This window comes from Fundulus heteroclitus, chromosome 7 (genome assembly GCF_011125445.2).
Source record: "Fundulus heteroclitus isolate FHET01 chromosome 7, MU-UCD_Fhet_4.1, whole genome shotgun sequence".
Lineage (NCBI taxonomy): Eukaryota > Metazoa > Chordata > Actinopteri > Cyprinodontiformes > Fundulidae > Fundulus > Fundulus heteroclitus.
Genome location: NC_046367.1, coordinates 8591535 through 8663623, shown reverse-complemented (window position 1 = coordinate 8663623; position 72089 = coordinate 8591535). Strand labels below are relative to the sequence as shown.

Below are 72089 nucleotides of genomic sequence, written 5' to 3'. Positions count from 1 at the left end.
AATATCAGGTTTGTCCTAAAAGTAATTCAGTTTGCAGTTGCTGTTCACTATTGAGATTGTGGCTGTTTAATATTACTAGATTGAGCTTTGCTCTGTTGAATATCTGCATGAAAAATTATTGAAGTTACCAGTCAGATGCATCTGTAGAAAGGTGATGAAGCAAAATGCAGAGGTTTCCTTCATTCTTGATGGAGCAAGAGCGGACTCATGAGTTATAGCACATCTGGCGGGGGGACGCAGATGAAAGGCTTGACCGAGGTAATTTCACATAGAAACTCGGATGAAGCAGCAGCAAATGAAACCACCGTCTCTTGTGAAATTGTCAATTATTAACATCTTTATTTGTCATTGAAATGTTTGTACTTTCTAGACAGGCCATTTAATCCGCCACTCAGAGACCAGCCTCTGTGCGGCGCCCGGGGAGCATTCTAGGGTAAGGGTCTTGCTCAGGGACCCAGAGTGGCAGTCTGTGGGATTCAAACCGGGGAACTCGTGGCCTTTTTCCAGGACGCAAGAGCCCTGATCTAACTACTAGACCACCACTCCCCCTATGAAGCGTTGTGTACCACTGATATGAGCATTTTCAGTTTCAGCCTTTTGAATTGCTTATGCAGCTCCACAGAGGAACATCTGACTGTTGGTAACTTTCCCCACCCCAAGGATTCATTCATTTTCAACACACCCAGAGTGACATGGTGTCTTTCTACAACAGGGAAGGGAACTGTTTCTGATAAAGTCATCAAACCTTGCTTTAAATAATCTGGACAAACCCTTTAACCCAGAGTATGCCAGTGCATGCATGGCAATGATTGCATTCAAGTGATGAAAAGAGGTTTGTTATCGGCATACGTCTACTCTCAAATTACCTGGATCTGTATCAAATACAAATAAATCTTAATTAATTTATTAAATATTATAAGAGCGGTGGATTCAGGAGAGGGAGCATTTAGAGATCAAACCGGCTCATGTTCTCTTTATTTCTCGGGCGATGAAGGTCAGTCTGAGTAAACCAAGAAGTGAAATAAAAACACCAAGCACAACTTTTACAAATCTCTTTACCTCTCACATGGGTAAATGGTTATTGTCTCGAGACAGACATGCAAACCCCACGAATCTACGCTTTCAATGCTTCGGCATAATTGTCCAGATTTGTTTCGCAGTAAAATAGTGCTGACAGCTTAATCACAGGCCTCAAAGTAGTAAACGTGAAAGGCGGTGAATAGTCATATTGTGAGCCCTCCAGCACATGGCTGTTGTCCATGTCTGGGATTATAATGGAATAATAAACACGGAGACGTGAGTTTCTCTTTAATGAGGAGGCAGCGTTGGAGCAGTCCAATAAAAATCTATGATTTTTTAAAAATAAACGATCAGATGGTTATGATTAGCACGAGGAACGGAGGAGTGTGTGGTGACTGTTGAAGTAAAGGGTTATAAAAAGATCACATCTGTCTGCCAGGTTGCCTCACACCTGGATACAGGAAGAAAAAAAAACATCAGGATTTGAGGAATGATATTTTGCAATTTAAATAAGCCAGACCACAGTATGATAAGCATCCTTTTCTCTCTCTTCCTGCCATCAGACTCTGAAAAGAGAACATTTCCAATCAGCCTGACAGCCATTATCTTGTCACTCTGTTGCACTAGGTCTCCTAGATAATTATACCGTGTGCTTTTTGTACGAAAAGGCCTTCTCTCTGCTCTGTGTGTGTGCATTTGAGTAAGAGCCTTGATAAAGGAGAGCCACATTGAGAGGAGACAGCAGACAGAGGCAAATTAATCTCCGGAGTCAAAGAGAAAAGGATTTTATTAGGTTCACGTGTGAAGCAGCGGGCCGAGCTGTCACAAGTACTCGGGATTTAAATGTTCGCCGATCGGAGGATTACGCCGTTTCATGGAGCGTGTAAACGTTTCCGCTCCGAGCACAACAAAGACATCTGCACAGGCTGCGGGAGCCGAGATGAGGACGGTGGAGCCGGAGAGCGTTAGAGCTCTGCTCTCCTGGCTGAGCTGAGAGATACTCGAGGCAGGCTGGTTCAGGTTAACCCGATCTGATGGGACTCCTGCAAAAAGAGGCTGTGCAGCAACACTGGCACCCTGCAGGTCTTGGGCTTTCTTTATCCTTTTATTGTACCTTAGCATAAAAAGAAAGGATTTTAGTTTCTGCTTTCAGTAGAAAGTTGCAGTCCAACAAAATGTCAATAAAAAGGCTGAATTTATTTTGTTTTCTCAAAAACAAGCAAATCATTTGTTGGTTGGTCTTTCAAACATTGATGGCAATAAAGATTTTCTTCAAAAAACAACAACAACAAAACGTTTTACCAGCCACTGAAACATTTTACAAGCCACTATTTGTTTCTGTGTATTATATCATTTAAAATGTATACAGTAAAACACTAACATTTATTCAATGGAACCTTGTAAAATATAGACTAGAATAGAGATATCCTTTATTGAGGGGTAATTTAGGTGCATCAGCAGCAAAATGAAAGGAAAATGGAGGCATGCAGATTCACACAAAGATAAAAAACAATGAATAAGTAACAATAAGACATGGTACAGTTTTGCCAAATTTACAACATGAGGAAAATAAGATGATACAGTTATTAAAAATTGTGACCCACCACAGCAAAGGTAGGAACATGTAGGCAGAGCACAATTACATGTCTGTATTTTTGTGAATGCAAACAACAACAGATTATTTATATGCCTGCAATTATTTACACAATTATTATTTTCACTTTCAGTAAACAGCTTATTGTGCTCAAGGTTGTTGGAAGCATTGAGGGTTCTAAAGGATCTGCAATAACGCTCCTTTAAGCATTTAGGATGCAGCAGTCTGTCACTAAGGGAGCTTTACAGCTCTGCAGCAGCTTCATGCTCTCTCACTGTAACCTGATTAAGGGTTGGAGCTTGAGTTTTACTCAAAACTTTGTTTTTCTGGGCAATTTAATTTCACGTACTATGTTTCCCTTAATGTCAATGTTTCTGTCTGAATGGCTTTTCTTAGTATTGGTATCGAAATGTGATACACAACACACACACATATGTATGTATATATATACATATATATATATATATATATATATATATATATATATATATATATATATATATATATATATATATACATATATTTAGAGAGAGAGAGAGAGAGAGAGAGAGAACTAATAAAACAATGAAATTCAATTCAATCCTGGAGTTGGACTGTCTATGCAACTTCTGACCTGACCTGATCAATAATCCAGAGGTTTAACTCACTTGATATTATACACTGATTAAAAAGTGTTTCTTTGATTTTTTTATATGATTTATTTAATTTTTTACATCTAACATGAAAGTGGCAACCTCCATGTGACTTATTGCCCCTTTGCTTCCTTAAGTTCGCTCCAACACTCAGAGGTCTGACTGATGTTCACCCTTGTTTTTCTTCTTTTTTGGTTTGCTTGAATCTGAGAAATGTAAAGCTGAGAAGACGCCATTTGTCAGCGCTATCACGGGGCTACTACAAGTTGGCAATGCCTGAGCTCCGTCTCACGTGACTTCTGCCTGCATTTCTCAAATTGTCTGATTAGCTCCAGCCCCCTCCCCCCGGGAAATCAACTCCGGTTCTCCAGACAGTTGGACAAGCAAATTACATATCGAGAAATGGCAACGTTTGCAACACCAATAATTTTGGGAGATGAGGATGTCCCAGGAGCTTCATTTCAAGATGCTTCAATCGAGAAGCACAGCGTCAAACAACTGAGACATTGGTTGAAATGTAGAGGCCTGAAAGTTGGCGGAAAGAAAGCTGGATTAGGGGAAAAGTAAGGTTTTCTTTTGCTTGAAGTATGGTTGGGCTGTGTGGTAGCTAACACGTTACAGCAGGGGTTCCCAAAGTGTGGTGCGCCCCTTTCGTGAACCCCTGGGGGCGCGAGAGCTGCCACTAGGGGGTGCGCCACATGAAAAATGTAATGACGGTCTGACAGTGTTGTTCTCCACACCATAAAGATGTGTAAATAAACATTTCCTTTGTCAAATTTAAAATGTAAAACTGCTAATTTAATTATATAAATAAAAATGTATTCACACAAAAACATATTTATTTAGAAGTCTTCTTCTACACTTCATTTCAAGATGAAATATAGAAGAAGTTACTTCTACGCATTGTACACGCATTGTATATGCACACCTGTCCGTAACAGCTGTCTGCTTGTTTGTGAATTTTTTTGTTGTTGTGGTCCACAGCCTATCTTAAGAAACAACAGCAACTAACAACATATACTCCTGATACTTTCATTAAAAATATGTACACACATGTAAGCACCTGTGGCCTACTCAGTTAGGTGTAGTCTGAATATCCTGCGTTGCAGTGTGGGACGTGCTTGCAGTTTTAAGGAACAAGAAGTAAAATACAGTTAATGTCAGTAAAAGACAACCGTTGAGAAAATGAACTGGGGTATATTTGAGACACATTAAATCACTTCTAAGTGTGGCACAGGCTCCATTAGACACCAATAAAGAAGAATCGGAAGCAGAGAGGAATAAATTAATGTAAACAAGAATCAAACTTTTATCTTTGCTTTGCTGTGAAACTCCTATCCTGTGTCTTCACTGAAATTCCTTCCCAGTTTTTAGAGATTCTTACCAGCTGATGTGGAGAATAAGCATCTATTTGGCCATAAACGTTGTATAGGTCAAGTGACCACAGGGATCTGTTATAAAAGGAAGAGCCACCTGGGTTCTCTGCTCAGACATCAATCCTTCATGTCACAAACTCTGATACATTCTGATCATCACCCTTCCTTCACCTCTGGTATCATAAGCGCCACTATTTTTTCTGTTTTCATCCCGATTGTGTCTTTGGTACTCTTATAACATTAACACCTTTCCAAATCTTCCGGTGTTACTGGATACTCTTCCACGTTTGGGACTAGCCAGCACACTACACAGTCACACATAACCCAGTTATCTGCATCTCATCTTCGACAAACAGTAGCTCTAAACGAGTCAATACTGTAATTGTTTTAATCCAATGTGAGATCTAACATACTTTTTATTTTTGTGGATTTGACGATGACCTATGCGGCTCAATATGGCTCAATCTGAAATGTGCCTGTCTTGCATTTGAAAGTTGTGGATGTGATTGGTCTGTATGACAAAAACATACTGGTAAATATATCCAGTCTAATTCATGAGATGGCTTTGTTGGCAAGGGGTGGAAATTAAAAGTTCAGTTGCAGATTTGTTTGTGTATTTGTTTCTTAAAACTCTTTGCAGTAGTGACTAGATATTAAATACTATACACCTCAGAGAGTAGACACTGATAAACAGTTCAACATACTAGTATCTTAAAGCAGCTTTCTTGGGGCAGGGTGCTTTGACTTGTCACTGGTGCTTGCTGCAAAGAGTTCCTAACAGAAAACAAAGTGTACCCCCAATATGGTTAACAATGAAAACTGTAATTTTAATGTGGTATAATGCATGAATGATCATATCTCATCTTCTACCTTGCTGTTTCAGTGTACATTGAACATGGAATAGTCCGAGCATAAAATCTAATAAAGCTTCTTGCATATATAAATCAAGCAGAGCACTATGACGAAAGCAGTAAGGCTCCACTTGTGAAAGTAGTATCTCTTGGGCTGTTTTTGGCATTAAGACAACAATTCTTAATGCCACATTGACATACAGGACACACACAAAGTGTTTGTGGACCAGTTGGCTTACACTATATAGGATTTTGATATGTGTAAGTATGCTAACAATGGTCACAAGACATCCATCTGCCATCTACATCACTCTCCTGGCTCTCACTGCACATCCACACAGGTTTCTCTACAGCAGTAACAGTCACAAGAACACCATGTTAATCGCTGTGCTGTTTTCTACTTACCTTTCTTCTTCTTGCTATGATGCGGTCTTAAAATTGTCAGCTCATATTGCTCTAAAACAGAGTAAACAGTGCACCACAGTGTGATGTCTTCCTCTTGAACCATTCAGACAGAAGTCTGGTGGCTGTCGCCTTTAATTAGTTGTGTAACCGAGCTTTCTGGGTTGTTACCAGCACCACATGTGGAGGAACTATTCAGAGCTGGGCTTTTGGGTCCCTGTATGGCTCAGCGGACTATAATTTTTCCAACACTTCCGTACAAAACACTGGCCAACTTACTGTCTAATATATGGCAATCCTTGAGGGACATTTAACCAGTGCGTTATGGATAGGAAAGCATGTTTCAGGACAGCAATGGCCAATGAACCATTTTTTATTTATGCTTTTATATTCAAAAATAGAGCACAATAAATTTAACTATATTGATCTTACCACAATAAGTAATCCAAAAACCAATGATTTATTACATGTTTGTTAAGGAGTCTGATGACAGATGGGAAAAGGAACCTCCAGAAATGCTCAATACCGTGCTCCAAGCTTCCAGCAGTATTGCCAAGTCTGATTATTATTAGTAACTTTGGGCTCCCTTCATTTGTACTATTTCAAAGCAGCCTCTGTATTGCAGTGTGGTGGGTTGCCTGTTGGGCTTGTTTTGGGCTTGTTTGTTTTCATAGAGCTGGTTGTTTTTTTGTCTTGCAAGAACCGACAACACTGGCTTTCAGCCCACACATTTCTTTTAAGACGCAGCTGCCTGGGTAAAGAGGGATAGAACATTCTTCTCAAATGCTTCCACTGCCGTGTAAAAGTAATTTATCTTGAATGAAAATAGCTATCCCCTCAAATTGATTATCGGTTATCAGCTAGCAGTAGCATCCTCAAATTTCCTTATTTAGCATATGTTTAACGGTAGTGAAGCAAATATTTTGTGGAATATGAGTGTGCAAAGCTAACTTTATGGCTAACTGTGCCCACCACTGTACTGTATGGCTAATAAAATATAAATACACTTTTACAGCACAAAGAAATTCTGTTTGAATTATATTCCATATTGAACTTAGATATATTTATCTTTTAAATTTAAATCTTCTACAGAGCAAACAACTATAGGACTATTTGATAAAGAGTGAATTCACAGAAACTGTCTAAAAACAAGGATGTTATTGTCCTGTGTTCGGTAATATCCATTTATTAGGGAACGTTTTATAAGGTACAAAGACTTCTAAAGTCTTGCCATGTGTTTTGTTTGTTGTAGTGCCAATAATTTCATTGTAGATGCTAATGTTGCAATCAATGTTGGAGCAGCTTTAGAAAGGCTTCATGGGTCTTCCAGCTGATTAAGTAGAACCTGTACATCTGCCTCCCCCAGAGGAAGATATTAAAGAGGGTTAACAATGTATTTCTATATAGCAAACAGGATTAAATCAGAGGCAACCAGATTTTTGTTCAGTTCTTTCTAAAAACGCTTCAAAACCTATCCAGAAGTCTTTGTTGATTCTGGTGGCTCGCACTTGAGCAGCCTGTAGTTGAATTTTAAATGCATGCTAATAAAATTATAAAGGATGAAAATGGCTCTTGGACCTAAGACCAGAGAAAAATGAACCCATCACCAAGATGCCATGGTGATTTGAGATTGTCAATTACAATCAAGAGCTACTTTACAATTCAGGAAATAAAAAAGTGTTTTTTTCAATTTTATTTGGACTTTCAAATCATAGCCTATTGTCAGAGCCTTCAAAGTTACAATATACATATTGGAGTAACAGATCTTTCCCAACAATCCTTTTTAATAAGTGTAAGTGCTTTGCTTTTGTTTTTTACTCTTGAAAGAAAATCCACAACATATTGGCAATGAGGTTGAGCTAAGATCCTTCACAACTGCCAGGTTTCTGCAATAAATCACAGGCCAAGGTCACATCCCACTGCTTCTATTAGAGAGAACAAAAGACTTTACTGTAACAATAAAGTGGTCACTGTGTCCAGGTATTTAGGTTTTGGTTTTCTTTTGTGTTTATGTTTTCAGCATTTTCTTGTTTTCTGAAGGGGCCTTCTATATTTAGTGCATTTCTGTTATAATTTGGAGCTTAATATTATGCTGTTGTGTTTAGCTTCTTTTTTTAACATTATTTTTATTGAATTTTCTTATAGCAGCACATAATATGGCCAGTTATACATCAAACTTTTTTTTTCTTTTTTCTTTTTCCCCTCCCTTCTCTAAAGTTTCATCCTTTCTCCCACCTTCCTTCCATCTAACCCTTCTCTTGATTCACATATTTGTGAGGATAGACATGTTTCTTTTATCTATATACATATACTTATATAATTCCATCCTTAAACATTTGTACATATTTATACACATCATGAGAACAAAATAAATAAATAAATAAATAATTTAAATTTTCTTATAACACAAAACATGGCCAGTTTTACATTAAGCATCTATTAGGTTTAACCTTATCCCCAAACTTCCCTCCCCCATATATATATATATATATATATATATATATATATATATATATATATATGTATGTATAAAACTCTTAGCTTAATTCTAGGGGTCTTGTTCCTCCATATATACCTAGATATCATTGAGTTTGGTTGCTTAAAGAAGTATTTAGGTATAGCAATGGGTAACATTCGGAACAAAAAAAGAAACTTTGTTAGGATATTCATTTTAATGCAGTTGATACGACCTAACAACGACAAGGGGAGATTTGCCCACCTGCTGAGTTCTGCTTCTGTTTTTTTAAGTAGGGGTAGATACTTCAATGAGAAGGTCCTCGAACGAACGTTGCGAATCTGAAGGCCTAGGTATGTTAGCTTTTCTTGACTCCATTGGAAGGGAATATTGTGTGTCGATATTGTATTTCCTGCTACATTAAGCGGCATGATTACGTTCCTATTGAGATTAATCTTGTATCCCGAGATAGCACTGTAATCCATTATTGTTTCTAGTAATGGTGGTATTGATATATCGGGTTCCGTTAAATAAAATAAGACATCGTCTGCATATAGTGAAATTTTGTGAGTTGCCCCTCCTATTTGTTTCCCTTTGATTAAGGAGTGCAATCTAATTGCCACAGCCAGCGGTTCTATTGCTAATGCAAATAACAAGGGAGAGACCACAGCCTTGTCTCGTAGAGCGCGAGAGCACAATTTTAGGAGAAATTTCATTATTTGTTTATATTTGGGCCCTGGGGTTTCTATATAGCATCTTGACCAATTTACAAAAAGTAGATCCAAAACTCATTCTATTCATTACCTCATACAGATAGGGCCATTCTACGCGGTCAAAGGCTTTCTCTGCGTCTAGGGATATGGTTATTACTGGGGAGTTATCCGTTTCCCATACATGTATAACGTTAAAAAGTCTCCCGACGTTGTGAAGTGGTGAGCGGTTGTGGATAAATCCAGTTTGGTCTAAATTAATTAAATCTAGGATATGTTTCCCTAGATGCAGAGCAAGTATTTTAGAAAACATTTTGTAGTCTGTAGATAGAAGTGAAATAGGTCTATATGAACTACATACCTTCGGGTCTTTCCCTGGTTTAGGCAAAACTGCTATTAGCGCTAATTCTAACGATTCCGGCAGTTTTCCTATTTCGATTGCATGGTTTCAACTCCATCATTTAGTTGGAGTTGATGGGGTGACCTGAATGATCATGCAAATGTACAGCGGGAGTGGAATAATATACAAATATATATATTGTGTTTAGCTTCTTAGTTTATTTTTGTGTTCTGGTCTTAGTACGTTTAGTATAATTTACGTTACATCCAGTGGTGGTTCTACACCAAATTTAGCAGGGGGGCCAGGGTGGGGCCAGTGTTTTTTCATGGGGGCAAAGAACAAAACATTGGTAAAAAAAAAAAACTAAAAAACTAAACAGGAGCTAAATGTGAAACAGCTTAATGTTTTAATTATTGTTAGAGTAAAACTGTAAAGGTAAAAAATACAATTGGTCCAAGTGACCAATCAGTTACAGTATCTTTGTCAGCATATGTCATTGTAAAAAATTTATTTAATATCATATCTTTGGTAAAGGGGCCAAGACCAGTTCTGCAGGGGCACTGGCCCCTGCTGGCCCCTGTCTGGAACCGCCCCTGGTTACATCTCTGTTAGACTTTTCTCCTTGGTTAGATGTCTTAGTATTTCAGTTCATCCTTACTCATGTTAATTAGCCTACTGATCTGCTATTATTGGGCTTTCTTCGTCTGGAAATAGATGCATACAAACATCTTACGGGCGCAGCCATGATGAACTGGTTAAACTCGCACAGCTGACAATACAGCAATCTGATTGGCTGAGCAGCAAAATTCGAATCATGTGACCTCTTGCACCGGCGTGCAACAGTTTCGATTTTTTATCGGCTATAACTTATTAATGTGCAACTGAAAACATGGGAACACTGATGTTTTGAGATCACTGCTATGTGTAGCAACTTATCCAATTGCAAGAAAGTTGCCCCCTGACAGTTCATACGAAACTTCTTAAGGAGACGTCCTACAGATTCTGGCCCACGGACATATAGAAGGGACATGTTTAGTATGAAAACCATTATTTCTGTATTTTGTTGTCTATGCACAAGTTGTGTGCCTTATTGAAGAAAAACCTTATTTACCGTTTTAACTCTGGCTAACCACCTCAAATATAATGTGTCATCTTAAAGAACTGACTAGATTATTGGGTCATTCTACTTGTATACTCATCACTTGTTTTATAAAGAGATATGTAGGTCCTGTGTGGAAGTGCCACTCGAAAATTACTTAGTGCTCCTTTAAATCTAAATCTGCCAGGAGTTTGACTTATTTTAGACTTAACTGCACATGTAGATAAACTAATATGTAGTAGCCAATTGGAGTAAAGAGTGCTTTAGAGACTGCATTCTGGTCTGCAACAAAATAGTTTGACAAAAGCTGAAACTTACCTGATCACTGGTGCCTCTTGTACTTCTCAGTCCAGACACTGACTTTTAGCGAAGGGGTTACTTTGTGGTTGTAGGAAATCTCTACCGAAAGCATGACTGTTAATTCTCCATATTACTACAAATCTTATGAGTGGCAGACTTTGCATGAAGGGCGCCCACTTGTTGAACCCTTGTTTCTACCAGAGTCAAATGAGTCAAAATGCAGGAAGTCATCTGAGAAATGCAGTGCTGATAATCCTTATTCTCAACACCAAGCAGAAAGACAACAATTTAACACATGGGGGCACTACCTCTCCATTGACTACACATGCCTAAAAGTGATGATAGAAAATTTAAGCAACTGTCAGATATGTTTTTTATCAATGTGATTGGTGACAATTTTATCTGAAAAGTCTTAGAAAGAGACTTTCTAGAGTTGGCAAATTATGGGGAAAATCCTCCAAGCCCCATTGTTGCTGTTGATCATGTTTGCATGTTTGCCCACCCTCTCATGCCAGATTGGGTCCAAACAGATTTTAGTTTCAAACAGATTTGAAACTAAAAACATAAAGTCTGAAACTGAAACAAGAAATGTAAATATAAGAAGGTGTAACAATTGAACCTAATTAAACTCCAGGCTACTGCTGGAGTTTAATTTCAACTTTTATATTTTCTAGGAACTAAAAACGGGAATTGAACAATAGGGGGTTTTCACTGACGTCACTGGCCAACTTCCGGTCCGCCATATTGGGTGGCACACTTCCTTATCTCTAGTTGTCGTACACGTATTATCGTATCGCGAATGGATAAGTACGCCAGCACGCTAGAGCGACCAGATAAGGACGTATACCTGAGGAAATGTTCCGTGATCGACCATATGGACCCCTATGCCCTCCACAGTGCCTTGTTTAGCCGTAATCCAGATGATTGGCCAAATGTAGAGCACGGCGACATAGTGCATTACCTGGTGTTCGGTGAAAACCCTCTGCACACTCTTGAGGAAATGAGAGCTTACAAGGATCTAGAGGCTCACAACCAGTTCACATCTGGTTATGTACATCAAGGAAATCGCCATCATACGTGGACGGGTGAGTTTTAATAAGATGGTAAAAATGTAAACAATCCGACGCAAATGCGGCGCATGCTTCTGCGGTGGCTGACGGCCGGCGGTGCGCGAAGGCGCTTGGCTGCAGGGCCGATCGACGCCGCTCGCGGCTTTAATTATTTAAGCAGAACAATGACCAGTGAAAAATTAAGTTGTATTTACCGTATTGGCGCCGGTAGGAGCTGCAGAAGGCCGTTCACAAAGCCAGCAAACAGTGGGAACACAGCAACTCGTTCAAAGGTAAGCTGCGCTCAGACGGGCTCTGGCACATGCTAGTTTAGTAGCTGCTAACCGTCAGTGCTAACAACCACTCGCGCATGTAATGGACTTTTAACTTGCTGCTATGTGTTTCAAACGTTTAGAACACACTCTCATTGACATCGGGATACTGTGGAAAGTTATGTTCGGTCGACTTACAGCCGCGATCCAAGCGAGCCGACGACTCTTTGTTATCACTAACAGTTGTTCTCCGTGGTTGCGCCTCCAGGCAGGAAAGCGGTGGAAAATTAATCTGTTTCTATGTTTTTCCCATGGCGATCATGTGTTGCGCTGTTACAGCCCACAATACAGCAACGGTTTACCATGGTTGAAATCAAGTTAAGGTGAAATAATCAAATTAAAACACGGCTGAGAGAGGGAGTACAGTACGCGGTAGTCATAGGCAGTAGAGGCGGCGGAGGCAGTCAACATGGCAGCCGCGGAAAGTAATAAGTCATAACGCCCAAGCCCTATTATTAATATATTCTTACATGTTTTAAATACTTAACAGTTAATTACCTGTGACAAAGTGAGCACCGCAGACTCTGGCGTATTCCATCTTAACACCGTCCAAATCGGACCTGGATATCCGTGTCAGCCATAGGTGACGGTGTTGTTCAGACAGCTGTTTTGTTTTTTCACATTGATTCACTATTACGGCTGGTAGGCGATAGAAAGAGCGTTGTTCTCTACCTCCACGGGCCGTGCAACCAACCATTAAACACGTTTTCCCCATTGTTCACTTCCAATACTGCCTAAGGCGTCATACAACGCAGGTCAACGGTGCGAAACGACTGCCACCCAATATGGCGGACGCGCTGAGTAGTCACGTGAGCGTGACGTCAGCTGAAAACCCCCTATTGGTAGAAAACCTTTGGTGCTCTAACCCTAACCTTGCCACCACTCTGACAGCAGTCCCCAGAGGAAAACTTTCTTCCTCAAATGTTGCCCTTTTAGGTCTCAAGAGACAAACAGGAGACAAAGTTGAGAACTCATTCCCAGTTTTCTTTTCCTCTGGGTCAGTGCAAACCTTGGATTGTTAAGGCTCATTGAACAGCCGGTTATCTTTTTGTGATTAGTAGTGTTATTAAAGGTCCAATGCGCAGGAAGTAGTGCCATCTAGTGGTTTAAACAGTCCCGTGCAGAAAAACATGGCGAACAAGCAAGCACTCCTTCTGGTGGAGGTTCAAAAATATAGACATCTTTATGATTCTGCCTAAAAAGATCAGTGTAATTGACAAATTGGTAACAACTCTTGGACAGAAATCGCCATCACTCTTGGAAAAAAGTAAGAGGCTTTAAAATGTTTGAGACAACTGGATTTTCTACTTTGACATGTAGTGGCGTGTAGTACGCTTTGGCGTAGGAGCACAACGCTGCCCTCTAGAGTCTAGAAGAATAGCGCTACTTCGGAGGAAAAGCCGCACGGAGCATAAACGCTGCAGACTTTGTGTCTGCACATCTCATTTTCTCGCAGAACGTACGTGCATCGAGCATAAAGCAGCTTCGAACGTAAACCAGGCTTAACCAGTCTTGTGCATCCTACTGTGACCATGAAAAGAGTGAAATGTCGACACTCTGTGGTTTTACTTTAATGATCCTGTTTGTATTTCCTTCACAAAACCATTATTTTTCAGTTTTATTTTTGCCAACTTTGTTCAGGTTTAGATGCATAAACTACTTGCATGCTTCGACTTAAAATGAACCCTTTCTGTAAAGCATCTACAGCTGAGGAGGCGGACATGAGTCTGAGATTATGCACAGCAATGACCGCCAAAGGCAGCAAGGACAATGGTGTTTACACGAGGGAACAAAAGAAATCAACAAAAAGCTTATTGCATGTAAGCACTGAACACGTTGTGGTTTAAGGGTTTTAATTATACAAAAACCACAATTTCAACACTGACATATTTTACACTTAGATACACGGACCAGACATTCTGAAGGCTGAATGAGTCACACACGAACAGAGGGAAACGTGTAAGAGTTTAACGTACTGTATTCATCGTCCTCGACTGTAAGGAGAATGGTTGCAGGTATCACGGACGTTTGCAGAGCAACTGTAGCAATGTTTGAACATGTAAGGAGTAACAATACACAACGGGCAATAGCAGCAATTGAACAGTGCCTTGTATACACACACCACATTTTTTCACATTTTAACCACAAACCTCAGTGGAATTTATTGGGATTTTATGTGATAGATCAACACAAAGAAGGGCATTATTATTACTACGTAGGGAATGAAAATTAGATGTTCGGCAGAAATAATATAGTGCTGTGTACAGTACTTGACATCCTGTACTCTCATACCCCTAAATACATCCAGTACAACTTATTTTGTTCTGAAGTAACCTAATTATATGTTACAGTCCAGTATTGGGTGATGTCAGCTTAGTATAAGTCCAGCTTTGCTGTGAAGGGCCTCAGAGGTTTGTTAGAGAACATTAGTGAACAAACAGCATCACGGAGACCAAGGAGCACTGCTGACAGGTCAGGGAGAAAGTTGTGGTTTAAAACTCAGAGATTACATGGCCGTCCATGTAAACTAACCATTAAAGGGGAACATTAATCAAAGGATGCAACCATGGTAACTCTGGAGGAGCTGCAGAGGTTCACCATTCGTCAGGCCCTACACTCATTTGACCTTTATGGAAGAGTTGCAAGAAGAAAGCGGATGTTGAAAGCGCAGCCATGTAGAGGACAGATGAAAAACACGTGGAATAAGGTGACCTGGTCAAATTACCTTTTGGCCTACATGCAGAACACTTTGGGTCAGAAAACCAACACTTGTCATCTCCTGCAACATATGATCCCTTTCACGGACACATGGTGGTGGGACCATCATGCTGAGTGACCGGTGTCCCAATCCTCCCAGCGGGCAGGAATGCTGGTGAAAGTTGAGGGGAAGATGGATGGAGATAAATGTGAAACAATGCTGGATGAAAACCTGTTAAAGGCAGTGAAAGACTCTGAGAATGGGGCAGAGGTCCACCTTCCAGCAGGACAACAACTATAAACATGCACCAAGAGCTACAGTGGAATGATTCAAATCCAAGTTTATTCATTAGAACAGCCCAGTAAAGACCAGACCTAAACTCAATGGAGAATCTGTGACAAGACAGATCACGTGCTGATCACAGAAGACTTTCTTCCTCACGAAAAAGCTCTGCTATATTGCCAGAAATATTTGCTCATCTGCCCTCACACACAGAAACCTGAGTGACAGTCTTTCTTATTCCATTTGATTTAATATGATGTCCACCCAGCCTCTGAAGTGATAACATCTTAATCCCTTCCGGGAAGGCTTGCTTAAAAGTTTAGGAGGTTGTTTTGACCACTCTTCTATAAGAGCATATGTGAGGTCAAACACTGACCTTGGACGAGAAGGCCTGGCTCACAGTCTCCAACCTAATTCCTCCCAGAGGTCTTCTATCAGGTTGAGGTCAGGCCATTCAAGTTTTTTTCGCACCAAACCTCCTCATCCATGTCTTTGTGTACTGGTTTGCAGTCGTGTTGTAACAGGAGGGGATCATTCCCCAACCTATATATCTCAAAAAGTTGGAGGCCTAAAATTGTCAAAAACGTTTTGAGACAGTGCAGCATTAAGAGGTTCCCAACCCTTGGCAACCTTTCCCAGCACCGTAATTCCCTCCGGACCAAACTTTAGACACAACACTATGCAGTCAGGAGAGTGCTGTTCTTCTGCCAACTACTCAACCTAGACTCAATCATTGGATCATCACACAGAGTGTTCTTCACTCCGGAGAACATGTCCCCACCGCTCTATAATCAAGAGGCGGTGTGCTTTACACCGCTGCTTCCGATGCTTTGGTTTGCCTTTGTTGATGCAGGCTTGGATACAACTTTTCAGCCATGGAAGCCCCTTTCCATGAAGCTCTCAATGCAATCTCTGTACATGAAGTCTAGAAGTCTGTGACAATTGGAGAAAATGGGTGACCTGTGTGCGCTCTGTTGCTGTTGCTGTCACTTTGTTATAATACCACTGACAGTTGACTCTGGACTATTCAGCAATGGGAAAATTTCATTGCGCTCCTGACAGTAATATATTCTTACAGTAATGTTTGTAGAAGCAGTCTACTGGAGGTGCGGGGGTTTTATACACCGGGGGAGCCGTAGGAAACACCTGAATTCAATGTTTTTGCTAGGGAGACTTTTGCTAACAGTGCAAAGTAGAAACATTCCAGTCTATACTTTTCTGAAAAAGATGGTTTTACCAAAAAAATACTAATAATCTGACATCCATCATGTATCATTTTCCTTCCACTTCACAACTGCGCACTACCTTCTGTTGGCCTATCACATAAAATCCCAATAAATAACAAAATGTGAAAAAAGGTGTGAGGGGAATAAAATCTTTTTCAAGGCAACCTGGCATGAAGGAGGCCACAGTTACAACAACGCTGACATGAACATCACAAAGACTCGAAAAGACTACACTTTTAATGAACACTAACACGACTGACAGTCTAGGCACAGTCCAAGCCAACAACCATGGGCGGGTTACACGTTCGTCCTTGGTCGTGTTTTTTTTTGTACCTCGGGGCTCACTTCGCCCTCTGCTTCTCTTTTATCGCGCACATGATGAGCTCTCCTGTAAGCATCAGTTAGGTTTTTACACAGCTAGGTGAAGGCCTGCAGGGAGTGTGTTAAATGTTATTGGGTGAGTAACAGCACAGATGTTCCTGTAATAGACCCATCGTACACCTGGGCTCATGCGGGACCCCCCTCGTGCGTGTGGGGGCCTCGTCCTTTACCCATGCCGCATTTTAACGAGGCATGTTGTTTTGTTGTCAAATGCATGGGAGGGGTTCGCTTAGCTGTCACAGATACTTCTATGCGCCACGCTGCGGTTTGCGAGCGTGTGTGTAATGGATTACTGAGGCCTTTAATGAGCGGAGTGTGTCTCTCGGGTGGGGAGGGTCTCAAACTGGCCCCTGGGATCAGTGGTTTGTGGTGTTTGGCCTCGTGAGCTGAAGAAACAGGCTGTGCACGGTTCACTGTGATTGAAAGCACGTATAATGGAGACGGTATAGTATGTTCTACATGTGTCCCAGGGCTGCAGGTCAATTATAAGGAGCATGTGAAGGGGGATCTGATTCCCCACAAACTGTTAACGTCCAGCATTTTTTGGAGCACATTTCTCATCCAAAAATCAACCGAGCACTCAGAACAGTTTTAGAACGAGGTCCAAGGCCAAGAAAAATGCTGGAGCTTGAGAGTCTTGGGGATGTCGGAGGGAACCGCTGCCTACTCAGCTGCACTCCTCACAGTTGCAGGCTAGGATGTATCTGTAGGTGGCCGTAATGCGAGTCCCGCCGGCGCAGCGCAGCCTCACCGCCTTCAGCTTGGAGGTGTGTGGTCGGCAGCAGGAGCAGAAGCTCTTGAAGGGCTGTTTGAGCACAGAGCTGAAGGAGATGAGAGGGTCTGAGCGGGTGGTGTGGCTGCAGTGGCCCTCACAGCGTGCCAGCAACACCATCTGCAGAAAGAGAAGAGAAGATAAGGCGTCCATCAACATCTGGTTCTGTCGGAGATAAAGTCCGGGGGTTCTGAGCACAACTAATCATTCTTTGAGTCTGCTCCGGCAGTAAGTTGACTCCTAGCGCCTCTCTGGCCTCCTACTTTGTGCCTTGCACCTGCAAAATGAGAGCTAGCAACAAAAGCAGTTTCACACGCCCACACCTGCGCCGGCGAAGGAGGGCATGAAGACTTCTCCAAGGTTGACTGATAAGCAAGGCGCGCACACACACACACACACACACACACACACACACACACACACACAAAGCATCAGCCTGATTAGTGCAGTGACCATCCGACTGGCGCTCTGCTGTGGGTCAAAGCATTCCTGTCACCACCCTAAACAGCCTCCTGTGTCATGTCCTTCTGTCAGCTGCTGTGTGTCGCCACCCGTGTACCCACTTTAACAAAATCCTGTCTGGGGCCATAGCATAGTCATACACACACACACACACACACACACACACACACACACACACACACCAACGTCAGGAGGGCTGTCGCCACTTTAAGACCATTTGTCTTTGTTGTGGGCGAGGATCGGGCCATTGCACTCTCCCCTCCTCTGTTCGCCCTGTCTCTGTCTGCGCCGCTGCTGCCCCGCCATTCATTCAAGACTGGATGCATCGCAAAAACAGCCGGAGAGCTGTCATTCATGTATCCACTGACTCAGGATCAGGAAGAACCGAGTCACCGGTGTGGTCCAAAGAATCCGAGCCACAGAATACTTTCAGAAAAGTAACTATGATAAATCTCATAACGATAAACTGTTCTTCATCCTTTATGCAAATGCAACAGTGTGGGAAGAAAATGCTATGAATAAAAGCAGAAATAGCTTAAATGGTCACTACAGTCCTTAAACGCCAAGTTACAGCCACATGCTGCGAACAAGAGTGTGGAAGAGTGAAGTGAAAAGGACCAGGAAAGTGTTCTGGAGCTGGAGGACTATGATATGGTTATAGCCTCCTGATTTTGCCCTGGGGACCTTTAAAGACACTACATAGATATCCAACTATGTTGAGTTAAAACCATTGACAAGAAATTTAAACAAGCAGACACAATGTTGAGGTCATTTAATGATCATTCATATGTTTGAGGTAATGAAACATGTCTAAGTTTAAGTCTAAGTAATATTTGACGGAATGTCTGGTGAGTTGGTAGCCTTTAGTTTTCTTTGTCTCTCTTCTTTCGAGCCTGTAAGGTAAAGCCGACTGGAGCAATCTTGAGCTATAGCGACTGCTGGCGGTTACAGCAACACCAAAGAAGGTGATCTCTCATCTTCCTCGTCACATGTTGAGATTGAGTTATATAAGGACAAACGAGCCTTAAAAGCTTAATAATCTTTCTCCGGACGGATCTTACTGACTCTCATCAAAGTTACCGAGAAAAACAGGGCGGATAACTTGAACACGTTGTGACCGGATTTACTTTGATTGGAGCCATTCTAGTTTTCATGCATTCCTGCAGCCTAAAGTTTCGTCAAATGCTGTCTGCCTTGCCTTGTGAGACCAGTGAGAACTTAGAACCGTAAAACGTGGTTGTAAACGCTATCGGCCTGAACCAGCTGACCCCATCTCACGTTGATGTTGCAGTGCAATAATGAAAAGGGGGAAAAAAACATGGTTTTAATAAAAATAGTGAAAATTTATGAAGTATATCATAAGTTGTTGATAAGAGATTACTTAATATGATAATTGTATTTCTGTCAATTAATCACCCCCAATGTTTGATTTAGTGGTGTGGAACCTGAAGACAAATTCAATTGAGATTAACCTATAAAGTATAAAAACAAGTTGGATCAGCTTGGAAATTGGGTGAATGTAATTTGTTTTAGTTATAATAACCCAATTTGCTTATTTTCCTGAAATAAATAATCCCCCTGCAGTCTGACAGTGTGTGTAGTGATAATAAGCTAAGTAAATGAGGCCAGTTGAGCTTATGTGTCTCTTATCTGTCTGAAGTGATTGTAATTAGTTGTATCACTGAAGATGTAGTTAGAGTGACAGAAATGTCTTGAGTCAAAGCAACTTAGCTTCTTGCTTTTTATTTATGTAAATCAATGACATGAAACCCACTAACGTGAAAATAATGCAGGCAAAATGACAGACTGCTGTCTTTGAGCAAACCACAGGGAAGGGAGTTATTACTGAAAACAACTCACTCCCTGAAATGCCGCTACACATTTCAGTGATGGTAAAGGAGAGGAGCCATTTTTCCTGGTGTTACCCCATAATGGCAGGTTGACCCGTAGATTGGGTAACACTGATATGCCACTCTTTGTTACGGATCTAAAACTCATGAAGATGTTTTTACCTCTCTTTCGGTCATCCTGAGTGTGCTTTTTGACACGATGAACTCTTGTCCAGACAGTTTCAGTTGTTTTAAATGCTCCAATGGCTGCCCTGCCCATAAATGTTGTTCTATTGGTGAGTACTTTCTGTAGTGGTTTATTGATTCTACGGAAAGCATGCTCCCTTGTCTTTCGCATTTTGAAGAGGGGCTGAAAGAAATGGACATTGTTATCACATTGTTTTGTGTCATAGCCCTGGGAAGCAGGAAGGCTAAAACTGAAAGCCCCATCTCTGATTAACAAAAAAAGTTAAATCTAAATTACAAAAAAAGGCTTTGGGTGCATTTTTTTTAAAAATAATTATTTGGGACACTGGGATTTTATCAAAAAACTTATACTATGGATTTCCCCACCATCACTACTGAATAAACATACTTAAATAGTGGGAATATGGTATGTTAGTAATAAAAAGGAGGATCTGTTTTAAATTTGTTACACGTTCTGATGAGAGATGCCCGTGTCAGGGGAGGATGCTACAGCTGAACACAAACAGGCTGTGGAATTTGTCGTACATGTTTGTGATCTGTCAGTCTGTTGTGGTAACTGACCCTTACTGACAGCGGCTCAGTTACGCATATACGCCTCGATGTCCATCGACCGCATTGCGTGACTTATTGAGCAGCCTAGAGAAAGCAGCCAATCACCAAGCGGCTGTAAGTTCCTCTCTATCAGTTTTAAATAACCTTTTATTTGCCTCAGATGACAAGAACAAGAACCCATGATGTTTGTCAGGTTAACTGGAGAAACAGGGCCATAAATAGAGACGTGTACTAGTGCCTCTGGGTTTCTGCTGCAGAAAGCATGGAGAAATCTTACATGAAGCGAGAAATTAAAAGCATTCTTCAAACCCGAGATGGTAAACATTGGAAATATTCAAATCTCAGAATCTGTGTAGTTTTTTCCTGGTTTTTAATATTAATGATGTTAAAAATCAGTCTGTGTGATATGTTAAATTTGTTTAACATGAAATACATTTTTTTGCAGACAATTCTAATGTAGGAGCTAATGGTATGTATGTACCTTTAACCTTTTTACGTTTTGTCACAGCACGACCACATAAATCCACTGATGTTTTTAAGATGCAATCCTTACCACAAACACTGAAAAGGTAGGGCACACATTTCCATTTAGCCCCCTCGAATCTAATACCCCTAGATAAAGTCCAGTACAACTACTTCAGAAGTATGTGTGTAATTTGATCTCTGCATAAATCTCACATGTTCTATTTCCGGCCTCAGAGGTTTGTTAAAGACATTAGGGAACAACAGACCACAGCAGACAGGTCAGGAAGAAAGCTGTGGAGAGGTTTAAAGCAGACTTGGTTTATAGTTAATTTACCAAGCTTTAGGAAGCTCACAGAACTCTGTTCAATCATCTTTATAAAATGGAGAGTGAAGCTAAGAAGACGCTTGGGTCAACTGGGACCAAACTCTCTGGCCTACATGCAAAAGACTGTGTGGTGGAAAACTGTGCAATCACTCTTGGTGAAACGTGGTGGTGGCAACATTGTGCTGGGGGGATGCTTTGCCTTAGGAAGAATGTGGGAACTGATTAACATTGATGAGAAGGTGAATAGGTCTAAATGCAGGGAAACCCTGGGAGAAAACTGGTTAGAAGCTCCAAAGGAGTTCGCCTTCAATCCACCCCAAACATCACCAGAGCTACAGGGGAACGGTTTAGATCACATGTTCACATGTTAGAATGGTCCACTCAAAAATCAGACCTAAATATGAGCCTTTGGCAAAGTCTGGATATTGATGTTCACGTGACTGACCTTTAACTAGTTTCAAATCCCAATAAAATGCATTGACTCTATGATGCAAAAAAAGGTGAAGAGGTTGGATGAGTAAGACGGATTTTGGAAGGTACTGCATTACTGAGCAGCAGACATGCCCAGCCTTCCACTTTAACAGCCATGTTAACCCCTAACCCCCCTTAATCACACGCAGCCACATAGAGAGAAGGTGGGTTTTCAGGAAACTTTTACACGCTGAGGTGTGAAACGGCTGCCGCTCCTCCAGTCCGCTCTGTGTGTACGGTCACAGAGGAGCCACGCTGGCCAAGCTGGCATTGCCTGCGCTGAGCTGTGGTTCGGCCACCTGCTCAATGCACTCAGAGTCACAATATTAAAAAAGACCAAAGAGCAGATCACTCGCAGCAGGGGAACAACTGCTGTGGTCCACAACAAAGTAAAGGGACCTAATTGACAGCACCTTTCTCCACAAAAAGCCTTCGCACGTCTGCTGCAGCCCCGTGGATCACCGGTCTGTCCACGTGATGCCGTTGCCCTTAAGCGCTCTTCAGCATCAGAATGGGAGCTGCACCTCTTTGTCATTATTCACACAGGCGCCCTTCGTTCTCTCTCCTCGGCGCATTTCTCTTCCTGAAGCCCCTCCAGGAGATAGGAGAGAGCAGGCTGACACGACACGTCCACTTCGGCAAGAAGCCGAGTCCCAGCTGAGGCACAGAATAGGTCTGCAGCATGGCCGGGGTCCAGCACTCCACACACACGCACACACACACACACACACACACACACACACACACACACACACTTTTCCTGAGAAACAAAGCGTGACTTGTCTAAATGACTGAGAGATGGAGATAAGGACACAGAGACCCGAGACGTGGAGAGCAGGAGTAATACAAGCATTTTGGCCTGCGTTCTGGAGTTTTCTTCGGGCCCCTGAGGTTTTTATTTGGAACAATCTGTTTCCAAGATATTTGCAACGTTTCAGGTGGAACATTTCAATAAAGCGGGGAAGGAAGAACAACACAGCGGGTTGACTTACAGTGTTTGTTTGCACACATCGGTGTCACGATTTACCTTAGAGTTGCATTTGTAAATTGGATGCGTGATGGTCTCCACAAAGTGGTGCCTCATGCAGCGCTCTGGGTCGGTGTCGACCAGATGCTGGTGTCCCTTGTCGCCAGCCTTGTTGCTGCTGGCCGATTGGACCAGGCCCAGCAGGGGACAACACATCAGGACCAGCAGGAGTCCAGAAGGAGGGCCGGCAGAGATCGAAGGTTTCATGACTGGGACCCTCCGAGGCTCCTGATGCTGCAGGGGCGGCCAATGTGTCACGTTTCTTAACTGCGGCCCCTCTGGCAGCTTACCACGTTGGTTAGCCGAGTCTCGCACAGGAGCGTTTCTTATTCTCTGCCTTCTAGGGCGACGCAGGTTGGAGGTCAGGATGGTGTAGGGAAAAGAAAGATGGCAGGAGGGCAGGCCACTCCATCCCTCGCCGCCTCAGTCCATCTCAGTCTGGAAGAACAACAAGGCAAACATGAACGCATCGTTTCAGACACATAAAGACAAAAAGTATTCATACCACTGTTTCATCTTTTCTCACGTTAAGGTCACAAATTTCGCTGCGTTACTACTGGGATTGTATGTGACAGACTAACAGAGTAGTGCGTAAATCTACAGGTTAATACTTCCAGAGAGTCCCATCTTTAAGGGTCCTTTCAGACGTGTCCCTGCTCCATCACAGAGGATGAGGTGGAGCAGTCACATCCTCAGCAGGTCATCAAGTTCTGCTAATGACCCGCTCCATCGATTCAAGTGTGTTGAATCAGGGAAACATCTAAAACATGCAGGACACTGTCCCTTGAGTGCTGACTTTGAACACCACAGCTTTTTTTCTGTCAAACTGCCTTTCGCTACAATCTTAGCTGAGAGTCTTTTAAATCATGTCGCTGTTATCTCTGCAGATTAGCTCAGGCTCACTCAGATTTTAAAGGAAAGTATCTGTGAACATTACTGTTCAAGTCTTGCCTCAGATTCTCCAATTCATCTGGGTCCGGACTTTGACTTGTTCATATAAGCTTTGATCTAAACCATTTCTTTTCGTTCTCTCTCCTCGGCACATTTTTCTTCCTGAAGCCCCTCGAGGAGATAGGAGAGAGCAGGCTGACACGACACAGAATAGGTCTGTGCCTCAGCCGGCACAGCTGTTGCTAAACAACCTGCAGCCTCTAACAGGTTGTTGTCCTGAAGACTTGAGACTTCTGCTGCCTCTAACAGGTTTTCCTCAGGGTTGCCATGTATTTAGCTCCATCCACCACCTATTGACGCTGTCCAGTATCCCTGTCTCTGAAGAACAGCCTCCACACCAGCAAGTGTCACAGAGGAGGCAGTGTGTTCAGGGTGATGTGCAGTGTTATTCTGATGCTAGACATGTAGGTTCTGCATGTGAGTGCTGACCTAAGCACCTTTTCCACCAATCTGCTATGTCCCCTCACACAGATAACAGTTATCCTGTCAACAGATTCTCGCACCTAAGATGTGACATCCGGCCGTTCCTCCATTGGCCTAATGGCTGTTTCTCTGATGAATGTTTTTTTCAGCTGGCCTGTCAGTTAAGGTGAGCATCCTTGTCTTGGCAGGTTTGCTTTTGGGCTGTACTATTTCTATATTCAGATGTTGGATTGAACAAAGCTCTATCAGATGTTCAAAATGTTGGAATACTGTATTATAACCTAAAACCGCTTTAAACTGCTTCATAATTTTATCCAGCCCTAAAGCACACTGAGAATCATTAGCTATGTTTACATGTACAACATTTCATGAATTAAATTTGGATTGAATAATTGGATTGCACTGTTTATATGGGCAAACAATCCATTAATCCGATCATGATGCGCGTGTCTATGCACCTGACTTTATTCAGAATAGAACCACTCTGACATGCGCAGTCATCAAATTCCTCTAAAAAGAAGAAGAAGTACTTCCATCTTTGCTAAACAACAAAAATAATAAACAAAGCTGTATTATACGAGTTTGTTTGTCTTCCAAGCGCCCAGGCTTGCACCATATTCTAATTACGGTTGAAAAGTTACTGAGTAAGCAACAATTTTGAGTTCTTTTAATTTTTCAAACAGAAACAGGTTGTATCGGGAGCCCCAACCGTTTTGCTTCCTGACGTATTTCATTTTACTTCGGGCCCACATGTGCACTCGGGTTAGTTTGCCACATTCAGAACAACTCGAGCCTGACAAGCGTTTATATAACCCCCCCCCCCCCCCACCCCCCCCCCCCCCCACCCCCTCATTGGGTTTACAATTACATTCAGATTAAGTTTAATCTGATCATCATATTCCAATTGGCTTGTTTACATGACATATTTTTATTCGGATCGGCCCTTTATTCTAATTACTTTTGTCCATGTAAACGTAGCTAGTGGCAAGACTTGGTAACTGAGGTGTTTTCCAAAAAGGAACGAGCAAAAATCTGAGCTCTAGATGTTCAAAGCTGGTAGAGGCTGCAGGAAAAGGTGGTTCTACAAAGTATCGACTCAGGGAGGCTGAATATAAGTGTACACCACACTTTTCAGATTTAATTTTTTCTATTTATTATTATTTTTTGTATTAGGATTAGAAAATCATGTCTCATTTTCCTCCCACTTTACAGATCTGTGCAACTATCTGGTCAGTCACAAGAAATCCGCCAAGATATATTGCAGATTGAAAGTTAAAACATGACAAAATGTGAAAAGGTTCAGGTCCAGCAGTAAATTGTTTTTTTCTCTACTTGTTGAACTATAAAGTGTTTGCAGTAAATGGAGCCACCTCCAGACAGCTTTAAGGGTCTGACTGCTCAAGTTTGCATGTCATTCCAAATCTTATTGCTGGCGTCGTCAGCTATCTTCCACAGACACCTCTGCTGACTCCCACACACAGGACACACATGCAGACACAAGTCCTGTCGTTTTATAATCAAGCCAAAGCCGAGCACAAACAGCCCTTTCCTCTCTGCAGGAACGACCTTTTTATTAAAACAAATCGCTCTCCCCAACAAGCCCTTTCTGGACCGTAAACCCTCTGCCAGTCCTGCAACAGATTTTCACAACTATTTACTTTCTTCCCTCTTTTTTTCGACTTCATATTTTTACAATTCTCCTGACAATAGGGCTCGTGTTAATAGGGAGCATGTTGCTGGCTGACGCAGATTTTCTGAAAGGCAATGTGTTATTAATTATGGAAAGGTCTGGGCTCAGGGAGAGCGAGACGAAGACAAAAACTGAGGTTTTAGCCCTTTCAGAAAAACGGAAAATACTAAATGTCATTAATGTCTGAAATGTAAAAAAAACCAAAAAAAAAAAACATGCCCATTGCTGGACTGGTTTCCGACTCGTAATTAGTGAATTAATTTGTATCTGTCTGTTAAGGCCCTCACCTTTTTATACTTCTGTAATTAAAAGGGTTAGGCTAGTGCAACAATCTATCAGTTTATCTATCCATCCATCCATCCATCCATCCATCTATCTGTCCATCTGCCCATCTGTCCATCCATCCATCATGTTTATACCTTATGTCCCTCGTTCAGGGTCACTCGCTCTAAACATAGAATGCAACACCAACTTTAACGAAATTGCTTCAACTGGTAACGAGTAATTGGATTAAGTCTTGAGTTTTCAAGTCAAACCGTCGTAAATTCAATTAAACTTAATTCAATTATTTGTTCCCACTTGAAGCAATTTATTTAAGTTAGAGCTGCGTTCTCTTTTTAGAGTGTACAACATCTACCTTCTTTCTTCTTTTGTCTTCTTCAGGTCACAGAGAAAATAGAGTTCATTCCAGTAATCGAGGGGTAAAGTTTTGGGTACAACCGTGAGGAGGTCACCACTCAGTTACAGAATTAGACCCTGACAACGATGCAAAGGCCACGTGTAGCACGTTCCTGAACTTTCTGTTTATGCCCACCCTGCAACATGGTCTGGCTGCCTTCTTCCACCCTGCTTCACACTCAAAGAGATAGTTTGAATTTTTTTGGGAGTGAGGTCCTTTGAAGGGATTATCAGTATTAGCTTTCTCATCTGTCGTAGAAAGATGTCACACTACAGGGAGATGGTAGTAAAGTGAGGATATCCTCAGAAGGTTGGAAGGCCGACACCTAGGGTTACGACTCCCAGTTTTAGCTATATTTAACTGTTTAAGTCAAATTATAAAATGTCCTGATTCAGTAGATAGAACACTATATTAGTGGATGTTAATTTTCTACGCTTTCACAAGAGGCCAGTGTTAAGTCTGTTGCTGTTTCCTTAGCCAAACAGCCTCTGTGTAACTTAAAGCTGCCGGCTGTATCAGTCGCACTCATCACATCATGAATCCACTGAGATCATTTCCAAACAACTACAAGATCTGGGAGAGCACAGTAATGTACCAGCTTAGATGCCTTTGTCCAAATGACGGTCTGATGTAAAATCCAAAAGTTGACTCCACTCTTGGTGGACTTGGAGCAGACAGACTGCTGAGTTAGTGATAAAGCTGGCATCATCAACCATCTTAACAGCGTAGAAACACAGATATTCATTCTAGTGAGAAAACAGCAGCAGCCTTGGCGACAGGTTGGATGGCCATTATATCCCACAGACGTCAAAATGTTCATTGTGAGTAGCTTTAAATTGTAAACTTTAGCTAAAACCGGAAGGGTCAGTCATATTGGCGGTTAGCCTTTCACCTCTTCAGGATTTTATTGAATTTTTACAAATTCATTGCTCTATAATATGTGTTTAGTACAGGTAATTATCAATGACAATAACTTGAAACATCTTTCAGATGATTCCTGTAAGGTTTTGTTCATCACCTCAGATTAACAAATATGAAAATAAATATTGCAAAAATCTAAACAGAATTATTATAGAGTCCTGGAAAAATAACTGCTTAACGTAATAACTTTCAAGTGTTGTTTTCAATTGGATTAGCTAGTAGAAATTTATTTTCTTTTGTTGTGCAATCAGCCATGTAGGATAAAATCAGACTAAGGTTAAAACCACTGAAATGTGAGACTTTTGCAGGCGACTGCCCATAATAGCAGGGGGTGCCAACACTGTTATGTACCAAGCCCCCTAGGATTTATCTTCCTCTTTGCCCATGGACCCTTTAGGAGAGGAGTCCTCCACTGCACATATGCAGGCTGGATCGAACCTAAGTGCATACCTGCCTCCTTCAACATCTGAACCTAAGCAGCCGACTGCCATGGAAACAGGCCGTGTGTAACCTTTCTAAGCTTTTGCAGGAAAGCTGAGGCGCGGCTGATTGGAAGCGGTTCCCTGCAACAGATCGAGCTGAGTACACTGCAGCCTCCAGAGAACAAACACAGCCACACCTGTGCGGAGGTCCGAGCGCTGCCCATTGGAGCTCGTGTAAAGCACATACCATGCAGAGTTTACCCCTTTTCAGCCAGCCACCAGTGTTGCCAACTTAACAACCTTGTCGCTCTATATATATATATATATATATATATATATATATATATATATATATATATATATATATATATATATGAGCCCTCAAGCGATTTTTTTCAAAAAGGCGACTAGCGACAAAACTGGTGATGTTTTTCGGTGTTATTGGCGACTAGCAACTTCACGTGAAAGCATCAATTAATCTGCACTTACTGTTTTGAGCAATCAGCGAGCGCTGCAGTGAGTGAGCGCTGTCTGTCTCAGACACACGCTGAGACACGCTCACAGACAGACAGACTGCATCTGCCTCGTCCTGAAAGCCCCGCGCTTGCAGTCAAAGAGAGCAGAGGACAAAGAGGAGAGAGACTGAATACGCTCTGTTTCCCAAAATGTATAATGCGTGAGCAAAGTGTTTGCCTTGGATTACAAAGCAGGACATAAATATAATGTAAGAATAGTTTTTAATTTTGTGTTTTTTCCCCTCTGAAGCTCTTGCTATAAAATAATTGACTGAATTTGATTCACATACAGCTTGAATTTCTTATTCACCTTGTTCACTGTGTGCCTCTGATAACTGTATTTTTGGTAATAATATGTTTTACGTAGTGTGGTTTCAGGCAATGTATAAAAAATCATGAATTATTTCATTAGGTTCAGTTGTAGTTCCAGATATATTTAGAGTGTTTTTAATCACATTTTTGTCTTCCCAAAAGCTTCTCTTTCCTAAAGCATACATCATAAGTACATGAACAAATATGCATGATGATGTCATCTGGTGACGTTGGGCAACAGTGCCGGCCGCCTGCTCACTATTCAGAGTACCGGCTTTACCTTGGAGTGATTCACTGCAACCGGACGCCCTGTTGCCACAACCAGACAAAAGCAGAGGTCTGGCAGAGAAATACGCAGGGACAGTTTAGAATGCTTTACTCTTAATGTGTTTTACTGTTTTGGTTTGACCGAGGTAAACAGACCCTCGTTATCGACCTTTGCAACAATGCTATGCTTATATGTTTGAGTGTGTTTTACAGTTATAACAAACTTTATTTCCATAAATATTTTATACACTGATGGGATATTAATGTTTGTGTTATCCAGTCCGCTTATTATGACCAAATAGAGTTTAAAGGTCTTTTTAATTTAGGGCCGAATGTCCGCTAGCATAGCGCTATTAGCCTCTCTGATAATTTACTTCCAATACCCTAGTTAAATATAACTACGGTTTGTTTAAACCTAATGCTGGTTTTCGTTTAGTTCCACCGTCTTTAGATAGTGATACGAGTGACATTAACAGGAAACGTTAATGTCGATTTAATGATTTTGTGTAACTTTAGAATTAACCCTCAAGCCAACGAGTGATTGTCCACTACAGCGTCCTCTAGTGTCCTGGAGAAAAATTGCATTAATAAAATTAAGTGTCCTAAAGTTTATTGATTCTTACTGAGCAAATCATTCTTTAAAATATCATTTCCTCAAATAATGTTTTGCCTTCCCAGTTCCGCCTATTTTGAGCTCCTTACAGAATGAGCTGTTTTAGGGTTCTGTCACTTTTATGCCAATAAGCTGCAGCTGGCCACACCCTCCAGCTCATTGTTTACACTCACACTTTCTTTCTTTCTAAAATGAAGTCTGTTTTTTGTGACTAACAGCGTGTGCATGGACACGTGTTGTTAGTTACAGCCTACAACTGAACCTTTGTCTTTTCCTGCAGGCATTGTACTGCGGATACAGCGGTAGAGCCTGTTGGCCAAACATGCTTGTCTGCTAATAATAAATTGGGTGGAGCTCTGCTGGGGTTGCTAGGTGAGCGGCAGTGCACACCGATGTTGATGTAAAAAATAGGAGGTTTGAGACATCTGGTTTTCCAGACACCAACAAAACATGGATTTTTCTCATAAAATGACTGGATATTTTTTCTTTCTTTTTTTAGAGCTTGGACTATTTTTATATGAAGTAGAGACTCAAATGGAAGAACAAAAATGGGCCAAAAACTGAATAGGTCCCCTTTTAAAGAAAAAAACAACCTGCAGGCTCGGCCTCCCAAAAAAATTATTTTCTTTTGTTCAGTTGAGAATTCCAAATTGGAAATCAGAGGAAGCACACATGCATAAAAAAAACATGCAAACTTATCACAGAAAAGCCTGGACAATGTCTTTCTGGATGCTGCTGGAATTTTCATTGTTTCAAGTACAATTTTGTTACAGGCAGATTTTCAACTCCGGGATGAATGACAGACAGACTGAGCCTTTAACGAGTGCTTTTAGATCCCTGCAGGGTGCCGGTCCATTAGGTCTCCAAGATACTGCTTCTCACATTTCTTATGGATTTCTCTTCGTCATTGGATGACTCCCCAAATTAGTCTTTGTTATTGAGTTTACATTCTGGAGACTTCACCATACAGTCCTGAGCGGCCATTGTGTTGCACACTTGTGAAAACGTCTGGGTCCTGGTTATAACAGATTTTGTAACTTTCAGAGCACTTCCCAGTCCCTCTACACTCTGTTGGTTTGTTTTTGTCTTTGTTTTAAGGCTTTGACTCCAGGCAAGAAAGTAATTTTTATAGCTTGGATCTAAACCCTGTAAACCTTTTCAATCCAAAGCCTGTAAGACCATCATCTTTGGACTTTAATGAACAAACCTTGAATTATTTAGTCCATCATATCCAAATACATTAAGTGATGGATATAAGTCCTCATAGCTAAGAGGTCAGATATTTGCCTGTTTACATAAGGTACAGTCTGCGTCATGTGACATTGCTCACTGAGATAATAAGCACATCCTAATTAAAAGCAGTCGATCAAAGATTAAATAAATTAAATAAGTCACTTTATGCTGAGTGAAGCATCAGTGAGTCCAGTTTTGTGATGATTTCCCTTTTTCTGTTGAAAACAGCTAACTAGCACTGGTGAAATCTTTACACACCAGCTCCCCTCCCTCAGCCCCAGCGCTTGTCTCTCTGAGGGGAAATCATTTAATGTTAACATTCCTCTTGAGAAAAATAGAAGTATCATTTGGCCTGTTAAAATAAATACTGCCCAAGAAGTTTTGTTGGCCTGTTGAACATGTGCTGCAGGGTTTACATAGCAGACGGCCTGGTCTTCTCGCACACTGCCAGCGTCTATCAGCACCTCGGGCCCTGCCAGCCGTACGACCAACGCTGTTACGCCATCTCTGCTGCCGGTATCACTGTGAGCATCATTAGTCTGCTTGTCTTTGGCAACACACTCTTAAGTGTTTATGGGCCGAGCGTGTCTGAAATCAGTGATAGATCGTCTTCCAACATTGGAGTCATACAGATTAGACCAATTGAAGAAAAGATTTATGTACCTGTCAAGAGTTCCCAAATGGAGACATGGATGTTAATTTGGGAGAAGGCGCTCTGCTGTAGGGGCCCTTCTAACCACTATTAACCCTTACCTAGCACCTTCTGTGCATACGGCATGTGCCCTTTGACCATTAGATTCACTGACGATGCAGTGCAGACATGTGACAGCTCCCTTCCATGACTAGAAACAAAGAAACAACTAACCAAGAGTTGATTTATAGAGCTCTGATGCTGTTTTTCCAGAAAGCTGTCCCACAATTTCAAGGACTCAGGTTCTGTTTTGTCAATTTGGGTTTTGAGTTATTTTGACTTTATTTAGCATTTTAGTAGATTCATGTGTTTACTGATGTTCTATTTAGGAGCTATTTTACTTATTCTTAAGCATTGACCTTGTGGTGTATTTCTTCTTTGTTTTGGATTATTAATTTTATCAAATCTTAACCCATGGTTCTGTTTGCCTTCTGCCGGCTTTGGGTCCAATTAAGTTTTTATATAATTTCATCTAACATTATGGAATGCCTTCTGAGGAGGCTGTTTTGTTGTGTTTTCTGTAAATTAGAGAAGAAGTTGAATAGATACAACAGGACATGACCTCGAACTGGTAACAACATGAAGATATGAGCTTCGGCACATTCTAGAGACATTTCACTCATTTTCTCAAGGAATTCAAAGAAGGAGAAGTAAAGCCAACTCTAGTGAACCAAAGCCTCTATACATATGATAATTTCTTTGCGAGAGCTTAGCTGTCTTCGAAATTCAATCTGGACTTTTTTGAAGATTTAGTGAACCTACGCTCGACTAAATATAAAAATAATCAAATGAGAACATGCATGGTATCTATGAAACAGTGTTATTTATTATAAGCATTAGTGCAGATATTGTGAAGTGGGAACCATTGAAGTGGTAGCTTACCTGAAGTAGACAGAAAGAGAGAGGTCAGAATGGGGTTCCTGGAAAAGCAGATTTTAACCACAATAAACAACTCCTACTCAAAAATTCTAAATAAAGGCCAGTTTAATGGGCAGCGAAGCCCTAAACGTTCTACCATTATACCGTTCTTGGGTTCTTGAGGTTTTTATATAATGAACAGCAACTGTGTTACTGCCACTAAGAAAATTAGATTAGTTAGATTACTCACCGATTTGGTGATACTATTCCAATTCAATGATAAGATGGTAAAATATGTGATTAAATAAAATACTTGTCAAAGGCAAAATATATAGAGGAAGAACTGATGATTAAAGAGACAAAAGATAAAGTGAGAGAAGCAGCTCAGTTATACTGGTGACAACTACAGCCTCAGGCAGACTGATACAACCAGCAGACTAAGCACATTTACAGTTAACTGACTGACAATCTGCTAATCACGCATTATGGACTTTCACTCGTATAAAGTTTTTGAGTTAGATTTTTTGAGTTGACCAACCCTTAACTTCCTCTATTACATGTCTTTTTTCTGAAAACTCTCTTTCATAAAATATTTATGTATCATGGGTAAAGTAGTTTATACGCACTTTCCAGAACCCCCTTACAAATGATAGGAACAGATTACTAATAATCTTTTGCTGTATACTGTAATGTTCTTTGCTGACTTACGTGTTTTATTCTGATTTAAAATACACAAAACATTAATGAGATTGTCTTGGAAATTGGCTGGTGACTGTAATCACACAAATTTTGGCTTCATTCACCCTGCCATTAAAAAAACTAAAAAATCCAATCTTTTTCAATCAGTGAACCCACATTATCTAAGCATTACCAGGTCGTGTTGACAGGGACATTCACAGTATGGATGCTGTGGCTGGATGAAGGAGACTCAAAGCTAGCTATTTCCAGGTCATTTCATTTCAGCTGCATCCAGAACTACTACTTCTGTCAAAGAACCCAAAATGTTTCACTTATAGTCGTTTTAGGACTACTGACTGAATTGGACCTGAATGAAAACTGGACTTTGGTACTGGCCAGAAATAGCTTATTAATGGCAACACAAAACAGGTATTGCTACAGATAAGTTTTGCACTTTCTTCTAAATATGCCACAAAGCCAATGATCTCCCTAGCTCTGTGTTCTCTTTGTGCACTGAATGTACTGGTAATACTCTGCAATTGAAGTGTTGAGAGCATGAATGACTGAAGAAGAAATCTCAAGCTTTGAAACATGTATGTGACAGAAATGCTGCCATGGAGGTCTGGGCTTGATAATCCAGCTATTTCACTAATTTCCATGTGTAAAGATAACTTTATATATTGGGTGTCTTAATACAACAATCAATCAAGAAAGCAAGCTTTAGTAACAGATTTAAGTCCATGATTACACAGATAATAAAGAACACAAAATACATAAAACCATAATGAAAATATAAAACCAGCAGATTATTTTTGTTATGTTGAGATGTTTTAATCCCCATTCCCCCATACCACCAACAAATTAATTGATTTTGGTTTAATGGAGTTTAAGTTTAGACCAGGCCCAGGCCTGTTAGCAGCATAAACTTATAATGCTGTGTGCCACTATAAAGAGACTGTGACAACAAATGTATTTTTTTTTAAGGTTTGGTGGTATAATTTGATCTATTGTGCACTGATGAGGCCGTATTAATATCTAATTGAAATACCAAAATACCTGCTCTGGGGCAGTCAGCTTTGTTAATGTGTTAAAAATAACGGTCAGATCAGAAAACGGGTTGTCTTCCTACGTAATTCATATTCTCCAATCAGAGCGCACCATCAAGCCTTCCCCCACCCCTCCCCAAGTCAATCAGAGTGGAATCAATTAGGTAGAGCTGCTAATCATTACTGCAACCAACCCTTTTACTGAGGAGGGACTTTTGGCCTGACAAAACCATAGGATGGATGTATTTTTTATCAAATTCTCTGGAGAACTTACATATGCAGCAATATCAACTGCACAAAATGGTTTATACAGTGATGTCATGGCACCTTTAACAGATTTCATTTGTTCTTGCTTTCTTGTCTTTCCTAAACGTTTCAGATCATCAGGCTAATTTTGATATGAGACAAAGATATTCTGATTAAATACAAAATTCAGTTTTTGAATCAAGATTACCTTTACAATGGGAATAAATATATACAAAATCAACCTTGCCACATGTGCAAAAGTATTTACTCCCCCTTCATTATGTGGAAAACAAAAACAAATCTTTTCTTAAATTTCACCAGCCAAATGCATGTCGGATTACTGCTTGACTCACAGAATGAAGAAATAATGCAAATAGAAACTGTACGACAATGTGGAGTAGATGCAAATATTTCAAAAGCAACACATCATGTCACAGTCCAATATATGGTGGCCCAGACAGTTCTACGAAATACAAAAGTCTCAACACAACAACAAAAGCCAAAGCACAACTGTTGTGCCATTACATGTGTTTTTAAGGTATATAATGTTTAATAAATAACTCTCAGTCTTTCAGGTATTGTCCAGTGAATATCAGCCCAAACAGCTGACATCAGAATGATAGCTGAAAGGGGGATTTGAGCACGTTCTTTTAACAGCAAACTCTGCACACACAGAATAAATGAGTGACAACTTCTCTTCAAGTTCAGGAATTTATTAATAGAAATAAAATTAACGTCCAGGGAACGCTGGGACATAAAGTTTATCTTAATTAACACTATATTTCACTATATCAACAAATCCTCTCTACCAGGCTAGTGAAGCTTAACTAAAACTACTAAGCAAAATTAAGATTAAAGAAACTAAGGAACTATCTACACACATAAAGAACAAAAGACAAATTAAAATCGTTGAAAACCATCACCATACACGTGTGTTCAAACTGAACGCGAACATGGCAGGCGAGCAACAGATTTACACAATACCTACGTACAGGTGCAACACAGGAGCAACATGACGTAATGCGTCGCTAAGCGAGGCAACAGACACGATTCTAGCGATGCAAAATGCACAATTTTGGGGATTACGGCGAAGCCAGAGACACCTGGGATGAATGCGAAATGACAGTTTCTGTAGTTGAAATATCGAAACTTTTGTGTCTTTTGGCGCTGCGACAGCCAATCAGGCACTGGATGCGGCTGTAATGAGGGGTGAAGGACTGCAGCAGACTAAGCATTTTTCATTCAACAAGGAAGACAAGCTGATAGTGGCAGTTTGCAGTCGGCCTGAGTTGTATGACTCGACCATTTATTACTACCGAGACAAGTTCAGAAAGAGCAAGCCTGGAGAAGAGTGAGTGAGGAGACTGGAGTGGCCGGTAAGTGAAAGCGTTACTAGATGCCGTCATTGTACTGCTGTATTTCTGGCTTGTTGGCTACTGTGCAGTTGCTGTCGACAGTCATGAGAACTGCTGGCAGTAATGTCAATACGCAGAAGTGGTGACATTGTGCCGCTATTCGCATGATTTAGTGAATCTTGTGTTCACTGCAGCTCCAAGTTAGAGAACCAAAGTTTATCTTAAAGAATGTGGAATGAGGTTAAATTAGCTTAACTAATTTAGAACAACATTCATTATGTGTACAACCCATTCAAAATGAAACTCCAGGTTCGATCAAACATTATTTGAGGAAATAAAAAATGTTATGCTAAATAAAAGTCAAAAACCTTTAGGACACTTGGATTTTATTTATGTAATTATTTCTCTAGAAAATATTTAAGGCACAAATTGCTAGCTTAAGAATCTAGAGAGCACATCCAGGCGTTGAGGCCATTTTGTTGTTGAGTTAATCTTAAGTTACACAAAACACCATTAAATCGACATTAATGTTCCTTATTACTGCTGGAGTAATGCAATCGGACAATGGCGGAGCGACATGAAAACAAGCCTATGTTTAAACAAACCATAGTTATTTCAATCTGAAAAACTCACAAAGAGAGGAAAGGCAATTATAAGAATTTATTGATACAATGATTTAAACTTCGGCGCTCAGACCTCGGCAGGAAGCATAAACGCTGATTTAAACATTAATGTAGATAAGCAGATGTATGAGAATAGGGATGTTTCCCCCCAGGCCTGAAACTGGTGGTGGAGTTTAGATAGATGAAGTTGGTTAATCCATAGAGGCTGGTTTGCAAGGTACTTGCTTGAGTTAAATGTCAACTTGGATAAACAAAGTTTGCATAAACTGTCCATGATGAGCAAGCATTAAGCGACTGTGGAGAGAAAAAACTCCCCTTTGGGAAGAAACCTCTGGCAGAACCAGGCTCAACATGGCGGTCTTCTGCCGGACCATTTTAAGAGTAACAGGGAACTCCATGAGAGTCCAGAAGGAACTACACTCTGGAAAGGCGAGGTTGAAGGAGCGTCGAGGAAAGTCAGATGGAGCTTGCTACAATGGTGGAGAAGGGGATGGAGGTGGGTTGAAATGGTCGTCTGAATCAAAATCCGACATGGTGACGGTTCTTGCACTTGCTGAAAAGCAGGCCGAGAGATGATTTGGAGTCGCTTTTAAAGGTGAACGCTGGATGATGATTGGGCTTCGAGGAGGTGTGGCACTAAGCGGATTGGCTGCGTCGGAGACGGACCGGCCTCCGATTGGATGGAAGTAAGCAAGAGTTTCTTCAGTTGAATTTTCCGCCTTTAGCTTCATGTACACTAGGGCTGGTAGTAAGTTATTAGGAAAGATTTTAAGATATATTTTGGTGTAATTAGTGGACCAAAAAAACCCACAAAATTTAATGTCCCATCAGTGCTGAAAACCCTTATGGAAATAAAGTTTGTTATAACTGTAAAATACGACCCAAAACAATTTAGAAGTAAACCATTTTAAATGGCTTTATCACATCCTAACTTCCCCTGCTCATCTCTGCCAAATCTCTGCCTCTGTGTCCATTCGGATGACTTTTGGGCATCCAGCTGCAAAGAAGCTGGTTCCTCGCAAACATGCGGCTAGCTCAGGGTGAAAGCCATGGTTTGGTAACCGGGCCTCGGTGAACTTTACACGGGCTTCCGTGGTCTCAGCCTGTGGGGGTTGCAGCGTGGGGATCGCTGCTCTGCCTGCAGATGCCTGGCTTGGCTCCTGTGTCAGCTTTCTCCAGCAGCATAGAAAGATCACCACTGCTTTGATTTTGATGTCCGTTTCACAGAAAACAGACTTTACTTAGCTTGGTCCAGCCTGGACATGTACCTCTTAATGATCAAAGATAGCACTTTCCCTTTTCATTGTACGTAAAATATACACATTTTATTGGCTTTTCATGTAAACCTAGTTGAGTGGAGAATAAAAGAGGAGTTTTATGGATGGAGTTAAAGAGGACGTAAACGTAGTAGGTGTGACCAAAGAAGATGCAGAAGATAGGGTTAGATGGAGACAGATGACTCGCTGCAGCGACCCCTGAAAGGGAAAAGCCAAAATACGAGGATTAGACAGTCCAGGTATCAATTCTTTGGACTTGCCAACTAACTGATTGTGTGTTTTTGTTATTCTAATAAACAACATTTAAATAAAACACCTTTTCTCTGTTTATGCTGTAGATAACTGATGTGAATTTAATAATTCTGATCAGATCACATATAATAATAATAATAATAATAATAATAATAATAATAATAATAATAATAATAATAATAATAATAATAATAATAATAATAAACGATAATAAAGTTTGTTAATCAGTGTTTAGGAGTTATTGTAAATGAGTAATGCAGTTACAAAATACAAAATTCCAGCAAGATGTAGGTTGGTAAAATGCTTGTGGATCCAGAAGGACCTGAAGGAAACTGGTCATGATCTACTATTGGTCAGTTGGGGCCAAAAATATTGTATAAGCAAATAGTCTTATGAAGGGAGCAAAGGTTTTAATTTTTTAGTGTGCTTCACTGGTAACAGACGTCTGAAAAACAATATAAGGAAGTAAATCACCAATATTTACTTAGCACGTAAGTAAGTAAACTTTATTTATATAGTACCTTTCAAAGTGCTTTACAGAGAGCAACTAAAATAGGTAAAGATATAAATCAAATAAAGTAAGGACTGCTAATAAAAATAATAAGCAGAATATTTAACAAAAATCTTGTCTGAGTCAAGCTTTTCTATGATGAAAAATGTAAACTTTGGCTCGTTATTTGTTAAAAGATTTCAATGTATCTAACACGTCTTCCTAACTAATTATGTATATTTGATATTTGTTAAATAAAAAAAACTTTTTCTTAATTTGACAAAAAAAATTGTTCTGCTTGTTTTACAAAAAAAGAAATAGGATAGGTCCTCTGGACGGGTTCTTCTTTATTAAAACGTTTCGTCTCTTCTTCAAGAGATTTCTTCAGTCTGTAGAGTGGTAGGTAAACTCAGCCTTGTAAGCAGTGCCTTGTATAGTGGATCAACAAGTTTAAACGTGATAATCAAAAGTGGTTGTTCAAATGCAAAAGAGGACCATCAGCCCACCACCAATTGTTAGTGCTCTGCTTATTGTTTCCAGGGGGCTGAGTCATGCTTGCATGCCCATGGTTAAACAGGGGGGATGGCCTCCGCATCCAATTGTCCCCCTTTTTACAATCCTGTTATTGTGAGCTTGAAAATCTACAGACTGCAGAAGTCTCTTGGAGGAGAACATTTCGACAAAGAAGAACCCGTCCAGAGGACCTATCTTATTTCTTTTTTTTTAGGGGGTATTTTTCTACCTGGGTTATTGAGATGCATCAGGAAATGTTTTCTTGTTTTATGATCCATTATAAATGTGAAAATAATCCCATTGCTAAATAAAAAAAGAAGATTTACTAAAAACTTCGAGACAGGTCTTAGCCAAGCGGTGACATCATCAAGTAAGCTCCGTAGGCAGAACTACTGTACTTTCAGCAGATCGTGCCAAGTAAGAACTTCCTAAGCAGACAGGAACGTACTTCGGTATTGAGAAACGGCACAGATATTTAAATGTATTTTTATTTTCAACTTTATAATTACTTCTGCTTCAGCTTTTGTCATTTTGCTGCAGCTTTTGTTGTTGTGTTGTGCCTTGTGTATTTTGTTGAACCGTTTAGGCCACCGTACTTAAGACGTTCCAGGAAAGTGCAGAAATGAAATAATTAAATACTTTGATCAACCACAGTATCTTGGCGTCATCAACTGTTTTCTACATGAGCAGGCATGTACATCTGTTAGTGCTGTGTGCTTCGAACAGTCTTTGACCTCAATCATGGGTCAATTCATTGTCATCTCATTTTTGTTCATTTAAAATTGTTGTTTTAGTAGCCAACATGATTGTCATGTGAATTATCAGAATTCTTGTTTTCTCTTCAATAAAAGCAATGAAATTGAATACACACACACACACACATGTGTGTAAAATCAAACCATGTTGATTTTACTAAAGGTATTCAGAATCTCCCACCACCCCAGCACTAGTTCTGACCCTTTGTTCACAAGATCGGATAAAAATGCATGCGTTTGTTTTTAAATCACATGTAGACCAGCTGAAACAAAGAAAGTAAATCTTTTCCTGTAACCATATACATTGTGGTCACTCTAATTATATTTAAACCATGTGAGCCGAACAGGAAGGGACGGCTGTCAGCTATTCCACAGTTTATGGCAGATTACAGTTTCTGGTGATATTTACACTGAGAATAATACTTTTCACTAAACCACAGCAGACGACCCAACAAACTGAACTAATGCTTCTAAAAATGAGCAGTTTGACTATTTTTATAAGCTTCTGTCTGCCTTGCAGCCTCCATGTGGGACAGAAATGGTGTGGTTTTTAAACCTTCTTGTGTCATGTTTCCGTAACTGCCAGTCAAAGCTGGAGACGGTGAACACTCGTGAACTACCCACGGGTGTTGTCAGGGTTTCTACCCAGTGGAGAAAGCGACTCCAGCTTGCAAAGTTTCCAATCAAATCTACACATGTAATGAGTTTGGGAATTTCAGGGATCTCGGATGTTTTAGGGGCCCAGTAAACTGTTGCGAGCTTCAGCTACATGATACTCCCGTTTTGCTTCGATGGGCAGAAAGCATGTGCGACTGTATTATCCTGCGAAGCCAGTAAATGGATTTTATTAAGTGAAAACATGTTAAATCAATTGAGATCAAACACGGACGATGTAGCTGCGGTTGTGGTCACACCGGGAAAACATCCTCGGCATTTCCTCATAAATCACAGTTCCCCTTTGGAACATGTGTTTTCGTTAAACAGACAACAGGTCCTGGCCTTACCGTGAAGGAAAGACAAACAAAGATAATGACAGCAGTGGTCCGGCTTGTAAATACCCTAACAAGCCAAATAAACTTTCTTTTACCCGAAATGTCGTTTTGGTCCCGGTCCAGCTGTGTCCTCTCTGATTAACACTTAGCTGAGCTGGCCAGACGATCCCACCTCTTTATGTACGGCGGAGAGATGATTCTGTATCGATCTGCGTCTGCGTGTTACGCCACCGGCCGAGACTCCAACTGCACTGAGGCAGACACATCTCTCAGTACAAGGTGTCTTCACATCATAATTACTGTCTCTTTTTTGGCTGCTCGGGCTTGAGCTCTGAAAGCCGCTGATATCAATGCTTAGGTATGAATGGCAGCTGTTTCAGATAATGGGGGCTTTTAGGATAATAAATGGATAATGGATCTGAGCAAGTGAGTTCATTACAACTCTGTGAGGGTGAAAACTCCAATCTGTGCGTGTCTGTGTAGGTCGGAGCCAAAGTGAATGAGGTTGAGAGGGCTGTAGAAGCAACAGGACAACGTTGCGCTCCTCTCCCTGAGTTCCCCCTCACCTGTCCTGCTCAGATTTATGGAGCCCTGACAGTTTGCAGAAAGCAGCTGGATCCTTTAGACTATTCCCACCTCACCGCTCCACAGACATATAGCGCACAATCACCAGCAAAGCCCAAACTGTTTTAGTCCACATCCTGTTTATATCTATCACCTAGAATTACCTTTGTCTTCCTCTCTAACCACACTTGTATGTCTGGTAATCTCAAAAGTACAAATCCTCATTGTGTTGCACTCTAAAGTGCATTCTTCTCCTACATCCCTTTTCCATCACATCCTCATTTGTGTCCAGCTCTAAGTACTCGTACAACTCTGTTCCAGTATGGTGCTCTAAACTTCACTGATTATGTTTGGAGAGAGTGCTGGACCCAAACTCAGTGTCACCTTTGGTCCTCGCTGTTTTCATCACAAAACCCAGCTACGCTGGCAGCGTAGCGCCGCAAAATACAACAAGTCATTCATTCTGAATTACCCGTGAAATTTTACCTCCATTAAAGTAAACTACTCCGCGTGATGACGTGGGAGTAAAGAGGGCTTCAAGGGCAGGCTCCATGTAGTAAACAACCACCAACAAAGACGTTTCCAGACGTTTCCATTTGATGTGTGTGTGTGTGTGTGTGTGTGTGTGTGTGTGTGTGTGTGTGTGTGTGTGTGTGTGTGTGTGTGTGTTGGGGGGGGGGGTGAATTTGAACTATATTAATAAACTGATTTGGATATCCCCATGGATGTACATTGTGAGAAAGTTAGCTTGAATTTGAGGCATGCTGTTTGGGGCTGCAGAAGGATAGATGGCTGCACTGGAACGTCTGCTGAAAGTTAGCAAGATGTTCATGGAGTTGACATGAACTGTTGATTGTTAGACTATTGATTTGTCACTGGGGTGACAACGAGTTATGATGAATTTAAAAAATATTGTTCGAATATCACATCCTGCCAAATCCTAGCTGCTAAAATGCTAAAGTGGGCATCACCTTTGTAGCTTCTTACTGGATAACTCGAACGGTTAGGATGCCCTCTGGACCTTTAGTGCAGGTGGTGGGAGACAGAAGGACTGTAAGGAAAATCACATCACTGATGGAGAATGTCTCCCACCCCATGCATGGAGCATTTGCAGAGCTGGAGAGCTCTTTTAGTGACAGACTGCCATATTCTAGATGCTCTAGGAGCACTACCACAGGTCGTTCCTCCCAGATGCAGTCAGACTTTATAATCTCTGTTTGCATCATACTAATCGTTGCACAGGTTCTGATTCAACCATTAATTCTTTACACTATTTCCCAGATGCTAAAGTAACTGGCACATGCCTTAGCTGGGAATGCTTCTGCACCATTATGTATATTGCATTATCAGGTGTTGTGTAAATATTGCATATTCTATTATTGTGTGCAAATAGGCTAGACTTTTTTCCCACTGCCTAGTTTTCCTTTGTTCAATATTTACTCTGGTATTTACACTTATCTTCTACTCTTGGTGTTTCTTTAGAGCTAACTTTAGATTAGACAGGTTTGCTCTATTTTCTTCTTCTCTTTTTTTCTCATTGTCAGTCACGGACAGTGTGTTAACTGTTTGTGTGTTTGCCACTGACACCCCCGAATTTCCCCATCGCGGGACAATAAATGAATTGTTATTCTTATACTTTAAACTAAACAGAAATTATTTGGGTTGAGATTCATGAATTGCATCTATGGCATTAGGACCACCTTAGAATTGAACAATCATAAAACTTGCGATACACTCACTGGCCCCTTTACATGGCATACCTGTTCCAAGTGCTTCTTAACATAGCGAATCAGCATCTAGGCATCTAGACGTGGTAAAGACTATTCGCTGAAGACATTAAAACATTGTGTGTCTTGGTTGTTGATGTCACATGAGTATCTGAGAAGCTGCTGATCAACAGGGATTTCCACAAACAACCATATTTGAATGCCCAGCACGTCAGACATTGAAGCAGTTGGGCTACAGCAGCAGACGACCCCACTTACTACCACTCTTGTCAGGTAAGAACAGAAAGTGAAGCTACAATTTGTAGAGGCTCTAAAAAATGGAAAAATAAAAGATTAGGAGAATGTTGCCTGATCAAACAAGTCTTGATTTCAGCTGCTGCCTTCAAGTGGTAGGGTCAGAATTTGGTATCAACAACATAGATCTTCAGCATGGAACCATCCTGTGTTGTATCAGTTGTGGTTGTTGTTAGTGGCATTGAGGATTTAGCGGTGGGCTAATTTCTTGACACACTTTAAGCTTTTGGCCAGTGAACAGAGGAGAAACACAGCCTTGAGTGCATTTGACCCCATCCTGCTAAAACACTGTACCAATAACACTGATTTGTGGCAGAGGTTCAGCAAATATATGCAAACTTTACTCATTTCGCCTTTGAGGTCCCTGTTCAATTTTAACAGACCCAAGTGAGAACAACATGTTTATTGGCGTTGTTCTAACTTTCTGGTTATGTTTGCAAAATAAATCCAACAGCTTATTGTTCTTGAAATGATATTATTCTGGAGTGCAATGCACCCTTTTAGAGATTTCACTGTGTTTTTTTAATACCTTCTTGTCCAACAAAGTCCACAAAATATAGTTCTTCAATAAACAATTGGTTCCAAAACACCCAATCTAACTTTCCTACCCCATGTTTTTCCATTCATTTGTGGGTTTGTATCTGAGGTTTCTTAGGATTTTTTTCGCATTAATTATTTTCACCAGCTTTCAAGATCAATCTATAGCTTTATCTTATACTTCACACATACGGCTGACAAAGATGTGACCGTTAAGACCATGAACCTCAGGAAGGGAGACAAAAAAATGTCTCTAAATCTGACAGAGGCAGTGTTAGATGAAATTCTTAAACCATTGCGAGAGCAAAAACAAACATTCTTTATCATGTTAGCTGTAAAGTAGGCTGAGACACACAGATGTTACATTTTCACCTAGTTTCACTCAAATCCTGCTTGTTTTACACCAGAGACTGCTAACATGGGGAGCCCAAGCCCATAATGGAAAGTACTGAAGACCTCAGGGGTCCAAGGTTTTAATGGGAAAGAAGTTTATAACTTTATTTTCAACAAATGTCTTAACCTGTTGCAAACAAACATCTTCACTTTGATGAAAAACACAATTTTTCCCAGCTAAGAATTAGTCAGAGCAGAATTAGGACAAAAAGGGGATTCCTGTCACGTTAAACCAAGCATCATTTTTTAAATGTGCTAGGGCAGTTTATGCAGACTTCTTTTCATAAACTTTCTAAATTGTTGCACCAGATGGTTGTCCACATAGAAAGTTGGGGAATACCCATTAGCACCACAACTAATCTGTTTTAGCAGTGCAAGTAAGATATTTACAGCTATTATATTTTTAACAACCATACAAAAAAACCTCTTCCTTTAATTGAGTGAAAGAACACAACAACTCCACCCTATAGCACTTAGCCGATTTTTGGTTTTATAGACATTTTGTTAAGTATATAATCATATTTGAACTGCAGGCAGTTCATCTTTTGATTAAAATGAAGTGCAGACATAACACTTCGCCTCAAAGAGACCATCAAGCAGATGCATCATTCTTAAATATTAAGTGCAGGCCAGAAAATATCAAATGCAGAGCAGAATGTAACCAAAAAAAGTCCAATTGCTTAATGTTTGTTTAGCTGTACTTGCAATATACCTCCAAAGTATGACTTAACCAGAGATGCCTATTGAGTATACTTATCAAAGGAATCACAAGTACATTTGCTTGCATTTTAAAGAATTATCAAAGGAGAAACTGAGTTGGTCACCCCAGAGTACTATGTTATTTTCTGGTTTAGCTCTATGCGCATGTCTGTCTTGTTGAACAGTAACAAAATAAAAGAAAATCTGTAACCATTTGTCAGAAATACTCATCCCTGGACAAATGTCTGTTAGATCAAGGTGGGGATTTTTTTGTTTTTCTTTTGTTCTGAAGTCTGATATAATGGAGAGCAAAATCCTACTCTTTTGCAAAGGAGGTTTGTATAATAACATAAACTCCAACAATAATGTGGAGCGTTCTGTTTTAAAATTCCAGACTCTTTAGGGTAGGGATAAAATACCACTTCAGTCTTGTGGAAGTGGAAAATTTTGCATTTGTTCCACGGCTCTTTCCCTCAATGATGGATATGTCTGAATGAAGCCATCAGAAACATTAAAGTTTAAATAACCTGTGCCGGGATGACTTATTGCCCCCACCATAACTGATTGGCTATGCCACTGATGTTATGTTTAAGCTTTCTCTGAAAATGGCAGGCATGATTAACTGAGCTTACACTCTAAGGTTCAAACAGTGGAAACCCATTTGTGGTTTGTACAAACCTTAAATTCCAATTACCGAAACATGCTCAGGGGGCTAGTAAGCCTCAGAGAAAAAATTAGTCTTTCCAAAATAATGATCACATGAAATAAAATGACCTGCCCTGTTAGCACCTTTGAACAAGCCAGCATTCTAATTTGTTCATCAAAAATGTATAACCAGATACTGAACAGTGCCACAAGATTTATTAACTGCTCTGCTTTCATTACTTCATCACATATTAAAGACACTAGACTTAGATTACGGTTAGTAATAGTTACTGGACTTGAAACCGAGCATATTAACAGAGGATGCTGATAATATTAGTGCAGTACCTTGCAGAAGTATTCACAGCCCCTGAACATTTTGTGATATTAAAACAAGAGAAGGTATTACTGGGGTTTTATGTGTGATGCCAACACAGAGAAGTGCATCATGGAGAACTAGAGGGAAAAGGGTACACGTATCCAACATCATTTTTTACAAATAAAGTAAAAAATGTGGCATGCATTTGTTTTCTACGCCTTTAATTTGATGTCACTAAAATTACTAAATTCAGTAAAATCAGCCGCATGTTAAAGTCACTTCATTACAAAATTGAGTCAACTTTGTGTAATTTACATTCCAGCTGTTCTGTTTTTGGCTTCAGAGAAGTTTAGAGAACAAACAGTACCATGAAGCCCAGTAGGAAGGTCAGGGATAGAGTTGTGGGGAAGGTTGAAGTTAAGCTCTGGTTTGCACTTTGCCACAACAAATGTAGGGAAAACGGCAAAACTGTCCAAGATGGTGATCAAAATAGAATTTTTGGCCGATGTACAAAATAATGTGTGCTGGAAAACTAACAGTGCATGCACTGCACTTTTTCATCCTCAAATCATGCTGTGAGGACAACAGATGGAGCTAAATACCGGACAATGCTGGAAGAAAGCCGTTTGAGGCCACTTGAGACATGAGACTGGAGGAGAGGTTCACCTTCCAGCAGGACAATGACCCAAAGTAATTATTACACCAAAAGTAATTACACCAAAAGACGCCTATCCTTTGGTCATCTGCCATCAGCCCGTAGGTGTGTCATTAGATGACTACCAACAATCACAGAGTGTTTCAACCCTTAACCATAACGCTTTCCTGATGTCGGCTCAGCAGTGGTGGTCAGTCACTACTCACTCCCTCCTGGCATCCAGTTTAACTCCTTTCTCCTGTTCCATTGCCAACATGAGGATCTCTGCTGCATTCCCCAATCTTTGCACTGCTCGTTTTCTCTCACTTCCTATCAATCCCTCCGCTGTCAACACCTTCCAAGCCAATTTAGCTGGGAAAAAACTACATCTGATGTCCAATGGGTGCAACCACGTCTGCCAATCCATATTCCTGCAGACCAGCTCTTTGCAACAATCTGATTTCTTCATAAATGCCTCCTCACACCCCTCAACCCATGGCACCATTAACTCGATCAGAATGATCTTCCTTGCCTCAGTAGGGAACAATACTGCATCTGGTCTTAAAGTGGTCTCTAAACAATATCTGGGAATTGAAGCCTTCTCTTTAGATCAACCCTAGCTCCAATGATTGGGGGGGGGGGGGGGGGGGTTTGCTGGTAACTTTACTCATTCCTTAATGAATGATATTTGTGGAGGCTTGATGGTGTTAGGATGTTTCTTTCTTTTTTCCTGCTCCAAGATGTCCACGAGTACTGCCAGTACTTTATCATGGTGCCACCTTTAGAGATGTTTGCCATGGTTCTATTTTACCCACAGAGCTCACATGTTGGATCATCGCTCATGCCCCATCTATGCAGATTCACAGGCGTTGGAAGGGTATCATAGACAGCCATCAGATATAAGGAAGTCTGGAAAGTCTCAAGCCTCTATACGGCAGTGAATGTAAGCCTCCTCTTGGGAAGTTCCTACCTTGTCCATGTCCTCTGGGGTCCTAGCTCTACAACTTTTGCATTTCTCTGCTCTTCCTCTGACTGTTCCTTTGTTCTGCCTGTACCATGGTTCTATTTTCCATTGGGCTGGCTTTCCCCCACCTTTGGGGGGTGGTCATTCCCAGCCCCTGCCTTCCTGTACATGGAACACCAATGATATCCTTAAGTTTGAGGTTTCCTTCTGCCTTGGGTATTACGTCTGAGGCCTTCCACTTTCGTCCTGATCTTGTTTTTATTCCTGCTTCCCTGATCTTGGCGTCTCTTGAATCCCTAAAAGTCATAACAACCCTGCATTTTGTTACTCAAAACTCTTCCACCAGGGATGAGAGGGGTAGCCCCTGATCTGATGTACGGGTCAACAGATGTGAAAGCTGGAGAAATCAACCACCCACCTCCTGTGATAGGACTTGATCTTGTGCTCCACACGTTCAGCTACAGTTAGTGGGAGTTCATACACAGTTATTGTCCACAACAATCTGTAAAGAAGTCCATGTTGGTAAGGCGATGCTTTGAATTTCTCTGGAAGACAAGATTTTTCTATTTTCTTCAACCAGATCTCTTTTTGCCTCTCAGTGCTGCAGACATTATTGTGGTCTACCAATGACCCACCAAACAACTTTCTAAGGAACCTGATGGGATTACCCTTTAGCGATGGAATTGTCTCACCTTGGATGAGTAGATTTTATCTCTTGGGGACCTTTGATTTTCCAAACAATCAAACTCCTTGATTTCTTGGGTTTGAATTTCATTCTTGCCCAAGTTGCAACGTTTTCTGGCTTCATTAGGACCCATCTTGCTTGTACATGGGTTGACGTTATCATTGTCAAAGCCCTTAATTGCTGGTTGCCGGACTCCAAAACCCTTCTTTGGGCTTCTTATTTTCTTTTCCCCAGTGTTAATGATAAGCCCTTCTTGAGGCGCTCTTGAAGACTTTTGTGTGATGTAATTCTGGGCTTTAAATCGAATCCTGATCCCTTCTGGGTAGCTGCTGATGATTCATTTGATTTGATCTGGGATATGATAATGCTTCAGTGCTATTCTGATTATATCATGGTAAATGGAACCATAGACATTATACATTAACCATAGACATATTTGATTTGATCTGGGATATGATAATGCTTCAGTGCTATCTTGATTATATCATGGTAAATGGAACCATAGACATTAGGCAGGATCAAGGTGTCGAGGTTTACGTTGAGACCACATATCAATTAAATATGTGATCATCGTCTTTCCATCTCTTCTTCCAAAATAGATATGATAAATTATAGGCGTCCTTTATGAAATGAGCCTTTCTCCTCTCCTTCTCTTTGCTCAGTTTCCTTAAACCGGGCATACACTGTACGATATTTTCAATCGTGGTACACGTATACAGCTCAAACTGTACGACTAAACCGCAGGGTTTAAAAGTTCACTTCTCACGATATATGTTCTTACACTGTGCGACCTGACTGCTCACACTTTACGTTCAAAAACCACACGTCGGCTTCAGCCCCGTAGAGAGTTGGCGCTACTCGGACTCATCTACACAGAAGCCAAATGTCAACAGTAGAAGAAGAAAAAGGCGGAAGTGTCGATGCTCACTGTTATATATGAGGCTCACTAAAACGAAACGCGCTGCCATGACAATTCTACAAGTTGCTCCTCCGTAGTTTGACTACATTTCTGTCCACTTCTATGTTTTCGTTTGAGAAGACGAAGAAGAAATAACTTGTTTGCGCGTGCGCAGTGCGCGAGGTTGGGGGAATCGGCCCAAAAAGGGGCAAAACTCGTACAGTGTATGCCCGGCTTTACCCTTTCTACATTTCTAAGTTTGATGAGCAGTGACCCAAGACTGCTTGCAAGCTCCTTTATTCCTTCCGTTTCCTCAGCATTACTTATTTTTAACCTTCTGTTGAGGTTTTTGATCTCTGCCCTTAACTTAAGAATTTCTCTCTCTCTGTGTTCCCAAATCGGTTGTATGCAATCTCCGTGAGATTGCATACAGCAACTTAACCCACTTAACCCACTCCAGTTAACCCTCTCCTTCGTGGGCTCAGCTGGCAGAGTGACATCCATGGCAATCCTCCCTTGGTTTGTGTGTAACACAGGTGCTAAGAAATCTCCTGTATTATAAGGTATTTCCTGACTGGAGTTTTCCATCGTCTCACCAGACACTGTCTGTATGCTGTCCCTTCCCGCACCTGATCTTGGCCCAATGTAATAAAAGGCCCATCAAGTTCTCGCAGATTTTATCGCAGGAGCACCTTACGTACCTTTCCAGTTATAGTTTTTTAGGGGAGCCTTCTCCTTGTCCTTGTACCTAGACAAACACTCAGAGCTACAATGGAAAAGTTTAGATCAAAGCAAATAAACATCTGAGAATGGCCCAATCAAAGTCTAGACCTAGATTCCATTGAAAATCTGGACAAGCTTGGTAAATTGTTGTTTGCAGATCCTCTCCATCCAATCTGACTAAATAAGACTGAGAAGAATAAGCTGACATTTCATTCTCTAGATGTGCAAAGCTGGTGGGGACACCCCAAAAAGGTACTTGCAGCTGTGATTCCAGGAAGAGTGGATTCTAAAAAGTCAGTTTCAGAATTTATTTGGTATAACTGAACACCGCATATCCCTTTCCCTCCACTTTACAATTATATTACCGAATCATGATCAAATAAATACATGTTGTAAGTTGTATTGTGACAAAATGTGTGAAGGTTCAATGGGAATGAACCATACTGCAGACAGATTAGCATTAATAGTTTATATTAAACATATGTAGAACATTGGGAAGTATGGAAAGTTCAGTTTAGACTTGACAAACATCATGAAACACTAAGCTTTTGTTCCTGGTGTTAACATCCACCTTACTTGTGACTTGTTAGTTTATGTAAAATGACAGTCCATAATATCTCTCCCATGGATGAGCTTCACCGCAAATCTTTCCCTTAAAAAACAATAACTTCAATAATCTGACACAACAGCCCCAAAATCCAAAGTGATCTCCTACCTAATCGACCAATGTGGAGTTCATGCTACTCAAAACCTAATTAGAGAGGCCAGCCTGTGGGCCCAGAGGCAGACCAAATTATTAAACAACATCCATTTTATGAAACTTTAGACCAATATCTAGGTCTGCATTAACTGCTCATTAAAAGTAATATCATCTTTCATGGATCAAATCTAGTTAAGCAAATTCCATCTCTGTTATGTAGGTTCGACTTCAGGGGCCTTGCTGAGGGGCAGATCATTTATGAAAGGCTCAGCACACATAAAAGAACCAGCCCGGTTTGAGAACTGGAGAGAACAACGGGGCCCATCCTTACATAATGTCCCCCTGCTGTGAAAGCTTTTGGATTTGGAGAGTTATGAGATGTTGATTCCCAGCTTAATTTCTGAAGACATTGAGATGTTGTACTTCGGAGCTGTGGTGGGAAAGATGACTCCCACTCTCACCCACGGTTCGCTGGTAGATGAATATATCTGTCCCTGCATTTGTGTGGGTTTAACAGCTTGTTCTTATGGTATTGTAATAATTGTTGACTTATATTGCTGATCTTACTTCTGGAAGAAATCAGAATATGTCTTAACAGTTTTATTATAAGATCTGAAAGGTAATATCAAGCAGTTAACATATTTACTTTTCAAATAACACAGAGATGGAAATCAGTTCATAGATGGATGTTTTCATAGATATCACTTAATAAAAAATAGATCTACTCATTTGAGGAAATATTTAGTTAAAAAAATGTCTTAATTGTCTTGTAAAAAGTAAATGATTTGCCATTTTGAAGGATTACCAAATGGTCTAGACCAGGGGTCCACAGTATGTGGCTCCAGAGTCGCTAGTGGATCTTTGGACCTCTCAAATTGGCTCTTAATAACTTTGGTTAAAACGATAAAGGACCAACAAACAGATATAAGAACAAATGCAGGCTTTAGCAATTTTTTTCATTAAGTGAGTGGATTGATATCAGAATGATACTGAAAGTACCAGTTATAGTTTTTGGATCAGTTTGTCTTGTCATTAGGTTGGACACAACATCATGTTCCACAAATACCAACATCTTACTGAATAAAATAATTCCATGCTCAATTTGCAAAGGTTTTACAAGTTATAAGTTTATCGTTTTTTTTCTCAAAAGACCATGTAACATAATGTAGCTCTAAATATAGCTGGGCTGAGGGCAAAATGGCTATTTGAATTAGAAAGGTTGCAAAGGACTAGACTCTAGAGCAGGGGTGTCCACGGTCCAGGGGCCATTTGGGTTCCCTTAACTGATTTCGTGTGGCCCCAGACTCCAATTCAATAGTGAAATAAAACTGCTCTGTTTCCATACAGATGGAGACATTTGATTTTATCTAAGACAATATTGTTACTGACAACTGACCATGTCAGATACTATGCACTTTAATGTCATAGTAAATAGGACCACATGTATCCAGTGATTTGTACTTAAAAACTAACTGTGTTTGAACCACGCCTGCTTTTAATCAATTTCATGAACTTGGTTAAATACAACAAAAAAAATCACTCAAAAGACTGACCCAAGTCCTGTTCTTATAGGCAATACTTTTTTTTTTCTTTTAATCAATCCCAAATTTGCAAACTGGATGCCTTTCTTTTAATACGGCAAAGGAGCGTTTTGGATCTAAAATTATTTACACATCTGGTAACTACAAAAAAATCTATCTGACTACATTCCTTATTTGCAATATTGTTTGCTGATTTTACTCCAGAGCTGGTAAAAATGTGACAATTTAGCTGTTATTAGTTTCTTTATATATATATATATATATATATATATATATATATATATATATATATATATATATATATATATATATATATATATATGGCCTACCTGTAGAGTAATCCGTTTAATTTCTAGTAAATCGTAATTTTATCCCATGATTCACAAGTAGACCCTGCGCAAATAAACAAGTATGTAAGAGACAGTTTAATGACAAAATAGAAATCAATTGGTGTGTGACCCAATACCTTTAACCTATCAGAGGTACTGAGCTTTGGGCGTACTGGAAGCAACGTTTCTTTTCAGCACAAGTGAAATCACTGTTGACGTTGACGTTGAACAGGATGCTGAACATGTTGCACTGGCCTACATCTTTCCATTAAATCCCCTCCCCATAGTAGCAAGTTTACCCGGACTTTACTGAGAGCTAGAACAAAGGCCAAACTGGAGTTCAGTCACAGCCAAGTTAGACAAACATGAAGGGATAGCATTACCCTGGAGTCCGAAAGCTGTGGCAGACTAAGGTTGCTGATTATCGGGACTTTTCGAATCTCATTAGACTAAATGTTTTTTTTCACTAGATTATTAAAACGGATCATTCAAGTAAATCACATGCAGGTTTCTAATGATCTGTCTCTATTTCTTTTTTATCTGCAGGTCCACTCCATCATTTTCATAGGCGCCATGTCCAGCTGACGGTTACGTTCCATAATTTTCGAGTTATTTATATCTACATTTAGATGCCCAAATATACATTTTTGTAAACGTTTGGCAATGTTCAAAGCATTAACACAATGCATACTAATACTAGGGCAGTGGTAAGACCGTCCCTGAATTAAACAGCAGCTCGGGCCTTTCTGTCTGCAGTTTGCATTCTCCCTGTGCACGAGTGGGGTTTCTCCAGTTTCCTCCCACAATCACAGAAATATGCAGGTTAGGTTGATTGCAGACTCCCGGGTGTTTCCCACCTTCTCTGGTGATCTGCGTCATACCGCTCTTCCCCGCCACCACCGCCATCCGGGGGAAAGCGGTTACAGGAGATACCGAAGCTACTCGTGTGCAGCATGTAAGAGCGCTTAATGATCTCATCCTTTTATCATGACCACTGTGAATATTCAATACTGCTCTGATAATGTCCCGGTAATGCAATAACCCAAAGACTTGTGCAGTTTATCAGTCATAAAACCCACCTTTAAGTGACTTTCTTTTAATCATCTCACATTTATGACAAGGAAGAACCCCATTGTGCCTCCTGACTGTGTAAGCCATGTGTTGTGTGTAGAGGAGAGCTTCTAACATCTTGCAAAATGTGTTGTTCTTCCCAGTGGGGTGCTAGTATAAATATCCTCTGCCCACCTAACATATGGGAATTCATTCTCCAATACACAAAGTTGCACCCGGTGCACGCAGTACAGAAGGGCCGGGTGCTATTTGGCGAATAACGCTGCAGCGCGAAACTTAACTGTGATGCTGGCGACCCAGGCAGAGGAGCTAGTCCTTCCGACAGATCCTCTGCTTCGTCTTACTGGCCAGCCGGCAGCTGTGGCTGGTGTCAAGGGATAGGCCTGTCTGCAGTGGCGGTGGTGGGGGGTGGGGGGGGGGGGTCTCAGTTATGGAGCCCCCGTAATCAGACGGAGAAAACAGGTGTGTGAAAGGGCACTGGAAGGAGGAGATGAAATCAGAGCGAAGTTGCAGGTAGATTAGGCAGAGTGCTACATTTCGGAGCCCTTCAATGTGTCCCTTTCATCTACATCACAAAGCTCGCCTCTCATTTGCTCCAGCGCTGTCAAGTGCCCAGAGTTTACGTCACGATTCTCTGCTCACCTCCCCACCTGCCCTCATCCCCAGCCTCACCCCCTCCATTGTTTCACCAGCTTTTAATAAACTAAAGGGCAGATTCCTGACTGCAGTAAAGGGGGAGGCGGGGGATGGGTTGTGCACGGGGATGGGGGGGGGGGGGGGGGGTAGAGACCTGTCCTCCAGCCGTACACAAACACACACAGAGTATGCACAAACACAGTTTGGCATGCGGCGTGCCAGGCTCTTCCACTGTCTGACGCCGACACACACACACACACACACACACACACACACACACACATCTAAACTTCCTCTCTCATCCACACTCTCACCCTCTCCACGCGCCAACCTCCTAAAAGCTAAGCTCCTCACTAAATATATCCCCTTCTGTAAAGATAAGACAAACAGTGTGGATTTGAGAGTGCTCTGCGGCCAATGACAGGCGGCAGGGTGAGCCGCAGCTCAGCTTGTGTTAGCTTTGCACTTACGGCTTCTCAGAAACTTTGCTGACACAGAGGACACATCTACATGAAAGTTGACTGATTTGTTGGTCTCCGTTGGCCCTGCAGCCCGGGGGGGAAAGCGGTTGTAGTGCAGATGCCTTCTGATAATCGCTGACCCCGGTGGTTTAACTCACACACCTCAGTGTTGGCTGGAGGTGGTTAGCAAGGTTTTAAAAAACTTTGACATTTTCCTGTCCTCCCTGTATACTGAGGTTTCAGAGAGATGGCCAGAATGACGGGAGCGTTTCAAGCTGTGCGAAGCAACACAACATATTGGTAACCCCTCCCTCACCTGTTTCTGCCCAGTCTCCATCACTCCTACACTACCGTCCTTCCTTACAAGACAAGTTCGGCTTTAGGCACGAGCTAAACACAGGTATCAAGGTTAGGTTCTCCGTTATTCTGACTGTATGTGACTCTGCAGCTGCCATTTTTGTTTCAGTCACTGGATTTGGAATAATGTTACCGGCTGAGCCGCCTCCTTAAGAAAATGCTTCTTATTTGCTGCTGGGGGCCCAGACTTTCAAGGATCGCTGGTAATAGCATAAGGTAACAACACCCAGAAATCAATTCATTATCTATGGTAGCAGCCACAGCTGCCCTGAGGCAGACTGACAGAGGCCAGGCTGCCATTCATCGGTGCCACCGGACCCTCTGCCCACCGCCAGCAGGCAATGCGGGTGAAGTGTTTGGAAGACTGGGTTTAAATGCTACTTTCATCCCCTCAAAAGACGTATAATTTACGAGCACTAGTATCTCTTTCTATAGTCTAAATATCTCACTTTTTACAGAACAAACAGATATCTGGACTTTTTGAATATTTATATTACAGATGCTTGACCATTTATTTCCCTACCAAATGCAGGACAGCTGTTTTATAAGTAACTTTGCGATGATTCAGTTTTCTTTGTTGTTACTAATGAATTCAGTAATATCACCTGATTATTTTCTTCCCTGAGTTTCTTGCCAATAGCCAACAGAGTGGTAATTATACTAGTTTGTGTGATGAATATTCTTTGTTGGGTCCCAACTTTACACATTTTTATGTAAATTACTCCAGAAAACCTGTTTTGACGCAGATCTCTTTCAAACGTTCTACTTATACACCGACGCCAGAGAGAATGCAATACTGACCACAGTTTTCCACGGCGGTATGAAGCAGAGCCTCTGCCAGAAACCCCCCCCCCCCCCCCCCCCCCCCCCCCCAATGTTGCTGTATGGGTTTGATTGCTCAGAATAATTTTATAATTTATCTTCTTTACATTAAAGAGAACATTGGTTGCTTCTAAAGTCATGGTATGGAAACTAAAGTGCCACAGATCTCTCTTCTTAAAAGAAAAAAAATGCTGTTTCACAAGTTAGGGGCAGCATGTTTTTCCAGCAACCCGCTACGCGCTGGCTACCAGAGCAGATAACCCAGCTAACAAGCCAGCTAATGTTAGTTTGTTAGTCTCCTCCTTTTAGTTAGTGAAATAAACCCATTTACTTGAAAGATGCAACTTTTATATGATTTATTATGTGTTCTTCCACTTTATATCAAACATCCTTCCATTTTGGCCAACAGTGGCTCATTACTTGTGACTTAAGTAGAATAAAAATACGAGTTTATGTATTAATACCAAAATAACAATAAACAATTGTTATACAAAACATTATAACAAAATGATCCTAATAGTTGATATCCTAATCCAGCTGTTGGTATAATCCATTTTTGTGTTAGATAAAAGCAACTAGAGCATGTTATACATTTTAGTTGATCATTGTGCTAACAAAATGAAACGGTCTGATTTCTATTCAAGGTCATTGTAACTACTAGGAGAATCCTATACTGGCCCATTTCTTCCTCCAAGTCTAACTTTTCTCCAGACAGAAAAAGAAAAGTTTGAGACTGCAGGATGGAAAGCAATGCTTGAACCCGATAAATCCTCTCTTGGTTTTAAGCCTGAGGAGAAGTGAACGAGAAGGGAAACCGGCTGTTTATGCTCCGCCGCTCCGGACCGGAGTTCTCCAGCCAGAATAGATTCACCAGGGTGGCACTGAGGTTCCTCTGGACGTCCAGCGGTTCGTGCAGAACAACCATTCATCAGAGGTTCAGCCCCGCAGCGGTGAGCCATTGTGAACAGCATATTGAACCTTCACTGCCGTCTAAATAAATAGATTCACAGCGTGCCTCAGTGCGTGTGTGTGTGTGTGTGTGTGTGTGTGTGTGTGTGTGTGTGTGTGAGAGAGAGTGCGTGCATGCGTTTACATGCATCTGTGAGAATATGAAACTGGATAGCTCAGACATGAAACCTAAAAGCGTGCAGTCTTCTGCCAGAACGTCGCTGTCTATCTGCACCTGGCTGCTGCGTCTCAAACACACCTCCCACTCGCCGTCGTTGCGTTTCTCATCTACAAACAATTTTCATGTGCTCTGAAGTCGATGGCAGGATTCTAAAACCTCTTTTTTTTTTTCTGACTGCACAAACTGTTTCTCATCTGGTGTCATCGGAAGTTGGAGAGGGATGTCTGCGGGGATGTTTGCATCACTCCGTCTCTTTGGCTCGCCTCTTGGGTCCTTCTGGCCGTCTCTCTTCCTAACCTCTCTCACACATCTCAGTTTCATTCTGTTTCTCCTATTTATTGCGTCCTTCCCCGACTCTGCCAACCTTTTCTTCCCCTTGCTTGAGTCGTCTCTCACTACCCACCAATCTTTTATGGTCACTTAATTTTTCATCTAAACACCTTCTCCCTTTCCTTTGTGGTCAACTGGAAGTGGTAGCCTCTCTCCTCCTCCTACCTACCACAGAGTCGGTTATGTCTGTCATCATCTTCCACTACTATAAGTCAGCAGCCTCCAGGTCCAACGCAACAGGCCAAGTCGATCACACAGTCAAGGACATAACAAATCTGTAAAACACATAGCCGTGAACGTCCAGATGCACACACACACACACGCGCCCGCGCGCACACACACTCCGCATGAGCTCACTGCCCTTCCAGCTTCCCTGTCAGTACCTGATTAGCAAATCCATCAGTGCCAACGCAAACAGGTTCCCTGCAGCAATACATCAATCTGATTACAGATGCTCGCAGAGCAGAAAATGCCACAAAATAAAGACAAATGTGCACCTGATCTTTGGGAGGGGGAAAAGAAAGTAAGCAGAGTTGTCCTTCAAACTGTTGCATTTCCAGCCATGAAGAAGTCTATAGATGGTCTCAGTCTGAGATGGAACCCCCTCTGCAGCTGTAGGTGGGATGATCAGGTATGTGGAGCCCCCCCCCCCCCCGGCTGATGGTCTTACCTTCAATCGCAGTCAGCTGAGAATCTGAGCTCCTGCATGCAACACAGGATTTGTTCTACTATTGTTTCCCGGCCAGCTCCTCTTGTTTCTACCTCTCCCTCACACACAGGGATTGTCTGAGCATTACTCTCTCCTCCCTCTGTCTCCCTCTCACCTCCTCCCTCTGCCTTTCCTCTGTCCCACACTCACACGCTCCCTCGTTTCATCTCCGACAGGGGGAAATTGGCAGAGGGAGGGAGCGGGCTGGATGCTCTGCCCATTAGGACGGCCGTCACATGTGGATCGTGACACAGCAATCATATATCAAACGCCCTTTTCTCTCTCTTCCCCCGGCCGTCCACCTCACAAAACACAGCAGCTGACGCACCGACACGCTCCACAGCGGCAAATGGGAATTCCAGGCCTGGGCGGCCCTGCTCGCCCCTATCTAGGGGAAGGGGTGGTGGGATGAGGGGGGGGGGGGGGGGGGGGGTTGACTGACCAAAAGCTGAAGCCAGTTTTACAAGGTTGGGGTTATAAAACACTAAGGGGATTCAGTTTATTCGAAAACAACAGGCCCGTGTGGTCTTCCAATTCGTGCGCTTTCCTCAGTCACTTTCCCCAGCAGTTAAATTGGAGGATGGGGAAGTCATTTCAAGAATCTTCACTTGACCTGACCTTTTGTGTTGTGGACGTGGCCAGACGGAGCGATCACTCACCTGAAGGCTGAATTTTTAAACGCGGCAAATTAGTTGCGCAAGTAACAGATCCGCCCAGAGGACGCTTCGTTCATCCTCGCTCGTAAACCATCCCATCGCCAAACAATCTGGTGGCTGCACGTTTGGGAAAGATGGCAACAATTGCAACAGGGTTGCAGGGATCCAAACTGTAAGATCTACATTAATCACTCTTGCATAAGTCAATATAAAAAACAGCCACCCCGAAAATGTAAAAGCAACTAACAATCGATGGAAAGCTAATAAAACTCTGAAAGTCATACCCTCTGTGAGACAGCTGCTCGACTGCTGCCAAATCATCGCAATACGCTGCATTACATCAGTCGCCCTGCTTACTGCTCCGCCGTTCACAGACCGTTTTCACAAACAGCCTCAAGATGGAGCTTGACCTTTCCTTCCTCATCAGAAAGGCTCCACACTGCTGGAGGTGTCCGGGCTGGTGAAATTCTTTAAGCGTTTAGGACTGGGATGAGCTTCTCACCAGGCAATAACCTTCAGTAAAAAGACTCTGGTTTTATGGTTTCTAGACACACACAAAAAATAGTTTAATACATAAACTTAAATGGTAAAAGGACTTTAAGTGGTTTTGGCACTTTGCAAAAGTGCCAAACCACTCAAAGTGCTTCACACAAGAGCCACATTTACTAATGCTCATGCGTTCATATCCTGATACTCAAATGGGTAGGCAACCTGGGTGCCCTGCCCAGAGGCACATACACATGGGGCAGCAGGAAGCTGTAGTCAAATGCAGACCTTTTGGATTGCAAGACGACCACTCAACGCACTGAGCTACAGTTGCCCAAGAAAAGAATAAGCACTCAACAAAATAACTCAGCAAAATGAGTTTTCTCTGTTTTTCTTGTGGACCTCAAGTATAACACGTTGATGCTAGCTGAAAAGTCACACTATCTGCTTCACCAGCCAGCCTGCAAGCCATTGCTTAAAGGTAGAGTCTGTGATTTTTCCAGAAGTTTTGAATAAATGTGCAAGACCATATTATTGACTCTTCCGCTCCCCAGGGGGGTGGCGTGAAAACAAATTTCCCAAATTCACCTTGTTCTTATTTCTTTCTACTGAGGCCTTCCTCTTCTTCTCATAAACATGAATGTGGTTTGCTTCTTGCAGCTCTTACCCAAGTACACGGTGAGAGCAGCGGAGCCACAACGAATGGCTAACACAAAGCTAACTGTCAGCCAGCAGAAACTAACAAGAAACGTGCACACACACTGGTGCTACATGAGCGTGTCTGAATGATTTGCATCTAGGACAACATCTAGGATACCGCAATACCACTGTAACTTGAGGGACAAAGGGGGTGAGGGCAGGACCAAGACTATGACTTCAGTCCGAAGGGCACGACAGTTATTATAGGTCTGCAGCTCCCACAGAGACAGATTTTTTTAACCTTCTTTTTCTGAATACATAATGTATTAACTACTGTCAGGATGGAAGGACCATTTTACCCAGTATAACAAAAAGTTTTTCTGAACAGGATTACCATTTGTAGCTTTTATCTACTAATCGTATGCCACAAATGTGAACATTTTCCATTTGAGTTAAAAACTGGTTAAATGAGTTCCATCTGACAAGCTGTCCATCTTACACTGCTCCTAGTTTTCTTTTTTTATGCCATTATGATATCTGTCAGGTAAGGAGACCATTACCAATAATTTCTCCACAGAACCTCTCCTCAAAAACTCAAACTATCAGAGACAATCATGAATGTCTTTTCAGGATGTTTCCATTTGTAGAAAGGTGATCTCCACCCAAAGCAGCCCTTTTCCCCCTAAATGACGATCTGTATCTCCAAAAAAATCTATTTAAAAGTTTAATTTAAACACTACAGCAGTCAACTGATGCATGTCTTATAAGAGAGGTGTAGAGAACATTTTTACAAAAAGAAGAAAACAAATAAGTTGCAACAACCAGTGGCATGGTGAGGAGAGATGGTTAGGGGTCAAACAACAAGGCAAACTCATGTATTTTACATCACCTGAGCAAACAGAGAGGGGGGACTGGGGGGATAAAAATGAGTGCTGCCAGGAGAAGGTGAAAAGGAATAATGCTGGACGTGTGAGGCTTCCAGCACATGTTCACTTTCGTGGCCATTGGATCGTGCACACAACGCCCACATATAGAGACACACATGTGCCGATATGCAGAGTCAAAATTCTTGGAGGAGAAATGAGGGGAGCAAGCTGCTCCACACTAAGTAGGGATTAGCAGGTCAAAAGTTTAAGAAGCACAATTACCTGAAGGTCCTCCACTGACCCTCAAATTTTTCACCTTCTGTTCTAATACACACAAACACACAAACACACACGCACACACCTTCGACAGAAGCGATTTACAGCCAGCAGCGGGTGGGAGTGAAAACTTATACACCACCGACAGGCTCCTAGGGAACGAGACCAAGAGACCCACGTAAGCAGAGTTTGTGTTTTGAGTACACTTTCAGGCATTGTAAATGATCACCGCAGCGGGCAGTGTCAGATTAAATGGCCATAACTCACCTGGACAGAATCTGACAGCCCCTGCTCGCCTTACTCAGCTTGGGTCCACACGAGAGGTGGTGACAGGGAGTAAATGGCTTCAGATACTGTATCACAATATCGCATTAAGAAAATGTCCAGAGAAGCCAAATGTGAATCCCATATGTGGAGAGAGGAGGGTGGGGTGAGAGGCAAAGAGGGGAGGAAAAAGCCAGAGGATATATTGAGCAAATGCTTGGGACCCTCTAAGATGACAAACCACTAGAAAAACAGCTTTCTGACAACTTGTAAAAACACTTTCATGTCCTGTGGCGGTAGCTGGTAATTGGACAGCAATAAAAAGAAATAAAGTTAGTGTTCTGTGACAGCTGTGGAAAGGTTACTTGCTTTATACGGATTATAATAAACTCCTCACTTCCTGAATTGTTCAAATCCGTTTTAGTGATACGTCACTGCTCAGCTAGCTCTTTACACCATACCCATAGGCTCCAACGATTTAGGCTACCGGTCAAATTGCACCCTCGTTACATCAGCAACTGAGCCAGTGGCCTTTGTGAGTGATGTCCAGGCCTTGATCGAGCCCCACCTTGGCTGTAGGCCGGCTGATCCGGCTGTCACCATGAGCAGGTGAGTTGTGACTGGATCTGACGTGATGTGGGCCATCTTCTCATCAGAGCAGGATTAGCAGGGCAAGGTCATCCTACAGCTCAATCACACCCAAGTTAAAACATTTGCAAGTGTTCAGGCACGTCTTCTCAGCACCAGCCGTTCTTATATTCCTGTACAGAGTATAATAAAGGCCGATCTCTAGTAGAAGGAATAGCTTGGCACGACTTAAGGCAACTTAAATAAAGGAAAACCACCATGGCCAGCAACAAACATGTCCTACGTACCTGTTGTGAGAACTCATCCCATTGGAACTAACCAAATGCCGAGGTATTTCTCATCAAAGTAGATTCTGTCATGCAACCTGTTTTCCATTTGCGATCGACCTGCTTTCAACGGGTGAAAGCAAAGTGTAAGGTATTATCGAGCCTAGGATATTGAGGTATATGTTTTTAGACTTGACACCCTGTATCTTTGTTCCAGACCTTTATCCTAAAGAAAAAAAGGAAGCAGTTATCAAGTTGTGATCTTTTCTTAAGGGAATTGGCCACTGAGGACTGTTACTGTCTGTTACTACAGCACTGAAGCAACATGTGTCACTTTAAATGATTAATAGGGCAGTATTTTGGGTGCATTTTTGCAGAAAAAAAAAGACAGTTCATGGAGCGAAAAACAAGACACAAATTATTTGTAAGCAGTAAGAACACAGCAAATTGATTGCAGTTACTATTTAATGGCATTGTTAGCAGAGCAATAAGTGATGTTGATAAAAAAATATCATGTGAAGGTAATATTTCAGATGGACTATGGTATGATGTCATTCCACTGCTTCCTGCATTGTTCTGCAGTCTCTTGTTTACGGACCGTGTGTGTACATGCCCGCACGCGTACGTGCATGTGAACAACTGCGACTCAGGGCTTAGCCCCTCCCTGCCCTAAAATACCACCATCAGAGCAAGAGACCATTGGAGCAACATGGAGGAGAGCACCCCAGTAGATCGAAATATTAAGCATTAAAGAGTTATGAGATATTTATTTCTTCATTTGAAATGTTTCTGTGAGAGGTGAAGCTGATTTGCAATGTTTTTATCCTTTACAAATATGTGCATAGGTGATGATGGTTGAGAAGGGAAGGGAGGGACACTTGGCCTGTACAATATAGAAAAAGAAAGCATAACGATAAAATAGAAATCATATTGATTGATATCGATAACTATCAACAAATTCAATACATATATTTTAAGTGCAGTGCTGGCCATTTTATGATGTTGCTTAAAGGGGAAGTCCGGTCAACAAGGAAAAATCAGGGTATCATTAGCTATAACTAAAACTAATACGTTTGTGGTTATTTAATGAACTTATCTTTATTCAATCAATAAAATCAATCAATAAAAACATAAATTGTCGTCTGGATCACTGTGTATGGGGGTGGCCATTACTGCCCATATTTGGGCAGTAAGGGCCATCTGACATCACATCCTGCGACGTGGAAAAGCAGAACTGCGACAGCATTTCTCCGCTCTTTCTAAGCAAAGCCAATGGGAGCCGTTCTACACAGCTGCGATCATCAACAATATTTTCGGATTTCCAGAGGACTTCACCATTGACATTCGCAAGAGCTATTGTTAAAGCAACAATGCTCACGTGCATGGCCATTGGATGTTCCAACACAACTGGCAAAAGTGGAAAAAAACATTGCTTATTTCAACTTTCTGATTCATGAGCCACCAGGCTCTTCGCTGGATTGCCAACTTGAAGAGAGCGGTTTTGCCATCTAACTTCTGACTAGAGAGAAAACATGTCATATGCAGCGACCATTTTGAAGAAGAATGTTTTGAACATGACATGAGAGCGAGGATTTTCGGTAAGTTATTTTTTAATTTAGAATTTTTAATTTAGAATTTGCAGGGATGGTTACCGACCAGAGGGGCGGAGGGATACCACATGTGATGTGGTATCCCTCCGCCCCAGCATGTGCTGGAACACTTTTATATTTTAATATTTATACAATAATGACCACCTGCCCTATTTACTAGGGGGCAAATATAACTCAAGTCACTTCAGCGCGCGCGCGTATATATATATCTTGGGGGACCCAACTGAGTTTGCACTGGAAAAAGGTACGGCTGGATTCCGTCAAAAGTCCGATTTCTGTCAAGAAGCTCTTCTAAAAAAATCCATATCGCTATCAGATGATGAAAGCTCCCCGGAACTCCCATCACTGTCACTAAGTACTTCATCACTCTCTGCTTCGTACAGAGCACCAGTCGTCGCCGTCTTGGAAAATAGTGCGTCGTAGCTCAACAGCGGGTCCGCTGAGTGACGTCACAAAATAGGAGGTGACAGTACTATTCTTGACCAAGATGGGTTCCCCCACATAAACATGATTAAATGAAAATTATTCTTAATTAAAAAAAACATATAATTTATTGCACAGTATGTAGTAGTTTTATATTTAAAGTACTTTCACACTGAATTCAAACTCAACCGTTGATTCAACCAACTTTTTAGCAAAATGAAAAAAAGAACGCGTGTGCTCTGAACTCTTTGAAGGAGACGGAGCTTTATGACGGAGCGTTCCTGGGTCTGCGTTTGTGATTGGTTGGAAGGATGTAATGACTGTAATATTAACCTACATGGCTAGAATGCAAAAGGAAGAAAAGCTGTTATTCTTTGACCCTTTTTTCTATCATCGATATATGTCTATCAATCGATATATATTGTCATTGAATTATCGTCCAGCCCTAAGGGGCACCACCTAGTCGTGAAATATCGCTTATTGCCCCTTTAGAGTATTCTTTCCAATACTTCTTTACATGTCCTCTCTGGCTGTGTTGCACTAATAATCACTGTCTTAATGCCAAAAGAGAGCCCAACAGATTTACTTTCACAAGTGGAGCGTTACTGCTTTCTCCTTGGTGCTTCGCTTGATATGAATGCAAAAAACTTTATTGGATATTATTTTGGGACCATTTCAAATTCAATGGACACAGAAATGGAAAGGTAAAAGAGAAAGAAATTAAGAGAAATAGATTTGGCAAAATATTAAGAGGGAGAAAAGGTGACAAAAACAGAGTAGAGGAAAAAGAGAGATCCTCAGAGTCTGCTTACTGCACCTGCAAAAAGAGATGTGGAAAGAAAAACAGAAAAAGTATCACAGGCACAAACAACCAACGCATTGATAACGTCACTGAAAAATGCACCGTATTATCTGATACAAGATGTATTTAGAGACAGCCAAAGCTAATTTTTGGGGTTATCTATATCCGGGGATGGCTAGAGGACAGGGAACCAAAATCCTCTCCCAGGGAGCCAGGCACCCCACTGACTCCTATAGGCACCCCCATTCTCTAAAGCCTACCAGGAGAGGGGGGCACCACCAGCAGCGGGGGCCGAGGCTAGAGACAGGTGCCGAGGCCCACGAACCAAGCGCAAACCGGAACAACAATCCAACCTTCCCAGGACCACCCTCACCCCCAAACCTCACAGCCCTGCAGGAGAGTTCACAGAGTCAGGGCCAGAACCCACCAAGAACCCAGGACCCAAGAACCCAGCCCGAACCATATAGACCCACTGACCTCCAGCCAGAATCAGCATTGAGAATCGTCAGGATCCGGTAGCCGAAACAGGGAGCCAGAGCTGGACACGGAGCAACCCATGGCTGCCCACAGAGAAAAAATGCTACACCCACCCCAACCTTTGGACAACTCCCAGACCACATAAGACAACAAACACCCAGGCTGAGTTCACTTTGCACCACCCCACACACACACACACACACACACACACACACACACACACACACACACACACACACACACACACACACACACACACACACATCACAACCACCACCACCAGAATACACTCCATGAATAGGAGAGCACCTGCAATGGGACAATGGTACAAAATCATTTCAAATACTAATATTAGAAAAATACTGAACATGATCACTATAATAAATAATAGTTGTGACATGTCAAAAAAAACTACTGTAGATAGACTGTAAATAATCTTGCATGTTTAAAAAGCAATGGCTAAGATGCATTTTTAAATGTTATTTTTCTAACCTCCTGCTAGCTGTGCTGCTGTGTTGATTACCAGACAAAATAGCAGCAGAATTGATTTCATCCGTTTTAGACATAACAATAGTGCTCCACTATTGTTTGTTCTTGTGAAATATGATGAGGTACCTTTCTCCCAAAAGCAGAGCTGCAGCCTCTATATTTGTGCTGTGCACTCTGCTCTTCTTGGGTTGATCATGCCGACTGGTATTATCATATTGCCTTGTTATGAAAGTGCATAGCGCATGTTACTGGAACAAATTATGACACATGCTGGTCTACAATCTCTACCTCGGCATTAATGCTGCCATCAGAGAAGTGTAACTGAGCTTTACTGAGAACATCCCATATGGTCGCCCTGGCTCAGACAAGAGACTGGATGACCCTTTTGTTTAGTGGTTGGGAGCACACAGTTTCAGATATTCTGGAGTTTTATTAAAGTTGGCATTGTAGAAAGAAAACCCTTCCTGTCCCATTTTGCTTCAAGGAGCAATTTTTTTCTGTCACCTGTTTGTTGACAATCGGAAGATTTTCTTTGCTTCTTAGAGACTCAAGTCTTTATTGAATACTGAAGAAATCACTGTCAACTATTTAAATCAATCTTGTTATGTTTGTTATTTAATTACAGGCCCTAAATTACCCAAAACTGAACAAATAAATTGAAGATGACAAGACAAACCATGAGCACAGTATTTCCATCATCTCTGCAATGAAATTAGAGTCAAAGTCAATACATAAAGTATTTTCCCAAATTTGCAATTTTCATACCGTCTGAACGTTGTCTGATTTGAGGTTGTAAATATTTTTCTCTGTCAGGTTTCATCAGTGCTGAGGAGCCTGTTTCAGTGCTCTTTTCTCTCAGTGACTGTAAGATGTGGACGGACTGACAGACATTCAGTCTTCATTTCGAAGATAGATTTTCAGCTTTATTTTAAGCTACATGAAAAAATGGACGAGGGCTATAATTTTGGGAGATTTATTTGAACCGGTGCACAACAGAAAAAATATGCGCCTTTACCTCGAAAATGGTCTCCACTGGGAGCCAAACATCTGACAAAAATAGTCCCATAGCTGTAATTTACAGCTGGTGTAGAATAACTTTCTGTGTTCTTGACCAGGTAAAGTCGTGTCTGCCAAAGACAACTCGGCGTTTGATGAGTGTACCAGGCCTGCTAGTAGAGTTCAGGGGGAAACACGAGGCAGCGCAAAAGCTCAGAATACACGGATAATGTCAAGCACAGGTACAGAATAGAAACTGCACAGACAAAGGAGCGCATAATGGTTTTAACACTCGTTTGCGCACATGCAAATAGCCATGCGCATCCCACTTGCATGTCACAGGAGAACAGCACCCCTGGGTGGCGGCTCAAAGAGAGAAATCGGAGATGAAAATGAGAAAGTGAAGGATTTGGAGGTCAAAACAGTGGAAGGCGTGGAGAGGAACCAGGAGTCTCCCAATGTGTACCCAATACCCTGGGCAGTGCCTGACCCCGTTCAGCATTCTCTCCGTCTGTACCAATGCCCATAGGCACCAAGGGATCGCCGGAAAGAGGGAGAGTGGCCAGACACCGTCAACTAAGCCCTGTTCATCTCTATAGAAGAGTCGTTACAGAGGAGTGTGGTCCACAGAGAGAACACTTAACAAGCTGCTCCATCTTGGCAGTGGAGTTGTGACAGTGGCTGGCTCTGCTGTTAACTTCCTGATGAGGAGGAGCTAACAAGCAGGTAGTGCTCAGTTTCCTATGATTAGCAACTCAGTAAAGATTAGGCTCACCAAGTGTTACACTTTATAATGGTCAATACTTAAAAAAGAAGCCCAACTTTTAGATTCGATGCTGTGTATTTTCTTTCAAAGACAAACTAAACTTATTCAGGTCCTATGGAAAATGACAGTGATATGTTTGAGGTGTTCCCATGTTTGGTGACGGATATCTCATTCCTGATAGTGCTGCTGGAGGATTGATCATGTTTGTATCTTCTGTTGCGCTGTTTGCAGCTGCACCTTCAGTCAGGCCAAGCTAAACCACTAGCTTCAGCTGGAGGGAAATGAAGGTGGATTAATCCTGCAAGCAGCAGAGTATTTCCCATCGGTTGCCAGCGAACAACAAATGAAAACTAATGTAGATGAAGCTTTTAAAGTTCAATTGACCACCAAAAGACTTGTATTCTCGTTGAGCCCTTTTTACTTACAGAGTAAAGCTTAGGGGAGGCAAATCCTTACGTGCTTGAGCTACAGTATGAAAACACCATCATTGGGAAAAGAACGTCAGCCTCTACAAAAACGATTACCAGCTTTACCGAGAGCAGACCACGTGGGATTCTAGCTTTAAAAAATGTCATGTGACATCTTTTTTTGTTTTTTCATTATCAGAATTCTTCCATGAATTTGCCATGTATAGTAGGCTCAGTACATCGAGCCTACTTGTACTTTGTGTGTTTTTGTTTTATTCTGCTTTTACATAAACCATAATTGGTGTAATGACGTCACTGAGTCACATACCACATGCAGTCCTCACCTTTTCATCAGCTTTCGAACACACAACATCGACAACCCTCTATCCTGGACTTGGACAGGGCTAGGATTAGGAAAAGGGCCGCTAACAACTCTGCAGACCCCACACATCCTGGACAGATCCTGTTTAGACTTTTACTGTCACGTCAGCGCTACAGAGCATTATTTACAAAAACCAGTGGCCAGAGACAGTTAGTTCACCCAAACTGTCGATCTGATGAACAACAGAGAACCCAGAAAAATACCATGGTTATTTGCACCAATCTAACTATGTCTTACTCTTTTTAAAATACTGTATATAAACAGTACATCTTTACAATTTTTTTTTATTATACTTGAAATGTCTTTATTTAGAACAGTAGAACCGAAGTCCAATTCCTTGTTTGTGTGCAAGAACATGGTGATTAAAGCTGATTTTAATTACTATTTATTGTTGCATCTTAAGCTACAACAGAAAAAAAAACACCACTTGAAAATTGTCAAAATCACAATTAATGTGCTCTAAGTGATTAAATGGCATAAAATAAACCAAATCTGTAACAAATGAAAGTATTGTTGTTCTCCTTTCTGATTTGCGGCAGAACCTAAATTAGGTTTTACAGGAACTAGATAGATAGATAGATAGATAGATAGATAGATAGATAGATAGATAGACAGATAGATAGATAGATAGATAGATAGATAGATAGATAGATAGATAGATAGATAGATAGATAGATAGATAGATAGACAGACAGACAGACAGACAGACAGACAGACAGACAGACAGACAGACAGACAGATAGACAGATAGATAGATAGATAGATAGATAGATAGATAGATAGATACCTTTCCCACAACTCTACAGTAAATTCTGCTCCTCGTAACAATTGCAATCAGCCATTGCTCACCTACTACTGTATTTCAGGAGCTACAGATTCTATAATATTAACATTTTTCAAATGTGTATTTTTGTTTACAGGCGTTATGAAAGTCAAGGGAATATAACAACGCATTGTTTTACCCTTTCAAGTCAGATTTGCAGATTCATTTTTATTCACTTTAGAAGTCAGTACTTAGCCCAGTAAAGCAGAGGTAAATTTTGGAATGGATTTTGTCACTTTGCAAAAGACATGCCTTCTGTGAAAGGGTTAAAAAAAAGCTTCTAAAAATATTTGTGTGAATATTGTATGATTTAAAGGCAATAATACAGGAAAATATGGTTAAATCGCATTTCGATGGATACTTTGACTGCTCTGAGCTTGCGCTATGAATACGTCACACAGCGAAAATTTTAATTCATTTGAATATTTGATTTTATCTGTAGTTAACTGTGCACTCCAACAGTGTTGATCACAAAATGGATCCGTTTGCAGTGTTTTGTCACCTACAGTTATATTTTTGTAAGAAATAAACGGTGTGGCCACCATAACGAGGTCTTCTTTTTGTCATTGATGGGTCCACCAGAGGGCACATTGACAGCAAAAAATATGTAACAGCTCTATAAGTTTAATAACAAAACAAAAAAACGTTTGTACAAAATAATGATAGTTGTTATCAAGATAATTATAGCATGTTGTAGGAAAGTATGGGTATACTTTTTTCCCAGTCCTGTTTAAACTAACAAAGCGCATTTAACGGTGAACCAGAAGTTAGCTAATGGTCCGGATTGTGCTACCGGTACAGATCGGGTAGTGATACCCCTGCTCTATGAGACACAGACAGAATTTATAAAAGGGCGGCACATTCATCGCCATACTCGCCTCATTTTAGATATTTTAATTATAAGTCTGTTGTGTCTTATGACAGTCTCATCCCTTTTCTTGTTTTTTTTAAGGCGTTGATTCCCTGGAACATAATTTTCTATTCAAGGCCTTAGAAAGTTTTGGTTTTGGACCCAGATTTTGTAACATAATGAGCATATTTTACAGAGATATAACAAGTAGTATCGCTCTCAACAAAGGTTTGTCAAATAGCTTCACTGTAAATTGCAGTATTCGTCAAGGATGTCCAGTTAGTCCGTTGTTTATTATTGCAGCTGAATTACTAGCCGTCTCCCTTAAATATTCTACAGATTTTGAAGGCATAAGCGTTTTAAAATTAGCCAGTTTGCTGATAACACAGCTCTATTTCTCAAAAAATAAAAACATGGTATTTATTGCAATTAATAATATAAATTCTTTCTCAAGTGGATCTGATTTGACACTAAATCTTGAAAAATGTGAGCTCCTGGGTGTACTTACCTGCGATGTAAGCAGTATTGAAAACATCCAAGTAAGGAATGAGGTGAAGTATCTTGGTCTGATAATATCTAAAAATATCAATGACAGAGTGCTAAAACACTTCCTAGACGGAATGCTTTTCAAAACGTTTTTGATCATTGGCTAAGACGTGATATATCAATATCAGGCCGTATATTGCTGTTCAAAGCAGAGGGCTTATCAAGACAAATTTTTCCTTGTCAATAAGTTTTGACTTCCAAAATGGTGAAAAAGTTGGCCAGTTCTATGATATTTAATTTTACCTGGAGAAGTAAAACACACTACATACGCAAATCACAACTAGTAAAAGATTCTGAAAATGGAGGGTTAAACGTTTTAGATTTTGAGTCTATTTTTGCAGCTTTTAGAGTCAAATGGCTAAAAGAGTGTATTTCCCAGCCTCAATCTATGTTACCACATTCTAAATAAAATATTTAATAAAGTTGGAGGGTTAGAATTTTTCCTCAAATGTGATTTTGAAATTTCCAAGATACCTTTGAAATCAACACATTTTTATAAGCAGGCATTAGATTTTGGGAAGTTGCTTTTCAACTACAATTTCTCTCCTCACAACTCAGTCCTGTGGAACAACAGGGTTATAGCAGTTAACAATAAATCTTTGATTAAACCTGATTGGTATGAAAAATGGCATATGTTTTATTTATGATTTGTTGCATACAGATGGAGTGTTGTATTGTTATGATCATTTCATAAAGAGGTACAAGGTAAAGATTTCATGTAACGATTATATAGAGGTCTGTAACACATTTCCCACGTCTTTGATTAAACTTATACAAAACACTATGCAGTTTTCATCTATCAATAAATGCTTGCTCTCACTGACGATTGATAATATTCCACTACAAAGCAGAAAATGCAATGACAAATTACCCACTCTAATCTATAAACAGTACGTTTTTAGCTATTTTAATGCTAATAATGTTAGACAAGGCCTGGAAAGCACTTTCTAAAATAAGTATTTTTCCTTCTATGTGAAATATCCAATTCTACGAAAATAAAGGAAACCCACTTCGAAATTATATCTGGTATAAACTCTGTGGGAGATTTCCTACACAGAAGATTTAAGCTTGGCACTGATCCATGTATCTTTTCTTCCTTGGAAACAGAAACAACATTTCGCCTGTTCTATAGTTGTCAACATGTTAGTGTTTTCTGGTCTGATATTCATAGTTGGATGTCACTCAAAATCTCTGATATACCTCCCTTCACATCTAAGGACGCCCTTTATTTCATGGACCATCTGGACTCTGATATTCCTGATGTCATTAATCTGATCTAGTTTGTTAAATATTTTAAGCCACTAAAACACATTTCTATGGCAAACAAGAAAACTGTTATGATCTTCAAAAAATTGCCAAATCCTTGCTGTTTTAAATATGTTGCCTTACATATGCCATTTTTTTGTTTATTATTGTTTCGCTTTTGCTGTTTTTTATCTCTTTATGTACAATTGCTCACTATATGATCTCTTTTCAATAAAAAAATGTTTTAAAAAATACCCCTGCTATATCTTGGTTGGAGCTAACCAGCAATATGACGGGAAAAACCTTGAGTCGGACAGGAAGTGAGACATTTTGTCAAAGTAAAGTGCTCCTTTGAACTAATATGATCTCTATAAGCTTGAGTTGTCATCAGTAGTACCATAACTGTTTT

At 41.0% G+C, this 72089-nt stretch overlaps 1 protein-coding gene across 3 annotated transcripts; it reads right to left on the bottom strand.

Annotated features, from left to right (window-relative positions):
- Positions 1-13974: 13974 nt before the first annotated feature.
- Positions 13975-58123, bottom strand: LOC105937928 (norrin cystine knot growth factor NDP). 3 transcript variants are annotated; one of them, XM_012879490.3, is made up of 3 exons: positions 57785-58123; positions 22858-23295; positions 13975-17639 (listed from the first exon to the last, which is right to left on the bottom strand). In XM_012879490.3, the coding sequence occupies exons 2-3, from the start codon at positions 23062-23064 to the stop codon at positions 17415-17417; spliced, it is 432 nt and encodes a 143-aa protein (XP_012734944.1). In that variant the 5' UTR covers positions 23065-23295; positions 57785-58123; the 3' UTR covers positions 13975-17414. The 3 variants fall into 3 exon arrangements, with proteins under 3 accessions (XP_012734944.1, XP_035994750.1, XP_021180702.1); XM_036138857.1 differs by lacking the exon at positions 57785-58123 and adding an exon at positions 57612-57758; XM_021325027.2 differs by lacking the exon at positions 57785-58123 and adding an exon at positions 53661-53756.
- Positions 58124-72089: the final 13966 nt, after the last annotated feature.

Bases quoted from the DNA above. Each gene is read 5' to 3' on its own strand.
- LOC105937928 (XM_012879490.3), bottom strand. From the start codon at position 23,064: ATGAAACCTTCGATCTCTGCCGGCCCTCCTTCTGGACTCCTGCTGGTC. The intron at 17,640-22,857 runs GTAAATCGTGAC...CTCTTTCTGCAG, and splicing joins TTTACAAATGCAACTCTAAG to ATGGTGTTGCTGGCACGCTG.